Source organism: Hylobates moloch, unplaced genomic scaffold (assembly GCF_009828535.3).
Source record: "Hylobates moloch isolate HMO894 unplaced genomic scaffold, HMol_V3 SCAFFOLD_2, whole genome shotgun sequence".
Taxonomy (NCBI): Eukaryota; Metazoa; Chordata; class Mammalia; order Primates; family Hylobatidae; genus Hylobates; species Hylobates moloch.
The window spans coordinates 174,129,798-174,200,935 of record NW_026652277.1 but is presented as its reverse complement, the minus strand read 5'-3'; the positions used below and the strand labels follow the sequence as shown (position 1 = coordinate 174,200,935).

General features: G+C 45.4%; 3 protein-coding genes across 5 annotated transcripts in view; all 3 read left to right on the top strand.

The window, feature by feature from the left end:
• MPC1 (mitochondrial pyruvate carrier 1) overlaps window positions 1–689 on the top strand; it is an 18,180-nt gene extending 17,491 nt beyond the window's left edge. For all 3 annotated transcript variants that reach the window (XM_058435673.1, XM_058435671.1, XM_058435672.1), the window contains one exon: window positions 161–689. In XM_058435673.1, coding sequence (XP_058291656.1) covers window positions 161–185 — 25 coding nt within the window. In that variant the 3' untranslated portion in view covers window positions 186–689. The remainder of the gene's footprint in view (window positions 1–160) is intronic.
• A 16,179-nt stretch (window positions 690–16,868) lies between these two features.
• On the top strand, window positions 16,869–39,931 carry SFT2D1 (SFT2 domain containing 1). The gene is made up of 8 exons (XM_032162295.3): window positions 16,869–17,027; window positions 29,585–29,671; window positions 30,249–30,331; window positions 31,440–31,521; window positions 33,590–33,625; window positions 35,079–35,137; window positions 36,784–36,813; window positions 39,397–39,931. Exons 1-8 carry the CDS (start codon window positions 16,965–16,967, stop codon window positions 39,434–39,436), a joined length of 480 nt encoding a protein of 159 aa, XP_032018186.1. The 5' UTR covers window positions 16,869–16,964; the 3' UTR covers window positions 39,437–39,931.
• Window positions 39,932–51,129: 11,198 nt separating this feature from the next.
• On the top strand, window positions 51,130–54,329 carry PRR18 (proline rich 18). Its single transcript, XM_032162274.2, has 2 exons — window positions 51,130–51,388; window positions 51,465–54,329. The coding sequence occupies exon 2, from the start codon at window positions 51,495–51,497 to the stop codon at window positions 52,386–52,388; it is 894 nt and encodes a 297-aa protein (XP_032018165.1). The 5' UTR covers window positions 51,130–51,388; window positions 51,465–51,494; the 3' UTR covers window positions 52,389–54,329.
• Window positions 54,330–71,138: the final 16,809 nt, after the last annotated feature.

Genomic DNA, 71,138 nt, shown 5'->3' with positions numbered 1-71,138 from the left:
GCATTTCAGATGAGGGATACCCAACCTATATTACTGTTTTTATAAGTTGTAAGTTGAAATAAATGTTATGTAAAGGTGTCTTTTTAAAGCCATCCAAAGCCCTTGCGATTGGCATTGAAATTTTGTTTCTCATCGAATTTTTCTTTTTGTTTCTTTCCAGGATGACTAAAAAGGCATCTGCATAACAATGGAAAATGAAGAACAAGGTCTTGAAGGGACAGCATTGCCAGCTGCTGCTGAGTCACAGATTTCATTATAAATAGCCTCACTAAGGAAAATACACTGAATGCTATTTTTACTAACCATTCTATTTTTATAGAAATAGCTGAGAGTTTCTAAACCAACTCTCTGCTGCCTTACAAGTATTAAATATTTTACTTCTTTCCATAAAGAGTAGCTCAAAATATGCAATTAATTTAATAATTTCTGATGATGGTTTTATCTGCAGGAATATGTATATTATCTATTAGAATTTACTTAATGAAAAACTGAAGAGAACAAAATTTGTAACTACTAGCACTTAAGTACTCCTAATTCTTAACATTGTCTTTAATGACCACAAGACAACCAACAGCTGGCCACGTACTTAAAATCTTGTCCCCACTGTTTAAAAATGTTATCTGTGTATTTCCATGCAGTGTGTATATTGAGATGCTGTAACTTAATGGCAATAAATGATTTAAATATTTGTTAAATGAGTATGATTAAATATCTTGCTGCATTCCCTAGGAAACTGCAGAACAATATATCTGAAAAGACAATTATAGGTGAAAATGGAACTCTGAAAACTATGAAGATGGCTGGAGGAAATGCAGAGCTGGAAGGCCAGTGTTTTCTGGAAAGCACGGACAGTCCAGCTACGCAGAACGCATTCTTTCTCTTATGGGCAAGTGTTATTAATAGAAGCGCCTCTCAGTCACTGAGACTCAGGCCAGTCACATGAGTGTTCTGGGCTTCTCTTTCCCTCTTTGTAAAAAGTTGCAGAGGTGATCCCTGTGGTGATCTAAGAATTGTGCTGCTTTCCAGAGAAAGCTGTTGAGATTGCAGTCTCACAGGAATGGGCTGATCCCGTGGTCCAGCACAGCACTAGGTGCTCGGATGGAGGAATCAACTTTCAGGGGAGGGATGGAGCCGTTAACTAGGAGCTGCTCCGGAGAGGTCTGACCAAATGACTGAAAATATCCTAAGAGCATAGTCCTGATTTCTTATTTCACATTATACAGTTAAGTTAGCGTTTTTTTAAAAAAATGCAACTTGAATCTGATTACAGTTTCCCATTCTCTATGTGGTAGCAGATGAGGGCAGCAGAGAAGCCCGTGATGAGCAGAGGGGAAGTCTGTGAGGTGCAGACTCCCTCAAGGGTCCATATCATATTCTGTCACTTTTTTTTTTTTTTTTTTGAGACAAGGTCTCACTCTGTGGCCCAGGCTGGAGTGCAGTGGTGCAATCACAGTTCACTGCAACCTCCACCTCCTGGATTCAAGTGATTCTTCTGCCTCAGCCTCCCAAGTAGCTGGGATTACAGGCATGCGCCACCACACCCGACTAATTTTTGTATTTTTAGTAGAGGCGGGGTTTCGCCATGTTGGCCAGGATGGTCCCGAACTCCTGGCCTCAAGTGATCTGCCTGCTTCCCAAAGGGCTGGGATTACAGGCATGAGCCACTGCACCCTGCTTCATATTCTGTCACTTTTATTTTCTTTTTAAGGTGCTATACAGTTCACAAAGCATTGTCATATGTGTTCTATTTGGGCCTCGCACAGCACTGTGGAGCAGGCTGGTCATTTATTTATAGAGGAGGGAACAGGTTGTGAAGCTGTGAAACACCTGTATTTGGCAGGGCCAGGGCACACACCTGTCTGGTAACGCTGCTCCTGCCACACTGCAGCTGGGACCATGGCAGGACAGACACTGCAGGAACCCTGCCACGCCACAGCTCCGTCAGACTCAGCTTCCACAGTTAAGTAGAGCTGAGCATGGTAGAAAAAACTAGCATGAAGAGCTGTGGATTGGTTAAATTAAAACCACTTGTTCTACTTCATCATACAAGTAATAATACTTCCGAGACATTCTAACTCTACAGAGACACGGGGCATAGAGTGCAGCAGCTAAAGCCCTCATAGGTCTCCTCCACCCTTGGCCTATCCCTGTGGAGTCAGCCACTGTCAAGGATTTTTGGTTTGGGGTCTTTCTCTTCATCACCTTGGAAAAACTCCCAACCTGCTAGCCTTTAGTGCTGGGTAAGAAGCAAGGAGATTCTCCACACCTCCATTTCAGAGATTGGCCAGCTCCCTGAAGGCATGGCCTTGGTCAGCCCAGGTGGAAGCCTGCAGAGCACCTGGGACCAGGAGCAGATACTGCAGGTGATTCGAGCAGGAACAGGCCCTGATAAAAACCAAGGCAACAGTTTGGTTCAGTGGACTTTTCTGGTACTCCCGAGGAGAGAATATGGAGAGATAGAGGCCAGTAAGGTCATTCCTGCTGGCCAAAACCTGCATCCGAGCTGAGGGAATCCTGCGAGTGTGCAGACGCAGTCAAAGCAGGCACAGATGCAGGAGTGGCGTGGAGTCTGCTCCCTCAGAGCCACAGCTTCTGACTGTGCCTCAGAGAGAGTGACGAGGGACTCACCAGGGGAAGGACTGACAGGCACTTGGCCCGCTTAGAGGTCACAGGAAGCTTTTAACTGTCACACTTCCTCTTTCCGCACAGAGCCCTGAGCACTTGCAAAGACGAAGGCAAGAATGCAAGGCACCTGATTAGAAGCAGTAGGAAAGGATGTGAGACTTTTTCCGCTGTCGGAATTTGATTCCTAATTTCACATAGCGTTGAGACCAGTCATGATAAAGTATATTCCAGAACAAGAGTTTTTGGGTTTTTTTGCACTGTTTTGTTTGAGATGGAGTCTTGCTGTGTTGCCCAGGCTGGAGTGCAGTGACACCATCTCGACTCGCTGCAACCTCTACCTCCCAGGTTCAAGCAATTCTCCTGCCTCAGCCTCCTGAGTAGCTGGGATTACAGGTGCACACCGCCATGCCTGGCTAATTTTTGTATTTTTATTTAGTAGATACAGGTTTTCACCACGGTGGCCAGGCTTGTCTCGAAGTCTTGACCTTGTGATTTGCCCGCCTCAGCCTCCCGAAGTGCTGGGCTTACAGGCATGAGCCACTGCGCCCAGCCCAGAACAAGAGTTTTTAATGGTTCTTGGTTGCTTTAAGTTTACCATATCCAATGTCTATTGTTAGCAAAAGGCGCACTCAGAACACCTCGGAATTCAGCTTATGAGCAATAAAAGGAGACAGACCCGTTATTTAAATTGCTTTTTTCTGGGCCTTGGACATGGAAGACTTCCCAGGCAAGACTAATTCCTAGGCTCCGGGCAAGCTCTTGCTGCTCTTTCATCATGGGAATTTCCAGAGCTTGCCTTCCAGAGACAGGTGAAATACACTGTCACATTTGGTAAATGTTTGGTTTGTACTGTGAGAGCAGTATGCATGATGTTTCATCCTAAAAACTGGAAATCCGATCTGGTCTCTTTAGTATAATCTCAGAAGTCATTGCCTTAGTATCTTGATGTGTGTTAGTGGAGAACACTGCTGGCAATGGAAATGCATTAACCATTAGAGAGTCGGCATTTAAAGTAATCATAGGTGATAAGTAAAATGTGAAAACTCAGGCCGGGCGCGGTGGCTCATGCCTGTAATCCCAGCACCTTGGGAGGCCGAGGAGGGCGGATCACAAGGTCAGGAGATCGAGACCATCCTGGCTTAACATGGTGAAATCCCGTCTCTGCTAAAAATACAAAAAATTAGCCAGGCGTGGTGGCGGGCACCTGTAGTCCCACCTACTCGGGAGGCTGAGGCAGGAGAATGGCGTGACCTGGGAGGCGGAGCTTGCAGTGAGCAGAGATCGCGCCACTGCCTTCCAGCCTGGGTGACAGAGCGAGACTCCATCTCAAAAAAAGAAAAGAAAAAGATTAGGTTGATGCAGAACTTGATTACTTTAAAATCCCAACAATATATATTCAGAATTTAAACTGCCATATAACATTCTTTCTCAAAATAACTCTCAAGAACTCAAAATATTTTTCATTTAAATGACAAAATATAAAGAAAGTTAGGAGACTCAAATGAGTCATGACTAACTTCCAAGATGAAGTTCATACTAGTTGTCAACAGTAAAGTGTCATGTTGGTTTCAGCTCCAGAGGCAGTGCTTTTCTTTGTTATAATAAATTCATGGGGCAGAGGTGACAGTTGGGAAACACTTCCTGCACAAGCAAACATTCTCAACCTAGACAGTGGGAATCCTGGCACCGGGCAGCGTGACTGCAGGCTGCATGCGCAGTGAGAGTGGCCTGCATGTGGGGGTGGTGGAGAAATCAACGGCCTCTTGTTTCATAATTCTTTTTTTTTTTTTTTGAGACAGAGTCTTGCTCTGTCGCCCAGGCCGGAGTGCAGTGGCGCGATCTCGGCTCACTGCAAGCTCCGCCTCCCGGGTTCACGCCATTCTCCTGCCTCAGCCTCTCCGAGTAGCTGGGACTACAGGTGCCCGCCACCACGCCCGGCTAATTTTTTTGTATTTTTTAGTAGAGACGGGGTTTCACCGTGTTCTCGATCTCCTGACCTCGTGATCGGCCCGCCTCGGCCTCCCAAAGTGCTGAGATTACAAGCGTAAGCCACCGCGCCTGGCCCTGTTTCATAATTCTCCTCTGACTGCACTTGGCTTACTATGACATACCTCAGTTTTGTCAGCTCTCTCCCCACACTCCACATAGCAATGGTGAATTTCTGCCATTCCGAATTTCAAGTTGGGGTCAGTTACTCTTTTGTGTTTTTACATTTTTGGATTGGATTTCTCAGATGTTTTCTTAGATTGATTTGTATGGAGAATTTACAAGCCTTGTAACAAGAAAGCACAAGTTGTTGCAACACCTGAGGATACTCTGAAATTGCATCAGATTACTGAGGAGACACTACATGGGCTCAAAAATAATCATTTCTCCTTTAAGGTCTAGAAGAGAAGTGCACTCTAGACTGCATTTAGACAGCAAAGACTGAGCTGGCTCTGCCTGCAGCCCTGGCAGGTCAGTGTCTCCTGGGAATGTGGAGAGGGCAGAGGCTGCAGATGTCTGTGGAGAGGAGCCACCCACCGTGAGAAAATTGCAGTCCTGATCTTCCCTCAGGCAGCTGCTGAGAACTGACCTAAACTGGGCTGGTCACAGAGGACTCCCAGGGTTTTGCTGTTATTTTGGTTTTGGTGGATATAACAGAAATCATAGAAAAGTTGGTGAGGATTAGCTACTCCCTGACAACTTTATTATGAAAGTCACAGGTCAAAATCTGCCTTCCCTACAGACATGAGTTTAGCAAACGTTCATTAGCTAGTACATTAGCAAGGCACCTCGCTCTTCTCCTGTGTTCTTGTTGAATCGCAGCTCTTCTTCCTTTCAGGCTCTCTGAATGAGTCATCCATCTGAGGTAGATAGGACAGTATTTCAGTCAAGACATAATTCCCACCTAAACTAATAATTCCATGGGGTAGCTTAATGGTGGTTTCTGATTTCTAGTTATTAGATCACCCTCTATAGAGTAGACTCCATTAACTAAATCTCTTCACTTATACACAAGCATGGGTCCTAATGAAAAGACAGGATAAATGTTCGGCCAGGCGCGGTGGCTCATGCTTGTAATCCCAGCACTTTGGGAGGCCGAGGCGGGCCGATCACGAGGTCAGGAGATCGAGACCACGGTGAAACCCCGTCTCTACTAAAAATACAAAAAAATTAGCCGGGCGTAGTGGCGGGCGCCTGTAGTCCCAGCTACTCAGAGAGGCTGAGGCAGGAGAATGGCGTGAACCCGAGAGGCGGAGCTTGCAGTGAGCCGAGATTGCGCCACTGCACTCCAGCCTGGGTGACAGAGCAAGACTCCATCTCAAGAAAAAAAAAAAAAAAGTTCAATTCTTTCCTTCTCTACCCAATTTTAAATATAAGGAATTGATGTGATTTATCACATAAACAGAATGAAGAACAAAAACCATATGATCATCCAATAGATGAAGAAAAAGCATTTGATAACACCCAGTATCCCTTCATGATAAAAACCCTCAAGAAACTAGAAATCAAAGAAACATACCTCAGAATAATAAAAGCCATATATGACAGACCCACAGCCAACATCATAGTGAATGAGGAAGAGTTGAAAGCATTTCCCCTAAAAACTGTAAACTTTAAAGACAAAGATGCCCACTCTTCCCACTCCTATTCAACATAGTACTGCAGGTCCTAATCAGAGCAGTCAGGAAAGAGAAAGAAACGACACCCAAATTGGAAAAAGGGAAGTCAAATTATCTCTGTCCACTGATGACATGATCTTATACCTAGAAATCTCTAAAGACTCTTCCAAAAGAGTCCTAGATTTGATAAATGACTTCGGTAAAGTTGCAGGATACAAAATCAACATGCAAAGATCAGTAGCATTTCTATACACCTATAACATTCAAGCTGAGAACAAAATCAAGAATGCAATCCCATTTACAATAGCCACACACATACACAAAATACCTAGGAATCCATTGAACCAAGGAGGTGAAAGATCTCTATAAGGAGAACTACAAAACACTGATGAAATTATAGATGAAACAAATAAATGGATAAACATCCCATGCTTGTAATTGGAAGATAAATATTGTTAAAATGACCATACTGCCCAAAGCAAGATATGATTCAATGAAATTCCTACCAAATTCCAATGTCATTTTTCACAGAATTAGAAAAAAAATCTTAGAATTCATATGGAACCAAAAGAGAGCCTGAATAGCCAAAGCAATCTTAAGCAAAGAGAACAAAGCTAGAGGCATCACACTACCTGACTTCAAACTATACTACAAGGCTATAGTAACCAAAACAGCATGGTACTGGCACAAAAATAGACACATAAATCAATGGAACAAAATAGAGTACCCAGAAAGAAAGCATCATACCTACAGCCAGCTAATCTTCAACAAAGTCAACAAAAATATACACTGGGGAAAGGACACCCTATATAATAAATGATGCTGGAAAACTTGGAGAGCCATATGCAGAAGAATGAAACTGGACCCAAAGCTCTCACCATATACAAAACTTAAGATGAGTTAAAGACTTAAATGTAAGACCAGAAACTATAAAAAATCCTAGAAGAAAACCTAGGAAAAACTCTTCTGGACATTGGCCTAGGCAAAGAAGTTATCAGTAAGACTTCAAAAGCAAATGCAACAAACAAAAAATAGACATATGGGACTTAAATAATGCAAGAAACATCTGTACAGCAAAAGAAATAGGCAACAGAGTAAACAGACAATGGGAAAAGGACATGAACAGACATTTTTCAAAAGAGGATACACAAGTGGCCAAAAAACATGAAAAAATGCTCAACATCACTGATCAGAGAAATGCAAAGTAAAACCACGATGAGATACCATCTCACATCAGTCAGAATAGCTATTATGAAAAAGTAAAAAAGCAACAGATATTGGCAAGAATGCAGAGAAAAGAGGACACTTAAACACTGTGGTGGGAAGGTAAATTAGCACAACATTCATAAAAGCAGGATAGAGATTGCTCAAGAACTAAAAATAGAGAAACCATTCAATCCAGCAATCCCACTACTAGGTATCGACCCAAGGGAAAAGAAATTGAAAAGACACCTGCTCTCATATGTTTATCACAGCACTATTTGCAGTAACAAAGTTTGGAATCAACCTAAGTGTCCATCAACAGATGATTGGATTCAGAAAATGTAGTATATGTGCACCGTGGAATACTATGCAGCCATAAAGAATGAAATCATATCTTTTGCAGCAACATGGATGGAGCTGGAGGCCGTTGTCATAATTAAAATAACTCCAAAACAGAAAATCAAATACCACATGTTCTTACTTCTATGTGGGAGCTAAATAATAGGTACACATGAACATACTGACACTGGGAACCCCATTTATAAAATCTGATGGCTTTCTCCTGCCACCTTGTGAAGAAGGTGCCTGCTTCCCTTTTGCCTTCTGCCATGATTGTTAGTTTCTGGAGGCCTCTGCAGCTATGCAGAACTGTGAGTCAATTAAAACTCTTTCCTTTAGAAATTACCCAGTCTCAGGTAGTATCTTCATAGCAGTGTCAGAACCGACTAATATGTTCACTGAAAGCCCAGACTTCACCACTATCCAAAATATCCATGTCACAAAACTGCACTTGTACCTCCTGAATCTATAAAAATAAAAATTAAAAGTTAAAAAGTAAGGAATTGGTGTAATAGCTATTTCAGTAGTGATAAATTATTTTGAATGTTTTGTTTTGAGCATAGCAGACTCCTGAGTTTTCATAGATTTAATGGGTTTCTATCAACTATGATACTATTCTCTTTGGCTCAAAGGTCCTACCTTTGGCCACTGAGAGCCCTTTAATGGTGTCCCTTTGATACGATCCCATCAATCTGAAAGCTTTAATGTTTGTTGGTACAAGATTATGCTGCTCACCCTGTCCTTTCCTTGTCCCCAACATGGAAGGAAGAGACATTTCTCCAAGGAGCTCTGGCTGCATTTATGAGGAGTGGTGTTTGTAGCCATAAGATGGACTCTTGGCACACTTTTGCCGTTAAGCGGACACTGCTTTTTGGCCATTTCAGTGGTCAATGCTGGAAAGGTGTCTTTTTTAAAATCACAAGTTCATATTGATATTTACACTTCACCTCTAGTATTGTATTTCTACTTAATTTACTTGATTTTATAATTGAATCTCTTTTCTTATACCGAATACAATTATTTCTAATCACATAAACATTCTCTACTTACTTGCTTTAACAATGTAGTTTCACAATAACAATACCATTATTAACACAAACAGTGAAACTACTGAATACAATTTCAAAATTTTCTTTACAGTTTTTGTCTTTAGAATCCATGTCCTAAGCATGTGTGTTCCAAGTAATAATAGTTCTAAATTCACTTGAAATTACCTTTTACTGTGTGTTATGTAAGCACCTATCCAATGTAGACTTTTTTTTTTTTTGAGACGGAGTCTTGCTCTGTGGCCCAGGCTGGAGTGCAGTGGCGCAATCTCGGCTCACTGCAAGCTCCGCCTCCCTGGTTCACGCCATTCTCCTGCCTCAGCCTCTCCGAGTAGCTGGGACTACAGGCGCCCGCCACCACGCTCGGCTAATTTTTTTTGTATTTTTAGTAGAGACGGGGTTTCACCGTGGTCTCGATCTCCTGACCTCGTGATCGGCCCGCCTCGGCCTCCCAAAGTGCTGGGATTACAAGCGTGAGCCACCGCACCCGGCCTCGATGTAGACTTTAAGGCAATTGTTAGTTTTTATTTTCAGTGTAAAGTTTCTGCATTCTAGCAGCTGCTAGTTCTTAGAAACCTAGTCCTGTCAGCTACAGGAGGTGGGTGATCAGTCTACCACGAACTTCGGGACAATCTACCATCAGAGCAATTGGGTCTAAATGCTTCCATTCTTTATCATTTAGTCTGTCTACACCAATGAGTTCTGGATAAACAAATCAATTTCTGCCTTTTCCTTTTTTACTCTTTTTATTTTTTTTCGAGACAAGGTCTTGCTCTGTGGCCCAGGATGGAGCATAGTGGTGCAAACACAGCTCACTGAAGCCTCAACCTCCTGGGCTCAAGAATGTTCCCATCTCAGCCTCCCAAGTCACTGGGACTACAGATGCATGCCATCACGCCCAGCTCATTTAAAAAATTTTTGGAGAGATGCGTGTCTCACTATGTTGCCCAGGCTGGTCTTGAACTCCTGGACTAGCTAAAGTAATTCTTCCACCATGGCCTCCCACAGTATTGGGATTACAGATGTGAGCCACTATGCCTGGCCTGCCTTTTACTATTTAATTTCAAGTGCTATTAGAACCTAGATATTTTAACTTTTTAATCTTGAAATCTCCTGAAAGATCATCCTGTGAAAGTTTTATTTTGTGCCCTTTTTGAGTGATAACTTTTCTCTTTAAATAAAAGTAATCATATCCAACCTATCTAAATAGCATGCTATGTATTTTCTCATTATGGCTTATATTGCATACATTCAAATAACTGTCAGTTAACATTCTCTTGACTTTATTCGAGTCAGTGTTTAATTTTTCCTACAGAGGGGCTTTAAGGAGATAGATGATGTTTTAAGATTCCACATGATGAGCAGAGGTGACAAATATAAACACAGCTCTTTAGGGTTTTGTCTGAAACCTCTTCACTTGTAAGTCAAAATGCAGACTTTGCTTTTTGTATGTGTTTTCTAGTACAACTAAATACCCTTCAAATAGCTCACCTACCTCAAACCAGGGTTTGAGTGATTTTAGTGATTACAGTTATTTACTTAAAAAGACAAAACAAAAAAAGCCTAGGAGTTGTGCATGACTAAATGTGCTTAGTTTGCAACAGCAACACCATCGCTGAAGCACTGAGTTTTGCAAGTTGGGTGAGGGTTAACATAGCCCAGCTGGATGCAACGTGCATGGCAGAGGGTGCCATTGCAGTGCCTGTGATTCTGGCTGGGAGAGATGAAGTGAGGGCACAGGGCGGGCTACTTCATAGGGTAGGACATGGGCTCTAGTGACCCACCCCAGGCACATGGTGTCTCTTGCTTCCCATGTGTCTAATGCACTTCTTACTCCATAGGGAACACACAGCCATCCAGATGCAATAAGGACTGATCAGCAGATCCAGTTTTTAAGCTTTCCTTCATTTAAAGTCAGCCACATTTATACTTTCTTCTAAAAGCACTTCTAATCAAGAATTATAATGTCATAATTTTTTACTATAAATTAGCATAAATTTCAAGTAAGTTGCTACTTAGAGCAAAAAACAATTAGGGCACATTAGCCAATTGGGGGATGGGGAATGAATCAGGCAGTTACTGTTTCTAGACAAATGCTATGAAATCTCTCTAGGTCAACAATTCTCAGTTGAACAAAGCAAGCTTACAGCATTTTAAAAATAGTCTGAAAAATGTGTGAACATATGAGGGAAAACTCTGCAAGTTTTGTTTAAAATTTAAAAGGCTTCCTTTCTATTTAGAAGGGAGAATTAGACAAGCCCTCAAAGAGAGGTGTATATTTTCTGACGTTGGCATGAGCTGCCTTTAACCAGCTACAACTGCGCAGGTGCGTCTCCCATCAGCCCCCGGCGCACTGAAAACGTATGCTTGTCTCTCTCCTCCATTGGATGGTAGGCTCTTTGGGAGCTCCTTAGTGAACGTTTGTCATAATCATGGACCATAATAATTTAAATAACCTTTATATGTTACTTTAGGACATTCCTGAACTTCCTGTTTATCAGCCTGTCTCCCAACACACTTCTCTTGCAGCTAGAAAGCAGGGCATTGGCTTGGACTTGGCCAGTAGGACACACCCAAACGAGACTTCAGTTTGGAAGTGTCACAAGGAAGCAGGCTCTCTGTGGAACATCCCCTTTGCCGGTCTACCTGCAGCTTCTGTGATGGAGAAGCGGTGGTTCTTTCCAGCAGCAGAAGTCCACGCATTAACTGGGGGACAGCAGCAGTGAGGGCAGGTTCAGTACCACAGCATGGGGGTGGGATTGGTCCTCAAAGCAAGACTTATTCCCACTCTGCAGCATGACTTTGGAAGCAACCTCCGATCCTTTAGTGAATCTCTTTGCTGCTCAAACTGGTCAGAGTAGATTCTGTTACTTGCAGTTAAGAACTCTAACCAACCTCAGACAGGTAACATGGCTTATCAGTCTTCATGTCCTCAGTTCCCAGAGGGGAATCAGTACTGGACACGGGCATGTGGAAACGCACAGTGCACTACCCTCACAAAGGCCGAGGGATGGGATTCCTGCCTTTGCAGGCCCAGAGACTTTTGTCAGTGCCAAAGGCTCTGCAAATATTTAAAATGTGCTGCAGGTGGAAAGTCCTAGTCCATCTGGGCTGCCATAACAAATGCCATAGACTGAATGGCTTTGGCAGCAAACACCTACTTCTCATAGTTCTGGAGGCTGGGAAATCCAAGACTGCCAGCAGATCTAGGGTCTGGTGTGGGCTGCTTCCTGGTTTGCAGAAGGCTGTCTTTTCATGGTGGAAGGGTCAAGGGAGCTCTCCGGGGCCTCTTTTATAAGGGCACTAATCCCATTCACATGCGCTCTACCCTCATGGCCTCATCACCTCCCAGAAGCCCCACCTCCTAATACTATCGCATTGGAGATTAGTTTTCAAAATATGAATTTTAGAAGACACAGCATTTAGCTCTTAATATGAAAGAATAGAATTGCATTTAACATTTGCAGTAATAAAAGTTTCACATGAACTGGAAAGGCTCATGTTGGCAGGATAAGTGCATTCTCTAAGTTCAACATCAATAAAAGAGCCTGAGAGTGAAAGTAGAGCAGGAATTATTGGAACAAAGATGGAAGGAAGGGGGGAAAGAAGGAAGGAAGAAAAGGAGAGGAGGCAGAAAGAGAGGAAGAAGGGAAGGAAGGAAGAAAGGAGGATAGGGAGAGGGGGAGGAAGAAAGTGTGGAAGAAGGAAGGAAGAAAAGAAGAAAAAGATGGAAGGAAGGGAAGGAGGAAGGAAGAAGGGAAAAAGGAAGAAAGGAAGGAAAGGAGGGAGGAGAGGAAGGGAGGGAGGAAGGAAGATAGGAGAAAGGAAAGAAGGAAGGAAGGGAGAGAAGAAGAGAGGGGAGAAAAGGAGGGTGGGAGGAAGGAAAAGGAGGAATGAAGGAAAGAAAGGGAAGAAGAAAGGGGGAAGAGGACAGTAGAAAAGAGGAGAGAAGAGAGGCGAAGAGGAAAGGAGGCAGAAAGAGAGGAAGGAGGGAGGGAAGAAAGGAAAGAAGAAAGAAAAGGAGGGGAGGGAGGGAAGGAGGAAGAAAGAGTGGAAGAATCAAGGAAGAAGGAAAAGATGGAAGAAAGGGAAGGAGGAAGGAAGAGGGGAAAAGGAATAAAGGAACGAAGGGAGTAAAGGAGGGGAGAAAGGGAGAGAAAGATGAAGGAAGAAAGGAAGGAAGGAAAAGAGGAGAGGGAGGGAGGGAGGAAGGAAGAGAGGAGGAAGGAAAAGGGGAGGAAAGGTGGGAGAGAGGAAGAGAAGAGAAAAGAAGGAAGGAAAGAAGGAGGGAGAGAAAAGATGAAGTTTAAAGGTTCTATATGATTCCAAGGCACTTAGCACAAATGGCTCCATTCTGGTTTGGTCTGCTTTACTGGGGCCTAGTGCAGGAGGGCTGTCCAAAACAGCGGCCTCCTATAAACTGCTTAACATTTATCAGTGCCTGTATGTTACAAAGGATATTTTAAAGAATACAAATGCGCAGCCAGATGAATGGATACCTAGGGTGAGGTTTGGAAATTCCTGAGCAGAAAAGTTCGTCCTCATGGATTTGGGTTGTGCTACTATCCTGGTACATTGATATATTCTTGTTGATCAACCCAGAAGCTCTCTGATTCCAGCCTTTTTGTTTTTGTGTAGAGGTTTCATTACCTAGACATGACTGATTCAATCACTGGCCATTGTGATTGACTCAACCTCCAGCCCTTCTCCCCTCCAAGGCTGAGGGTAGCCTAAAGCTGACAGTTCCAACCCTCTAATCACACAGGGGTTACCCTGGTAACCCCCTCTCATGCTGAGGCTATCCAGGAGCCCCCTGCCCACATTCATCTCACTGGCATACAAATAGATGCATCACTTTGGAGATTCTGTGGGTTTTTGGAGTTACATGCCAGGGAAAAGGAGAAAGACCAAATATATGTTTCCTATTATAAATCACAGTATCACAGAAGGCCAAGTAGAGAAAAACAAAAAAGCCCACACCTAGAAGTATTATAGCAACACCTAAAAATATCAAACACAAAGAACAAAATTCTAAAAGCTTCTAGAGAGAAAGAACTAATCACTTATAAACAGGGTGACTGAACACCTATAAATAAGTGGACCATGTGTCTTAACATACACAGGACAGTCCTGGGTTACACCCACTGACAAGCGTAATTATTACTAGTATCCCCTTCACGCTCCGAAGTGTCCTAGTTGAATGATAAGTTATATCATCATCCTGCCTACAAAGGAATAAGAGTAAGACTGATTGTGGACTCCTCAATAGCAAAATGGTACAAGAGAAAAACGGTAGAATGTTTTTAAAATATTAAAAGAACCTTGAATACTAAAAGTTTTATCCAATCAAATTGTCATTAAATGTGAAAGTATAATAAAAATATTCTCATTCATCTATTAAAGGAAGGTTTAAATGAGAAAACAGCAAATCCAGGATATTTATACAAAAGACATAAAAATTAAGGGTAACTGAATACCTAGGTAAAGTTTATTATAGGACCTGTCAAAAGAAGAAGTTTTTAGACAAATTAAACAATTTAATTGAGCGAAGGACGATTCATGAATCAGCAGCACTAAACCAGTGGCAGTTCAGAAAGCTCTCCTCCTCAGAGAGGGCCCGAAGAGTTTATAGACAGAAAATGGAAGTGAGTTGCAGAACGGGTGTGACTGATTTCAGCTTTGTGTTTGCTGTATTTGGATGTGGACTGATCAGCAGGAAGCCTGTGATTGGCTGAAGGCCATTGCTCAGATTGGCTGACACTCAGCTGTTTGTTACCAAGAATACTCCTTAATTAGGCTTTCAGTTTGTTTACCTGCTAAAGCAGTTCAGACTTCCTTACTCAGGGATTGAAGCTATGGCACCATTATCCTCACAGAGCCCTGGGTATGCTTGACCATTGAGGGCCAGGAGGTTAACTGTCTCCTGGACACTGGCGCGGCCTTCTCAGTCTTACTCTCCTGTCCTGGACAACTGTTCTCCAGATCTGTCGCTATCTGAGGGGTCCTAGGACAGGCAGTCGCTTGATACTTCTCCCGGCCACTAAGCTGTGACTAGGGAACTTTACTCTTTTCACATGCCTTTCTAATTATGCCCGAAAGCCCCACTCCTTTGTTAGGGAGACACATCCTAGCAAAAGCAGGGGCCATTATACACTAGAATTAGAAGGAAAAAGGGTAAATATATATACAGACTCTAAGCATGCTTACCTAGTCCTCCATGCCCACGCAGCAATATGGAGAGAAAGGGAATTCCTAACTTCGGAGGGAACATCTATCAAACATCAGGAAGCCATTAGGCCCCCCAAGATAACAAGAGAGACCTCTGGTAGTTCTCGTTGTTACACTGCCACTAGCGCCATGGCAGTTTACAAATGCCATGGCAACGTCAGGAAGTTAGCCTATATGGTCTAAAAAGGGGAGGCATGAATCCACCCCTTGTTTAGCATATCATCAAGAAATAACCATAAAAATGGGCAACCAGCAGCCCTGGTAATAGACAGCCCTGCTCTGCCTATGGAGTAGCTATTCTTTTGTCCTTCTACTTTTTTTTTTTTGAGACAGAGTCTCGCTCTGTCGCCCAGGCTGGAGTGCAGTGGCCTGGTCTCGGCTCACTGCAAGCTCCGCCTCCCGGGTTCAAGCAATTCTCTGCCTCAGCCTACCGATGTTCCTCTACTTTCTTAATAAACTTGTTTTCACTTGCCCTGAATTCTTTTCGCGCAAGATCCAAGAACCCTCTTTTGGGGTATGGATCCGGACCTCTTTTCCCGTAACACTTACTGATGTACTCTTATGTCTTATTCAATAGAAACAAAGAGTTTTATTCTATAGATTTTACAATCTACTTTCTGACCTTTTAAAGTTAAGGACATAAGGATAAGACTTCACATATGAGTATGAACAGGCCACATAGAAATATCTTCTGCCTAAAGGAAAAGGATGCTGAGCATTGGACCGTTTTATCACGAGAAGGCGCGACTTGCTTTCCTAGGGTTCCTGTGGTATTTGTTTTTATCTAATTGAGTTTACATAAAATCTCTACCGAGGCAGTAGGATGGACAATACAACTTTTTGAGGATCCGCCTTCTAATTGAAAGATTGTAGGGAGGAAATAGAGTGGGCAAAGTAGTTAAAATAATAGGCATTCTCATTACCAACTTACCAAGCCTAGAAGCAAACAGAAGAGCAAAACCTATCACTTAATGACTTCTGGAGCCCATATTAGGCAGCCCTGATTTTTAATCTCCTTTCTTAGCATGGTGGAAAATGAGAGAGAGAAAAATACGACTTCCCCATTTGTTAGTGTTTGTTCATCCAGCACGAGCCGGAGAACAGTAAACGCTTGTTCAATGGTCTCACTGTTTACACAAAACTGGAAAAATGGGTTGCATTAGCTATTCCTTTTATAAATAAGATTTCACTCTTTCAAACTCCTAGCTGACCAGTGAACTGAGTAAAGAAATAGCTCTCACAAGGGCAAAGGAGTGAGGCAGCCTCCTGCTATTTCTCCCGAGACGGTCTGAAATACAGCTCCTCGCTTTAATCCTGAGGCAGACGTTTTTGTCTCCGGATGAGGAGACCCAGCTGCGAGGGCTGGCGACGCCCCCAGGGCCACCTCATGGGTGGCAGGGCGCTCTTCGGAGCACGGCCACCTGCCCGCAGGAGCCCTCCGCTCTCCGATTCCAGGCGAGGGAAGGCGCATTCGGGGCCTCGACTCTGGGAACCCGGGGTGCCGCGGACCCGCCCAGCAAGGCCCCTCGCGGGGTCCGAAGGACGCCAAGTCTGCAGGGTTCAGTGGTCGTGCCCCAGTCGCGTCTACACTCAATGGCTGTGCGCCAGCTGTGGGCAGGGGGCTCCACACTCGCGCTGTGTCCCCGCGCGTTGCCACCGCGCACCTCGCGGACAGTGGGAAGGGATAGCCCCACCATCAGCGCCCACTCGGCGGACTTCACGGACCACGACGAAGCCTGAGAGAAAGGCTGGTGGGCATGCGCGCATTGCTACGGCGGCCGCCCTGGCCGCGCTGACGCACAGGAAGCGGGCGGGACCGGACTTCCGGCTGGTCCGCGGGGATTCGGGTTCGGGGTTTCTTGGTGGGCGTCAGGGGCAGGCAACAGAGTGGCGGCCGCTACGGCCCTGGAACGGGGCCATGGAGAAGCTGCGGCGAGTCCTGATTGGCCAGGACGACGAGGAGCAGGGCCTGACCGCGCAGGTAGCGAACCTCGTCCAGTCCCGGGGCTGCCCGCTGGCCCCGGCCGCACTGAGGACCGGCCGAGCGGGTGGGGTGGGTGCGAGGCTGGGGGTCTGGGACTCGTCTGCTCGGCCGGTTGATTTAGGAGGGCTCCGCCTGCTTCCCGAGTAGAATTTGAGAACTTTCCAGTTTTCCATGGGGTCTACTTAAACCCACTTTGAGACCCACCCTCCGATTCTCCCATCTGGCCTTCTGACTTAGGAGTCCACTAACGTCGGCCCTCGCTTTGCCAAATAATCCATCGCTCCCACGTACTATTTGGTTTTCTGAGCCTGGTGCGGGCTCTGGCCTCGGGCTGTGCAGCGTAAGTAGCTATGCAGGGCGTTTATCCTGCGAGCTGCGTGAGCCGAGACCCTAAAGCTTGTTGCATCTGTTTATCTCTGGAGGTAAAGGAGGTGTTGTGTGTGTGTTTGCTGGGGGTTGATCTTTTGGAAATAGGGAGACTGGAGGAAAAATAAACAGGATATTGTTAAGTGAAATAATATTGAATTAAAAATTTTCTGTTAAGGCAGTGAGCCCTGGTAGGAGATTTTTTTTTTTTTTCTTAATAAAAGCCCTTGTGTCTGCGCCTTACCAGCCAGACTTGATAAGGGTTACTTCCTCCAGCAAGAAGGTTAAAAGTAGCAGTGGAGCAGGAACTGCGGTGTAAGTTTTTTTGTTATTGCATGCGATTATATTGCATGTTATTGTGTGCTGTCGCAGAAGTTGGACGTTTAAAATTGAATTGTGTTTCATAAGGATTTTGTTTGTCTCTCCTGACTTCCTTGTCATTACGCTTACTCAGCACTTCTTGTGAGTAGAGTTCTGGGCTACAGTTTTGGGTTCAGAGAGTGTAAGACAAGTATCAGTTCTCATTGCACTCTGTAACTCTGTATATTACCACAGCCACATGTGGCCAATTAATTTTTTTTTTTTCAAGATGGAGTCTTGCTTTGTTGCTCAGGCTGGAGTGCAGTGGCGCGATCTCGACTCACTGCAACCTGTGCCTCCCGGGTTCAAGCAATTCTCCTGCCTCAGTCTCCTGAGTAGCAGGGATTACAGGCACCTGCCACCATGCCCTGCTAATTATTTTGTATTTCTAGTAGAGATGGGGGTTTCACCATGTTGGTCAGGCCGGTCTCGAACTCCTGACCTCAAGTGATCTGCCCACCTTGACCTCCCAAAGTGCTTGGATGACAGGCTCGAGCCACCGCGCCTGGACCAATTAAATTAAAATTAATTAAAATTAAATAAAATTTAACATTCAGTTCCTTAGTCACAGCAACCACATTTCACGTGTTCAGTAGGCACATGTGGTTAAAGGCTACTGTATTGAATAGCACAGATGTAGAACATTTGCATTGCAGAAAGTTCTATTGGACAGTGCTACTCTAAACTTTGGAGATGCAAAGATAATATCACTTATCTTGAGCCCACTGTCTAGAGGGGAGAAAGATATGTGGAGAAGTAATCAATCAAAGATTAGAGTGACTGGCTGTATAGACAAGTGCTGGGAGTTCAGAGGAGGTGATCGTTCATTAACAAATATTCAAGTTCCTGCATATGTTTGACATTGTTCAAGATGCAGGTGTTAATAACAGTGACCAGTGCAAATACCTCTTTCACATGGAACTTAAATTTTAATTGGAGGAAACAATGAATAAACAAGTATATAATGTGTCAGACAACCACAGAAAAAGAGCAGGTTGAGGAGGTTGGGGTTGCCATATTACTTAGATAAGGCCTCCCTGCCAGGGAGCCATGTGAGCACAGCTCAGAAGAGCTGCTGGGATGTCTGAGTATCCTGTGAATAAAAGCCTCCAAGGCAGGGGGCCCAGCAGATAGAGTCCCGAGTGGAGTGTGGTCAGCATGTTCAGGGCCAGTGAGGAGGCCAGAGGAGCTCTAGCAGCGGGGCAGAGAAGAGGGACAATTGTAGAAGAGAAGGTGAAGCAGGAAGGGGGATTCTCAATTGTGGGGGTTCTCATAGGCCATAGAAAGGATTTTAGCTTTACTCTGAGTGTGATAGGAGGCCTTTGGGTTTCGAGCAGAGTGGTGGTGTGACCGACTTGGATTTTAAAGGATCACTCTGGCAGCTCTGTGGAGAACAAACTGTAGAGGCAAGGTTAGAAGCCCAGAGACCGGGCTGGAGACAAGTACAGTTGTCCTGGCAAGAGATGACTGTGGCTCGAATCAGTGATAGAAGTGGTTTAAAAAGCAACAAAGCCTGTTTAAAAAACAAAAAGCTGGTCAGATTCTGCAAATGGTCTGAGTGTACAGCCAGCAGGCCACACTGTTGACGGATTGGATATGTGAGAGTGAGAGGAGGCAAGGATGCCTCATGGCGTTCGACCTGAGCATCTAGAGAGGTGGAGTTGCCATTAAGTGACTGTGGGAGGAGCAGGTTCAGAGAGAAAAATCATTTCAGTGTGGACGTGAAGTCTGAGATCCAGGTAGCATCCAAGTGGAGATGTCAGGAAAGCAGTTGGACGTAACACGGTAGAGTTTGTGGGAGGAAATAGGAGAGAGATGAGATCATCAAGTAGAAAACAGATGAGGTCCAAGGTTTGACCTCTGGTTTTCTCTGGTGTGCAGAGGTTTAGAGGATGAGCAGAAGCTGGCAAAGACAGCAGAGAGGCGCGGCGAGAGGAGGAGGAGGAGAACCAAGAGAGAAGGATGCCCCAGAAAGTGAGGGAAAAGAGTGCTTTAGGAAGGGGAGGGGACCCAGTACTGTTGATGGGTCTCAGAAGTTAAGAGCAGATTACCTGTGGAGGTTATCAGTTGTCACTTCCATGAGAGCAGTCTTGGTGGCTGGATGGGGACAGAGGCCTGATTGAAGTCAGGGGAGAATAGAAAGAAGATGGAGATAGTATGGCCATCTCGGTGATTTTTCCTGTGGAGCAAAGAAGTGGGTGGCAGTTGAAGGATGCAGTGGGGTCGGGGAACATGTCATTTTCCCAAGGAAAATACTGGATGTTTCTGTGCATTGGGAATGGTCCAGGAAAGGGGAAAATTATGGTGCAGGCAAGAGGAAATTGTTGCTAGGGGGCTATTGAGGAGTGACTTGGAAAGCAGGTTTCTCTAGGGAGGAGGGAAGGGCAGGAAGTGGCAGTGAGGAGGGAGGACACCTGGCTCACTGCCTGTCCAAGTGGTACAGGATTCATAGGGGAGAGCCCTGGCCCTGGAGACTAAATTTCAAACCTAGCAGGAGGGTGAGAGGATCATCAGAGAAGAGGGTGAGGACATAGGGAGGTTTGCTGTTGGTTTTTGGAGATGGGTAGGAGATGAGATGGGATTAAAGGCGCACAGACCTGAATGGGGTGAGGGATGACCTGAGAGTGTTGCACGTCTTGTGCAGCAAGACGTAACCAGGATGGCGGGCACGGTGGAATTGGGTCTTGACAGGGATGGTTCTAGGCCAGTTGAGGAGTTGGGTGAGGCAGTGAAGGTCATAGGGCAGCATCCTGACATCCAGGCTGCGTCGTCCTCCTATGGAGGTGCTTTGAGCCCCGGGGAGAGGCATGGTAGCCAGAGTTCTGGGACCTCTCCTTTGAGATGTCTGGGAAGAAGTCAAGGAGGGAGAGATGTTGAGCCAGATCTTAGAGAGTTGATCATATTCCTCCCCTGATCACATCCTTCAGTGACTTCCTGCAGCACCTGAACAAAATCCAGATCCCTCCCTTGGCCTCTCAACCCTGCACTGCTTGTCGGCCCGCCTCCCCACCCTCTCCCCAGTGCTTGCCTTGCCCGGCCCTCTTTCTCCTCCTCAGTTGGAGCCATTTTCTTCTGCCTAGGAGACCTGGCAGTTGCATTTCTTTTTTCTGGAATGCCCCTTCCTGGCTCTTTTCAGAGTTGGATTGGTCACTTCCTGATGTCTTCACTTGGTCACCTCTTTAGAGAGGCCCTTCCTGACCCAGTTACTCTGCCCCTATTTATGTCCTTAGTAGAACCTACCTCATTAGTTGATTGCTCATTTTCCCTCATCTGAATGTAATACACTAGGTGCTGTCTTATTCCCTTCTGTGTATGTAGAACCTACCAAGTACCTGGCGTCTAACAGCTGTTCATAACTACTTGTTGAACAAACAGATGAGTGAGTTGTTTGGATTTGGGTAACTACCAAGGAGAGGTGAGGGCATTGGCATAAGGTAATTGTTGGGAGTTAGATGACAAGAACATAATGCAGGAACATTCTACAGAGTTCTCTTGTGGGAGCCCCTACTAACCCCTGCTGACAATTGCGAGATGTCTTAGTCCATTCAGCCTGCTGTAATAAAATACCTTAGACTTTGTGATCTATAAACAATAGAAATTTATTTCTTACGGGTTTTGAGGCCGGAAGTCAGATATCAAGGTGCACTCATGGGTTCTTGGTGAGGCCTCCCCCTTCCTGGTGTCATACTGTTGCCTCTGGTTATATCTTGACATGGCAGAGAGCAGAGAGCTTTAGTCTCTTTCTCGTCTTATTAGGGCATGGATCCCATTCATGAGGACTCCGTCCCCATGACCTGATCATCTCCTGATGGGCAATCTTCCAGTACCATCACCATGGGGCCGAGGATTTCAGCAAACACTCAGACCATAGCACGCGGGTTGAGACAAGTCATTTGCTTGTTGACTGAGTATTTCATATTTACAGATGGCATTAATTTATCATGTTTCACTTTAAAGATCACCACGTGGAAGATGGTAATAAGAGAAAAATGCCTAATACACAATTTAAGCTCTCTCTGCCTTTCCCACTTAGAAGATTTTGAGTATACCTACCTTATCTGCTCCCCTCACTGTTCCCATGGTGGGTGTGGGTGAGGTGGTTAGGGGGAGTGTAGAGAAACACAAGGAGGAAGCTGTCTTTCCAGCTAGAAGGAGCCAAGGCAGCAGAGGAGACCCCCAGCAGGAGCAGCTGGCGAGGCGGGAGGGCAGTCAGGAGAGCCGGTGGGACGTGGGAGGTGAAGAGAACACTGTAAGCAGGAGGGAGTGCCAAAGGGTCCTGTGCTGTTGAGTTGGAAAGGTTACTGATGTTTCAAAAATGTTCCTTGGAATTAAGGACACGGAAGTGACTTGTGTCTGCAGGGTTTCAGCCAGGGGAGGGCTGAAGCTAGAATGGTCAAGGTGAGCTTCCCAACCACTGTGCTGGGCATGTGCCAGCCGGGGGTCCTGTCTACTCCCACAGCCTCAGATAAGGATTACTCGGAAATAAGGCACTGGGCTAGGAAGGGAACATGAAATTTTTACATGAAAAAGTGTGGTGTGCCGAAGGGCCTGGGACCTTGACTGCACCTCCCCAGGGGCTGCACTGCCCGGGCTGTGCTCCAAGTCTGGTGTGCAGAGGGAGCTTTCCCCGGAAGGCCTGCCTGCCAGAGCCTGTGTAATTGCCTGTGGCCAGCCCCAAAATCACTCACAGTGCTGTGGTCTGAATGTCTATGTCCCCCCCCAGAATTCCTATGTTGAAACTTAATCCCCAATGTGATGGTATGAGGAGGAGGTGCCTTTGGGATGTGATTAGGAATGGGTTTCATGCCCTAATAAAAAAGAGGCCCCAGGCCAGATGCAGTGGCTCATGCCTATAATCCCAGCACTTTGGAAGCCTGAGGCAGGAGGATTGCCTGGGCCCAGGAGTTCAAGACCAGTCTGGGCAACATGGTGAGACCCCGCTTCTACAAAAAATTAAAAAATTAGTTGAGCGTAATGGTGTCTGCCTGTTGCCCCAGCTACATGGGAGGCTGCGGTGGGAGGATTGCTTGAGCCTGGGAAGTTGAGGAAAAAAAAGGATCCATTGCCCTTTCCACCGTGTGAGGACTCAGAAGGTGTCATCTGTGAACCAGAGATGCCTCACCAGACGCCGAATCTGCTGGCGCCTTGATCATGGACTTCCAGTCTCCAGAACTGTGAGAAATAAGTGTCTGTTGTTTATAAGCTACCCAGTCTACCATGTTTTTTTAAGAGAATTAAATAGTTTATTAGCTATATACAGTTATGCATGATACACAAGCTTCATTCCCATCTATAATGTTACCTGGTACCATTATTCAGTTTAGATATATTGCATGGGATGTGCCAACAATCATTTTTTTTTTTTTTTTTTTTCTTTTTGAGACAGAGTCTCGCTCTGTTGCCCAGGCTGGAGTGCAGTGGCGTGATCTCGGCTCACTGCAAGCTCCGCCTCCCGGGTTCATGCCATTCTCCTGCCTCAGCCTCCCGAGTAGCTGGGACTACAGGCGTCCACCACCACGCCCGGCTAATTTTTTGTATTTTTATTAGAGACGGGGTTTCACTGTGTTAGCCGGGATGGTCTTGATCTCCTGACCTCGTGATCCACCCGCCTTGGCCTCCCAAAGTGCTAGGATTACAGGCGTGAGCCACCGTGCCCGGCTAATCATTTTTATAACTAATAATTCTGTGATTTTGCTTGGGTGATCCCCTTTAGTGGTGAACTTCAGGTCACAACAGTAACTGTCAGTTCAACTACACCGAGCTTACTGAAGACAATGGCTTCTCCACCCGAGCAGAGTGTAAATAAGTTCCAAGTAGAACCTGGCATCACCCTGAAGGAATTGACTTCACACTCTTGGGGGAATTTACCAAGATGTCTTCAGAGGAGACTAACTTTACACAGCACATTTTTAAAAAGGACACATTTATTCAGTGTCGTGATCAGACTATTAACATTTAGCAATCAACAGCATGAGCGCAAAAAAAAAATTACATTAAAACCCTTTGTTGGAATGCTTGGTACTTTCCACAGAACAGAAACTAAAATAACCTGTTAATAAAATTAGTCGCAAATACAGTCCTGGAGTTTTTTGCTCATACACGTGAGTATTGTCTAAAATATCTTCTTTGTAGCAGCTGGCTCTGCCACCACTGTGCTTGGCTGACTGAGTTCACAAATCTCTTGTAACCGGTAGCTTCCCTGTCGCTTCTCTGGCTCTCCTCTCCTGCTAAACTTTGTTTCCTGGCAGTGATTAAAATCTGCCAGTGCCATGGCTACTGCTGCTACTGGAACCACCATAGCCACCTTGGTTTTGTAAAGTAAAGTAAAGTTTGGCAAAGTATTGTTCTCCATCACCGTAAGCGCCACAGCTTCTGCCTCCAAAGTTTCCTCCCTTTATAAATTTGAAGGCTGATTGTTGTAATTGCCAAAATCATTGGAGCTTCTGCCACCTCCAGAATTGATTCCATCATTACCAAATCCATTACAGCCATCCCTGCTGCCACTGTATCCACTGCCACCGCTGTGGACAGCTGCCACCAAAGCCATCATGACGACTGAAGTTTCCTCCATGACCGAAGTTGTCATTCCCACCAAAACCACCTCCACAACCACCACCAAAGTTTCCAGAAGCACTTCGACCTCTTTGGCTGGATAAAGCACTAGCCATGTCTTGCTTTCACAGGACTTCCCTAACTTCACAGTTACGGCCATTCACAGTATGGCATTTCTGAGTAACAGTCTTGTCCACAGGGTCGTGGTTGTCAAAGGCTACGAAGGCATAGCCCCTTTTCTTGACACTACCTCTGTCATGATTTCAGTCACTTCAGTTTTTCCATACTGTTCAAGATCTCTTAGGCGATGTTCTTCAGTGTCTTCTTTAATGCCGCCAACAAATATCTTTTTCACAGTTGGGCACCTCGTCTTTGAGAATCTTCTCGAGACAGCCCTTTGGTTCCACAACTCTTCATCCACCTCGTGTGGCCTTGCATTCATGGCGCATCCACCTCCTTCACAGTGGCATACAGGACAAACCCAAAGCCCCCAGAGTGCTTGGTGCTTGGATCTCATGACCACAGTCCGTGAGCGTTCCCCATTGCTCAGATTGGCTTCTCAGGTTCTCATCAGTTGTTTCAAAGCTCAGCCCTCCAGTGCCGAGATTCCACAGTCAGCCCTCCAGTGACGAGCTTCCACAGCTGTTTAGGCTCTTTGGGAGACTCTGACTTAGGCTGGGGTGCAGTGGTGTGATCTCGGCTCACTGCAACCTCTGACTCCCGGGCTCAGGTGATCCTCCCACCTCAGCCTCCCAAGTAGCTGGCACTACATGTGTGTGCCTCCATACCTGGCTAATTTTTGTATTTTTTGTAGAGATGGGGTCTTGCCATGTTGCCCAGGCTGGTCTTGAACTGGGTTCAAGCGATCCGCCTGCCTCAGCTTCCCAAAGTGTCAGGATTACAGGCATGAACCACAGTGCCTGGCCTATGGTATTTTTGGTGTAGCAGCCAGCACATAGATTTTTAACCAGGAGCTGGATCCCTTACCCAGCACTTAGAACAGGCACATAGCAGCACTCAGTATTTATTGAGCCAGTTAGTGGATGGATGGATGAATGAATGAATGAATGAACGTATGAGTGTACAGAGGCTGGAAGGTGAAGTGAAGTAAGCTTTCTGTTTAAGATGGAAGGGACTTCATCATGTTTAAAAGTTGATGGATGCAGTTTTAGAGAGCGAGAACATGTTCACTAGAGGAAAAAGCCCAATAGCGTAAATTCCCTGAGCAGGTAAGGGGTTGGCTGTAAACCAGGATGGACAGGTGGATCTCAGCTCTGTGGGAACCAGGAAAGGGCGAGAGCATGGGTGTTCTTAGTTGGTAGGTTCGCTGGTTTGGTAGCAGCAGGAAGGTGAGGGAGTTCACACTGATGGCTTTGGGTTTCTGTGTGTGAAGTAGGGGAAGTTGTCTGCTAAGAATGGAAGTGTGGGGCAGGAAGTGGAGGTTTGAAGTGGTTTAGAGTAAAATGCACTTTGAGATAAAGCAAGAAGCCTTAGATTGCCAAGCAGCAATGTGCAGGCCATGGGGGGCTGATGAGGACTGGCTCAGGACCCCCCTGCCCTGTGCCTGACTCCACCCAGCGGGCTCAGCTCAGCACCTCCTGGAGCAGGCGGAGGGAAACTGCACTCCGGTGGGATTTTACCAGGTGGAGGCAGCGGAAAGGGAATTTGAATGTCCTGTTGAAGCCGCTGAAAAAAAGGAGAAGGGCCGGATGAGTTCAGGAGGCCAAGGAGTCAGCCTGCTGCCAGGAAGAAACGGGTTGGAGAGCGGCAGCCTGAATTTTGGCGATGGTGTAATTTCGAGCAGAAAGACTGCCCTGGGCTGGGTCACTGAGTGGAGTGGAGGGGAAAGGCCGGTGGAGATTAGGGGATGAGAAACAGAAAGGCCAGGCTGCCCACGTGGACGTGGAAACCGTGCCGGATGCTGCAAGGATCTGGGTAGGCCCCACGATCAAGGGTCCTGAATGAGGAGGAGAAAGAGGGTGGCTCTCGAAAGTGTGGACCCCAGCAGCGGCTGTGGGGAGCGGGCAGGTCTGCCTGGAATGGGCCTGAGGGTCTGCAGATGTCTTTTTCTCACTTGTCTGCACAACTTTGACTTTTTATACCCACTGCTATTTTGAAAAAGGAGTGGGAGGAATACTGGGTTCAGTGTCATCATTAGTGGAAAGCCACAAGTGTTTCCTATGTTTAGATGGCAGAAGCCCAGGGGCAAGGCTCAGGTCCTTCCAGCTGTGCTGTTTCCTGGCGTTCTGTGGGTTAGAGCTGTTCCTCAGCTTCTCCATCACTTAAAGGGGTGGGTTTCGGCTGCGCTGTGGGACCCACTCATTCAGCCTTCATGTTGTTGCTGCTAGTACTACATTTTCCTCTATTATGTTTCTCACCTGCTTTTGTAAAAAATTAATGAATGAGGTTCTAGTTGCAAGCAGTGCTGTGTTTACTGTGGCGGGAATAGGGGGAGCAGCCCCTGCTCAAGGGCCTGTATTCTCTTGGCTTCCTTTTCCTGTGGTAACAGATAAGTAAAATGATTGATGGTGGTTTGGGGAGAGGAAGAGGTGGCAATTTTATTTCTTTTCTAAGACTAAGAGATTAACAAAGTTGCTGGTTTTGGTGGGATCGCTCCTGATTGGTGGTAAAAGAAAGCAGCACATAAATGCTTATTATGATAAGCAGGCTGGGTGCAGTGGCTCATGCCTGTAATCCCAGCACTTTGGGAGTGGGTGATCACTTGAGGTCAGGAGTTTGAGACCAGCCTGGCCAACATAGTGAAACCCCGTTTCTACTAAAAATACAAAAAATTAGTCAGGCGTGGTGGTGTGGACCTGTAGTCCCAGCTAATTGGGAGGCTGAGGTAGGAGAATCACCTGAACCTGGGAGGTGGAGGTTGCATTGAGCTGAGATGGCGCCGGAGCAACAGAGTGAGACTCCGTCTCAAAAAAATGCTTGTGATAAGCAGATGGCAGGGTTCTTTCTGTCTCCTAGTTGGAAGATGCACTGCCAGGTTTTCTTTCATGTTGAAGCATTTCACAGTTTTCCCAATTAGGAGTCAGGAAATCTGTGTAATTGTTTCGTATCCTAGACAATTTGCAAGACTTGAGACAAATCATTTGATTGTGGATTGAATATTCCATGTTTACAAGTGGAAATAATTTGTCCTGCTGTTTCGTTTTAAAGATCAATATATGGAAGATGGCAATAAGAGGAAAAGATCCCTACTATTATACAAATAGCTGTGCTGTTTCCTTGCTGAGAGAAAAACTGGCTATTGAAAAGCAGCGATTGAACTTGTGAACAATGGGGTGATTTGAACTTGTAGAAGAAGGAAAAATGCATGCTTTTTCCTCTCACTAAATCCTCACAGCATTGTGGACTCACACGAACCTTTAGAAATCATTATTCTTTCCATTTTTAGTTGACAAATAAAAATTGTATACATTTTTTGTGTACAGTGTGATGTTTTGACATATGTATACTTTGTGAGATGGTTAGATGAAGCTAATGAACATGTCTCCTTTTTTTTTTTTTTTTTTTTTGAGACGGAGTCTCGCTTCGTTGCCCAGGCTGGAGTATAGTGGCGCAATCTCCGCTCACTGCAAGCTCCGCCTCCCGGGTTCACGCCATTCTCCTGCCTCAGGCTCCCGAGTGGCTGGGACTACAGGCGCCTGCCACCACGCCCGGAGAATTTTTTGTATTTTTAGTGGAGATGGGGTTTCACCGTGTTAGCCAGGATGGTCTCGATCTCCTGACCTCATGATCCACCCACCTCGGCCTCCCAAAGTGCTGGGATTACAGGCGTGAGCCACCGCGCCCGGCCCCATTTTTTTTTTTTTTTTAACAGATCATTTACTATGTAGTTCAGTCTTTCCAGTTTATTCTGGCCTGCGTAGTTAAAATATACTTAGTGTGTATTCTTCCTGATCAGTAAGAATGAAATTTAGATGTTTTTATAGGCAAGTTCACTCTTTGTTTAAAACCAAGTGTTTAGTTTTGCCGTAAACAGATGACATTGCTGGAAACAAGAATGTGAATTAAAATAAAACTTAAAAAACATTTAAAATGTGTTAAAGAGTGATATATGTTTCATTACAGAATACTTAGTTATTTTTATCTGCTTTTCATGCTACATAAGGATTCACAGATTAATCTCTTGAGGTAAGGAATGTAACCAAATGTATTTTGAGCTGTTGCATATAGAACTTTCTCTTATTTTTCATTATTCTTGAAAATATAAGCATGTAGTCTTATTTTTAAGTGGATGTGGTAGTATAAATTAGAAATTTAAATTTTGGAATATAAATCCTTGCTGTGTATTTCTAGTTTCTTGCACAGCTGCTGTCGATAGATACTTTTTTAGCCTTATTTGGAAAATATATTTTAATAGTATAATTAGTAATCTGAGTGTGTTTATTTCACCACCACTGTGCTGGGTTATCATACTGTAGAAAGTAGACATAGTAATTTCTACTTTTTTCCCCACATAATTTGGCTAGAATTTGCATGGTATATAGGAATGCTGTTGCTCTAGAATAAATGATCATTTCACAGTATGTTTTTACAGTGGTGGAGGATGGGCCCAAAGCTTTCATGGGTTGGATTGAAAGCTTAGAATGGGTACCCTCTGGTGTGTGCTTTGATGGTCTCTGCTGGGGCTGCTCAGGCTGCCTCCTATAGGTGGCCAGCGTCCTCTACCCTCAATGGGGTGCAGTCACCCCACTCCACCCCTGGCCTGCAGCCAATGACTGGCCGAAGAGAGGTGGCGTGTAGAAGGCCAGCCTCTGCCTCACGGCAGGACTTGCACTTGCACTGAGTGCAGATGCACTCAGGCTCTGCATCTAGAAGCCTGAAGAGTTCGTCCTACAGAGGCTGAGAGAACAGATAATGAACCCTGTGTACTCTTTCCCAGCCTCTACAGTTTCAGTGTTTTGCCTGGCCTGTTGCATCTGCCCCCTGTATTTTTTTAATCTTTGTGTATTTTATAATATATCTTACATGTCATTTTATCCATATCAGCGTATATCGGCTGTCCCTAACAGATAAGGACTTTTGTGAAACATATTATCAGACTTAGCAAAATTAATGGTTATTCCTCAGCATCATCTGCTACCCAGACCATGGTCATATTACCCTTAACAACCGTGGAATCTTAATATTCTTAAATGACACTATGATATGCAAAATAAATGATTCAGACTATGTGTTAAAACTTTGCTTTAATTTAGTATAAAGAATCAGATTGGTAGGGAATTAAGACTATATTCTAAATTTTCCCATTTTTTATTAAGGTCCTGGATGCCTCATCCCTTAGTTTCAACACCAGATTGAAATGGTTTGCCATCTGCTTCGTATGTGGCGTTTTCTTTTCTATTCTTGTGAGTTAAGGCTTTATATTGTTTAATAATTTTTATTTTATATTAGACTAATAATTCCATTTAGTACCAAAAACAAATGTCCTTTACTAAATCCCTGTTAGACTATTTTGGTGGAACATATTTATTGAACTGAAATAAAGGGGTAGAGATCAATGAAAATACATAGAAATTAATATTTTGGGGAGTTTTGTGGATAGTTGAAATAATTTAAGAAAAATTTATCAATGTGTTAAAAGATCTGGAGAGTCAGTAATTTAGATGTTTATTACCTTTTCATACTTACCATTTAGCATGAAAATTTAACTTAAATAGACTGAGATTTACTGGTAAGCACAAAGTTTTGTTACGGCTCATTTATATATGTTAGTGCAAATAGGAAGAAGATTCAAGTTAGTGTATAACATTGAAATTAACTATTTTTTCTGTGTAATCAGACTAGACTGTCTACAAGCAGATTTGTATTTAAACACATTATTACATAATATTGTATTGTATTGTATTACTGCAGCAGCACATTTATATTTTATCCATTAAAATCATAAAATTATTTTAAAATAACTATAATATCTTAACTTAGGGAACTGGATTGCTGTTTCTTCCGGGTGGCATAAAGCTTTTTGCAGTGTTTTATACCCTTGGCAATCTTGCTGCGTTAGCCAGGTACGTTTGGCTTCTTAAAATATCTTGTTTGCTCTTGCTACCAAATTTACCTTTCTAATAAGCACTTTCCCAGTAGGATGTTTATGTAGTTCTGTACATACTGTGAATTCAGCCACAGGATTTACATTCATTAAATAAATATGTATTGACTGCTGCTATATGCCGTCTCCCATAACAGACGGTATTAGTGCTAGGAATGCCAGCCTTTGTGGGGCACTTAATGTGTGTCTGGGACTGTTCTAAGTGTTTTATATGTATTATGACAAGCTTGTGAGGTAAGCAGTATTATCATCCCCGTTTATAACTGGAGATAATAGCACAGAGCAGGGGAGTCAGTGCTGCCCATGGCGATGAACCTAAATCATGGCTGAGGTGGGAATCGTGCAGACAGTGGGCTCCGGAGCCCAGGCTTGGAGCTGCTGCATTCTAGGCTTTGCTCTTGTGGAGCTTACATTTTAATGAAGAAGATGTTCACATAATACGCCAGAAAAAGATGGGATGGCGTTGGTGGTGTGCAGAGAATTAACACAGGGTGTGGCAGTAGGTGACAGAGGCTACTTTAGATTGGGAGTATGAGAATCCCTCTTTGAGAATCTCTGTCGCATCTTTGGGTTGTTGTTTGTCTTAGCCCCTGTTGTGCTGCAGTAACAGAATACTGTAGTCTGGGTGACTTAGGAAGAAGAGAAATTTTTCTCACAGTTGGAGGCCTGAAGTCCAAGGTTAAGGCACATCCATCCTGCTGATAGATGCATCCCCCAAGGGAAAGATCCCTGTGTCCTCCCAGGGCAGAAGAGGAAAGAGCAACCCCCAGGCAGCCTCTCCTCCAAGGGCCTTTGATCCCTTTCAGAGGGAGGAGTTCTCACAGCCTAGTCCGGTCTTCATACTACCACACTGAGGACACCTACATTTTGGAGAAGACACCTTCACACCATAGCATTTCTATTGGAATAGTTGTAAAGTTTCTTTATAAAGTTAAGGAAAAAAATTTTTTTTAGTGAGAAATTTTAATTAAATAAACCAACAGGGTTTCTTTTCTAAAAAAGTAGTTTATTTTTGCATAGCCAGATAAATCAGTAGACCTGTACCTCAGTTACTTTGTTTCAAATAGTACATGCTTTTTGATGGGACCTGTGAAGCAACTGAAGAAAATGTTTGAAACAACAAGATTGCTTGCAACAGTTATTATGCTGGTAAGTAAATAATACGTTTTTAAAACTTTCATTGAAGTATTCTTTGCACTGTTATTTTATGAATAATTGCCTTTTATGTATGTATACTTCTTGTGTTGAATATAATAATTATATCCGTCCGTCCGGGCATGGTGGCTCACGTCTGTAATCCCAGCACTTTGGGAGGCCAAGGTGGGCGGATCACCTGATGGCAGGAGTTCAAGACCAGCCTGACCAATGTGATGAAACCCTGTCTCTACTAAAAATACAAAAATTAGCCCGGCATGGTGGCATGCGCCTGTAATCCCAGCTACTTGGGAGGCTGAGACAGGAGAATCACTTGAACCTGGGAGGCGGAGGTTGTAGTGAGCCAAGATCACACCATTGCACTCCAGACTGGCCAACAAGAGCGAAGCTCCATCTGAAAACAAAAAAAAAATTATATCCTGTGTGGTTATAGAGTTCAGATGGTACAGTATTGTCTAAGACTACTGGCTAGGTAAAGCCTGCTTCTGTTGCGTATATGGAATGGTGTAGCTGTGTATTTAAATGAACCCTAGAGCTGAGTGTGCTTTCATTTTTAAGCCCTGCCGATGGTTTCATAAGGGATTGTTAGTTTGTACACTTTGGAGGGTGGGCATAGACACCCTCTATGCTGAGGGTGAGATTTAGCATCATTTGTCATCTGACTTTTGTCCCTTCTCTGTGTACCAACTTGACAAATTCTAACAATATGGCTCCCGTAACAGTGTCTTTAAATGTGCCTTCCATTACATTGTGAGTTCTGTCCACAACTCTCAGGTCATCACTCTTATTATCTTGAGCCTGGGTGGCGGGTAGATGAGAGTTTACACTTTGGCTAGTAAGGTTGTTTCCATTCTCATACATGCTGGGTGTTCAGCTGATCATCGTTTTGTGTATTGTGAGCAGGAGGGGGACCCAATCTCTTCTGCATCCTGCCTCTGCCTCCTAACTCACCTGGTCTGTGTCTCTTGTGGATTTCTTTTGCCTTCAAGCATTTATGATATTTAAAGAATTTAAATACTACCATTATAACTATTAACATTAGCTTTCCAAACACAGCTAACCTATGTTAATTTGTAAGGAAATGTTTGTTAACTCTAATCTGCCTGGCAGTCTTCTCCCATCTCCTCACTAGAGTAAAAACTCATTTTTAGCTTTATTTATTATGTCTTTATTCAACTTCATATTTTCTTACCACTTTTATAATCTCCAATTATTTTGAATTTCCTATAATAGCATATGTATCAACATATATATAAACATTTAACTTTAGATTACTGAGAAATTATATTTCACTGTTAGAATATAAGTAATTTATATTCCACTAAGATTTTAGTTAGATTAGTTTTATTTAAGAAATCCTGGCACTTATCCCTCCACCTTTTTAGTAACATACTGTACCTTACAAAAACACACATCATGTTGAGAGAATGTGGGAGCGTTTGAACATATAAGACGTCTCCCAAGGTGGAGCACTTTGCGTGGTTTGATTTGCTGCCACATAAGATCACGCCTAGTAATGGTGGTGAAGAGGCTGTGCCACGTAGAGCCTTCCACGTGCCAGCTTCTAGCTCAAGCCCATCACGGATGCACTCTACCTTATTCATTACAACAGCCTTTTAAAGCAGGTAGGTAGGAACTCTCCTCATTTTAAAGAGAAGAAAACAGGTTTAGACAAGTCCACTGACTTCACCAAGGACCCTCAGATAGCAGGCGTCAGAGCTGGGATCTCTTTAGGTCTTTCCAACACCACACTGCCCACCTCTCGCATTCACTCCTGTGCCTGCTTGCTTTCATGGGGATGTGGAATGATCGGAATGATCATCTTTCAGTTTACTTAACAGATTAAATTATTAGATGCTTCCAATTTGCCAAGGAATATTGCAGTCATAGACTTTAAAGTAAAATAATACTTACAGAAAATATAAGTAAAACTAGTCAGCTGTCTTCTTACTTTTGTTCTATAGTATATTCCCTATGCAAATGAATGCAGAATAGTTTATGCATTTTCATTAGGCTTTTGAAAGGATCTCAAATTTATAATCTACTCTTTCTTCCCCTGTAGTTGTGTTTCGTATTTACCCTGTGTGCTGCTCTTTGGGTAAGTTATGTCAGCCCTACTGGCTTTCAGTTAACTGTGTGCCCCCTCCCCCCCAGCTGAAGTGTCATCACACCATTATGTTAAAATAGCTCATCTATTTTTTTAAAAACTCTCTGAAGATTAGGTGTTCCTAAAATTTGACATGTTAACATCCAGCTAGTGGCTAAAAATGCCATAGATTCTACTGTCTACAGCGTAGAGGTAGTCAGTAAACACACATGTGAACACATGCTCACCCACCCAGCTAGTGGCTAAATGTGCCATAGATTCTGCTGTCTACAGCATAGAGGTCATTAATAAACACACACGTGTGCCCGAGCTCACCTGCTTGTGGGCCCGGTTGGCAAATCTGACAGTGCCCGGTGTGGTGAGGGGCCGTTGCTCAGAGGCTGTGCGCTCCACCATGCAGCTGCAGGGGTGCACTGTGACTCTGCAGTGGTGAGGCAAGTGCGCTGCCGAGTAGCAAGGTGTGAAACCAATAGAGAGGGCCGGAAAACACACATAGTAACAACAAAGAGAGGAACTGAAATCATTCCCCTGCCCTGTGGAGAAGGTTAACAGCTCCTCATTAGCCTTTAAAGAAGTCACATGGTTACAATTCCGTTTACTTTTTGGTCTTCCTGATTCTACATCATATTTTTCTATTGTACTCAACCTATTTCCCAAAAGGGTTTGAAGCCGTTCTTGAACTATCAACAAGAAAAGTCCTATTTTAAAGAAGAAAGGGTAGATATTTTAGACATATTCTATCAGAAAAATTCCAGTTTTTTTTTTATTTTGATGATGTAAGGACAGGACTTTAGTTATATGAGGTTGATTTACGTGTCATTTCTTAATGATGAAAGAATATTCTTAACTTGCACCTCTCTATAGAACATTGATTTTTGGTTTTGGAATTGCCTGTTTACTTATAAACAGTAGATTGAAGATAAATAAGTAAAAAAGCACTGATGGACAAGGAATTCTCAAAATATTTTAAAACAACCATGTAAACTGTTTATATTATTCCAGAAGATCACAATAAAATACAATTTTCCTTCAAAATATCGCTCAAGGAGCAAATGGGAATGAGTAAAATAAGTAAATTTCACATGGGGCATATAGATCTCAGCGGGATTTTAAATGTCGATTCTAGATAACATTGACTTTAAAGACCTAACCACCTTTAAAAGTCTAATGTTTTCAGCCTATGCACAATTGTTTCAGTAACATTTATTTAAAGTCATATATTTTGCAGTATTTAAATTAATGGATATAGTTTTAGAAAGGAAATGTATTTTTTGGATTTTAAAGTTTCAGATCAACTGTATCTTAAATTTATCACACTAAAATTTAATAAAGAAGATAAATGGAGCCATCATCTACATTTTTGAAAGAGAAGAATTAAGTTTGATTGAGAAAGATGTTTTTAAAACTTTGAAACTCATAATTCCTCTGTTTTTGCTGTTGTTAGTGGCATAAGAAGGGACTGGCTGTGTTATTCTGCATATTACAGTTCTTGTCAATGACCTGGTAAGTCTTTCCTTACCCTAGTAAAATGTTAAAATTGCCTGAGATGTGACAAGCATTTTGTTTGGAACCAGTAAAGCCCTAGCATTTCATCTGGTGTTTTGCAGCCAGACAGGCCCTGCAGGGTCAGAGGAGGGGAGGTCTGGGATGAGTCCTGTTGGACTTGACAGCGTGGCTCAGTGGTACTGTTAGGGAGAAGTATGGGGTGCTATGCTCGTCTAGTTACATAGTGATATGTTCTGCTTTTTTCTAATGTGAGAAAGAGAAATAATAAGAAAAGTAGGTGATGCCATGTGAATACATAAAAGTGAGACCAAATCACAGGGTGAGACCAAGGGAAGATGAGTTTACCTGCATTCTCCACTCTATTGCTGGATAAATACAAGGTGGAATTTATCCTAATGTTGACTCTGTGGCCCTGTGATATCTGGAGATGTCTTCTGAATTGGCAGTGATTAAATACTTCTTAAGTTACTGGTTGAGCATCCCAAATCCAAAATGCTTCAGGATCCAAAACTTCTTTTTTTTTTTTTCTTTTTTGAGGCAGAGTCTCATTCTGTCACCCAGGCTGGAGTGCAGTGGCATTATCTTGGCTCACTGCAACCTCTGCCTCCCGGGTTCAAGTGATTCTCCTGCCTCAGCCTCCCAAGTAGCTGGGATTACAAATGTGAGGCACCATGCCCAGCCCAAAATCCAAAACTTCTTGAATGCTGACATGATGCTCAGATTTGGTTGATACTCAACCAGTAAATGTAATGCAGATATTCCAAAAATCCAGTATCCAACACATTTCTAGTCCCAAGCATCTCGGATCAGAGATGCTTCACCTGCACTGCCTTTCCCACTCCACTTTTGTGAATATTCAGTCGTGCCCTGGTTTCTGCTCAGACTCTCCTCCTTGTGGCCTTTTTGAGTCTCGCACAGTAAGAGTTCATCTGCATAAAGGCCATAAATATCTGGGTGGTTGATTAAACGTGCCCTACAGCTCCTGCACTCTTCTGTGTTAGTGAAGAGTGCTTTTCCTTTTCCTTTAGAGCAGCTCTTGCTTCCTAATTTTTGCTTCCTGGTTTTGCCATTTTACATTCCTCTTACTTGATGTTACCCAGTTTGGGATCACCTTTCTTTTCGCCCCCTTTCTACTGACAGATGAAACACCAATGAATGTGAAATGTAATTCTCTGTATATCTCAAATTCACCATAAAATGTTCTTTACTCTTTTCCACTGATATGTGAAGAAACTTAATCTCTTGGTTATTTTCTCTAGTATTTTGCTTTTTATTGCCTAATTTGTACCTAATAATTGATTTATCCCTAAAGGAGACTATAATTATCAGTTGTGGTACAGTTTCTATTTTATTATAAGAAACTCAAACTTTAGCATGCACCAGAATCACCTAGAGAGTTTGTTTAAAGTGCAGGTTGCTTGTTAAAGCAAGCTTGTGATTTAGGAGGTTTAAGGTAGGACCTAATAATTTACATTTTTAACAAGTTCCCAGATGATGCTGTCACTGCTCGTCGGGGTCACACTTTGAGAACCACTGTACAGCCTCATGCTGCTGTATTTATTATAAGGTTAGACATGGCCTTTTGGCATAAAGAAAAACCATCATTCAGATGAAGATTCAACATGCTTGAATATTTCTTGCAGGTATAGCCTGTCGTACATCCCATATGCAAGGTGAGCTTGTTTGAATTCTGTCTTGTTTCTGGTTCTTTACTTATCTTCACACAAATACATGAATTTAAGTAATTTTTACATAAAAATACTATTTAAACACTTTTTTTTGGTTGATCTTAATTTCCTAAAAGGAAATAAATATATTTTCTTTTTTTGTTTTTTGAGACAGAGTCTCGCTCTGTCGGCAGGCTGGAGTGCAGTGGCATGATCTCGGCTCACTGCAATCTCTGCCTCCTGGGTTCAAGATTCCCCTGCCTCAGCCTCCTAAGTAGCTGGGACTACAGGCGCATACTACCATGCCCGGCTAATTTTTTTGTGTATTTTAGTAGAGACAGGGTTTCACCTGTTGGCCAGGATGGTCTCAATCTCCTGACTTTGTGATCTGACCGCCTCGGCCTCCCAAAGTGCTGGGATTACAACCGTGAGCCACCACGCCCGGCAATAAACATGTTTTCAATGAGATGAATAGAAGCTTGCCATGATAATGTCTGTATGGACACGTTTTGGCGACATGGAGCAGCTCTGTGGGGAGCATCCTCCCACCCTGCTGCCTGGCGTGCAGTAGGGAGTGTGGATGAGATTCTGGACCCTTCCATGGCTTTAGAAGTTCAGCAAATAGGACACAGAGACTCCAGGAAAACAAATTCTACTTAAGAAAAGGAAGTTACGGCTGGGTGCGGTGGCTCACACCTGTAATCCTAGCACTTTGGGAGGCCAAGGCAGGCAGATCATTTGAGGTCAGGAGTTCAAGACCAGCCTGGCCAACATGGCAAAACCTCGTTTCTACTAAGAAATACAAAATTAGCTGGGTGTGGTGTGGGCGCCTATAATCCCAGCTACTCGGGAGGCTGAGGTGGGAGAATCACTTGAACCCAGGAGGCAGAGGTTGCAGTGAGCCAGGATCATGCCACTGCACTCCAGCCTTGGTGACAGAGCCAGACTCCATCTCAATAAAAAAGGAAGTTACTGGGAAAATGAGGGCTTACACATAAATGCTTATTTTTAGTCAGCAAAAACATTTTAGTGGTATGTCAAGAGCTAACCGGCATTTTAAAATATTTTTCCAGAGAAACGTACTTATTTAGCCGTGGAGGAGAAAACAAAACTAGTTCCAATTTTAAATCTGATAGGTTTAGAAAAAGATTCTGATGAGGCACAGCTTTGCCTGTTTGTAAAATTCAAAGATATGTTATATATTTAAAAACAGCAAAATTGTCTGTTTAATACAAACAATGAAGGAAATTGGTAGAAATTTTATTTTTATTCCACTTCAAATGTATGATTCTTTCTGATAGATACTTACAAGGAGAAAAAGCAAAACAAAGTTAGCTACAGGTGAGAAAGCTGCTTAACAAGAGTGTGCAAGGGTAATTTACCATGCATAGGAGCTTTAGAGCAAGGAGACCTCCAATACTTCTTGGTGCCGAGGAAAGGACCTCTAGACATGATGTCCCATACAAGAGGCTCTGAAGAGATGGCAGGACTTCGAGAAAATGACCAGCCTCTCCAGACACAGAATCCTGCACTCGAGAGCAATAAGCAATGTACAGATTTTGCCTATAAGAATTTTACTAGTGGATATTTTTTATGGCCTAGGTAAAAGCTTTTTTAATGAATGAAAGTATCAAGTAATAACAGTTTTGGAAGAGAATATGAAAGGTCACACTTTAATCTTCTTTTAATTCTGAGGATTCAGTTGTAAACATTACAGTTTTAAAACTCAGTTCATTAGTTCTTTTTTTTTTTGAGATGGAGTCTCATTTTGTCACCCAGGCTGGAGTGCAATGGTGTGATCTCTGCTCACTGCAACCTCCGCCTCCCGAGTTCAAGAATTTCTCCTGGCTCAGCCTCCTGAGTAGCTGGGATTACAGGCACGTGCTGCCACACCCAGCTAATTTTTGTATTTTTTAGTAGAGATGGAGTTTCACCATGTTGGCCAGGCTGGTCTCGAACTCCTGACCTCAAGTGATCCACCCGCCTTACAGGCGTGAGCCACCTTGCCTGGCCTAGTTCTTTTTAAAAATTAAATCTTTGGGCCGGGCATGGTGGCTCATGCCTGTAATCGCAGTATTTTGGGAGGCTGAGACGAGTGGATGGCTTGAGCCTGGGAGTTTGAGACCAGCTTTGGCATCATAGCAAGACCCTGTCTCTACCAAAAAAAAAAAATTAGCATGGTGACGTGCCCTATAGTCCCAGCTCCTTGGGAGGCTGAGGTGGATCTGCTCACGCCACTGCACTCAGCCTGGAAGACAGAGTGAGAACCTGTCTCAAAAGGAAAAAAAAGAAAAAAGTTAGATCTTTTGTTAGGTTATTTTTGGTATTTAAACTTATTTCTTTGTATTGAGATCAGTGTATATGCCAGTAAAAATTTCTTAAGATAAATACCGTGTCAAAAATTAGCAAAATGTTTTCAAATCTCAGCTCTTAATCTTAAATGATACTGAACAAAGTTTTTGTTAATCAAAAAGTGTGTTGGAGCATCATTGAGTTCTGTTAAAAAAGGTGATTTAGCAGGAACATTTTCTGCAACTTTGCTCTTGAGGAATATTATATTCTGGTTTTTTCCCTCTTTTTTTCCACCAGGGATGCAGTTATCAAATGCTGTTCTTCTCTCCTAAGTTGAAAATCAGAAACTCGTGGAAAAGAGTACTTGAATGTTGATACTCTATGTTTGGTGAAGTTTGCTTTTCCCCATAAAATACTCCAGAAACAACTGAAGTGACAGTTGAAGACCATTTTGTACTAAGTCTCATTTTGTTTACTGGTAAAAACTACATGCTTGATTAAACCATTAAATGCTTGTAACTTTAAATTCATTATGTGTCATTAATACGCTTTTCCAAAGATAAGATTTTTAATCACTGCCAGTTGTAAATTATTTTTAGCCAATTTTTAAATCTTTTCAAAACAGCTTTGAAATGTGAATATTTAAGGGTAGACCTGTGCTGCAAAATAATTAAGCTTTTTTGGCTTTTAAAAAAGTCTGCATTTTAAGTTTGTTTTTTTTTTTTACTTTAAATGTGAAACTTATTTTAAGCTAAAAATTGCTTATTATATGTAATAAAAATGATATATAAATCTTTACAATTTTGAAATAAACCCATCCTTGGAAAAATAACATTTTCTGAATCAAATTTATAATATTTTAAGTGACTCAATTCAATAATATTTAGTTAGGTACTATACAGTCTTTCTGTAGAAAAATGAGGAAGATACAGTCTCTCCCCTAAATAATACTGTTAAGTACAAATTGTGAGAGATAATGGGACTGACAGCAGAGCCCATTCCAGGAAGTGCACAGGGAGGAGGTGAGGCGGCATGGGCTGTGAAGGTGTCCGGAGAAGTCAGGCCACCGGACAGTAGTGGCGGCAGGAAGCTACCTTCACCCCAGGCTGGAGGAGACGCAGAGAGGGAGGAGAACTAGCCAGCGCCCTCCTCCTCCCCGCAAGTCTCCCACTGGCTGTCCTGGTCTCCTCAGTTGCCAGGGAGAGGCAGATAGGCGGGTGCCAGCATGATGGGGTGCCAGCAGGAGGGAAGGTGGCTCTATGTCTGTCCAGGGTAGGGAGAGTTCATAAAGAGCATACAACAAGGTAATGGGAGCAGCACTTTCTGCACAGTCAGCTTAGAGGAGAGCTGAGGGGGGCGTCCTTGAGGGGCAGAAGGGCTCCTGTGTAGCACCGGGTGGTGGTGGCCGGACCTTGTAGTTGTTCAGGTCATTAGGTGTGGCTGGGGTGGGGAGGGAGACGAAGCTGGCAGGGAGCCAGGGTCAGGCCTTAGGACCCTGGAAATCAGGCACGCGCTTGGAAAAGAAGGTGCAGGAAAAGAGTGAGTTCTGGTGAGTGGGCGGACACTGTGCTTGGTGCTCAAGGAAGATGCAACAGACGTCCTTGTCTTCAAAGACTTTACGATTGTGGGGGAGACAGACATGTTCCCAGTTGTTATATGAGGTGTGGGGACTGGGGCTTCAGAGACGTCCACAGGACTCCGGGCGTGTAGAGGACAGCTCACCCAGCCACAGGGGTGTGTAGAAGACAGCTCACCCAGCTGCAGGGAGGGTGACAAGGAGCAGAGGGGCAGAGCGTGGCATGTGTGGAACGCCACAGAGGAAGCAGGGCTCCAGAAAACGTGACAGAGCTGGAGTTTGAGTTTGACAGTAGCGGCAGCCTGAAGAAGAATCTTATTTTAGACAGTAGGCGACAATGGGAGTAAAGAAAACGTGAGTTTGCAGAAAAGACTAGGAAGAAAGTCAGGTGCTGAGCTCTCTCTGGGGCCTGGTTAGTCTGAGGGCCGGCCCACAGCCCTGCGGTGTAGCCGAGTCTCCATGCCATACAGAGGTGCAGCTGCCATGGTGACTCAGCCTGCATGGCAGGGGCAGGTGTGGCCAGCTCGTGGGCTGCGGAGGCTGCGCCCCCCGTTTGCGCTCTGCTGCCTCCCCAGAGTCATTTGTTCTGCATCCGTGTTTGTCGTCCACAGCAATGTTCCTCTAGGAAACATTCCGCCAGCATTGGGAATCTTCCTGAGAAATGTCTGTTCAGCTTCATTTTTGCCCAGGTGGACTTAAACACGGAAACGGCTCTTTGCTTCCCATTTGCCCTGTGTTGGTGGCAGGGTTTGATCTGATCAAAGTAAGAGGTCTTCTAGGAGTCTGTGTGAGACAAGTCGGGGGTGAGCTTGAAAAGCGTCACATCCGGGTAGCCTGAGAGCCAGAGCAGGGACTGGTGGCACAGGCGGTGAGCTCGCGCCCATCTCCAGAGGAATCTCAGTCTTCCAGAACTGAGGGATAAACTGGAGGCCACACTTAGGGTAACCATTATGGAGCAATGTGGGTTCAGAAACTACCTCTGAAGCCTGTTGCTATATTGATGCGGGGGTGGGGGTTGGGGTGTAGTGCCAGGACAGGATATGGAGTAGCTTTGGGTCCACCATGGGGTGTGAGGCGTGGCCTCGGGATAGAGAAGGGCGTCATTCAGTCTGCCCCGGTGGTGGAGAGAGAACCTGAGTTCAGACAAGGGTGTTGCCTTAGCTCAGAGCTCTCGGGCTTCCTGGATGGATAGGATGGATGCCCTCGGTCCCAGCCCAGATACCGGCAGCAGGGCAGGCATACCTTGGGTTCCAGAAGGCCTGGATCAGTGCTGGAAAGGACTAAAATTGGTGAGCACAAGCTCTGTGTTGGGGTGATCAGACCCAACACCAGGTCGTGGGGGTGACAAAGTCCGGGGGAGTAAAAGGATTGGGAAAAAGACAGTTTGAGAGAGAAAGGTGGGACACCAGGGGGCCATCGTGGAGGCTGCGAAGGCCCTGAGCGCTGGGAGCCCACAGTATTTATTGGTAATCCAACGAAGAAACAGGTGGTGATAATGTGGAGGCCAAAAGGGCAGGCGCATGAGCTACAGCTGTGACGGTTTAGCATTTACATGGAACATGTTCTGCTACTTGAGATACTGGGAATAGGGGCCTAGGAGCCCAGGAAGGCTAGAAGCAAGGAGCCAGCAAGTCTAGACACATTCCAGAGGACATTAGGCAAGCCCTGCCTCGGTTTCCCTCCAACACTCAGCTTTTTCACAACATGCCCCCTTTCTCTTTTTTATAAAAGAGAAGGTATCATTATTACTGTCATTATTACTAGCTATCATTAGCTAGGCGATTGCAGCTGTGCAGCCCTTAATTGCCGGTAGGTGACCGAGCTTCTCTTTTCTTAGCCCTTATTCAAACTGGAGTCACTCTGGTTTGAATGTTTCCCACATACCACCCCTTTCCCTTTTCCAAGAGGACCCTTAATCCTAGGGGTTGCAGAAGGATGAAGGTCCATCTTCTGTAACTTCTTCATGCTGAATAGGGGCGACGATACTCCTGCCTGTTTTAGGTTCTCTCGTATTCAGGGTAGAGAGGAGCTGAGTCAGAAAGCATTGGTCCGATAAACATAGTGACTCCGGTTGGTCCTCATTCCTTCTTCGCATTCAGATTCGACTGGCTCATGGCTCGTACTGGGGGAACCCGGTCCATGGTTGGGATCCATGGGTCCCTCCAGTCTCCCATTCCATAGTCGTACGCATCTTGAGGGCATCCACACGGTTTGTTCATCTCCTGCAAAAACACAAGCATACCCTCACCCCCACGTTAGTAAATCTACTGAAACAGAAGCAAAAACTTCTGTGGCTGTAGCCGGGAGGCTACTGATAATGAGAAACAGGCCTTTTCTGATTAACAGAAGGCATAGAGAAAGCAAATCGAGGCTTTTCAAACCTTCAATTCACACTGTACTCTACAGGTGGGTCCACTAGATGCTGTGGCTCATGATCTTCAGATGGTTGGTGGGCACCCACATAGGCACCTGATTGTCACCTGGAGAGACACAAGCAAATCCTCTTCCCCATAAAATTATCTTTAGGCAGGGATCAGAGGATGTAGATTCAGCGGTAAACAGAATTTGGGGGGCCTAATGGCTTCCTGATGTTTGATAGGTGTTCCCTCGGAAGTTAGGAATTCCCTTTCTCTCCATATTGCTGCGTGGGCATGGAGGACTAGGTAAGCATGCTTAGAGTCTGCATATATATTTACCCTTTTTCCTTCTAATTCTAGTGTATAATGGCCCCTGCTTTTGCTAGGATGTGTCTCCCTAACAAAGGAGTGGGGCTTTCGGGCATAATTAGAAAGGCATGTGAAAAGAGTAAAGTTCCCCAGTCACAGCTTAGTGGCTGGGAGAAGTATCAAGCGACTGCCTGTCCTAGGACCCCTCAGATAGGGACAGGTCTGGAGAACAGTTGTCCAGGACAGGAGAGTAAGACTGAGAAGGCCGCGCCAGTGTCCAGGAGACAGTTAACCTCCTGGCCCTCAATGGTCAAGCATACCCAGGGCTCTGTGAGGACAATGGCATGGGCTGGCGCTTGCCCCGGTACCCTCAGTCCTGCTGCTGGATCATCTGGTGAATGGCATCTGACTCAGAAGACCTTCGTCCCCTGGGGCAGTGGGCCTTCCAGTGATTCCCTTGACATAAGGGGCAGGGACGAGGGGGCAGCTTATTTCTATTGGGACAATCTTTTTTAACGTGTGCTTGTAGACGGCACTGGAAGCAAGCCCTATTAGGCATTCGCTTTGCCCAGCTTTTCCTTTTCCAGAGCCTCCAAAGTCCGCTTGCCTGAGGGCCATGACTAAAGCGGTGGACTTTTTTTTTTTTTTAAATCTCATTTGTCCCGTTCCACCTGCTCCTCCTGATCTCTGTTATGAAAAACCGAGGTTGCCAAGTTCATTAGGGTGTCTAAGTTTTGCTCTGGGCCTAAGGCGGACTTTTGAAGTTTGTTTTCTAATGTCTGCAGCTGACCGAGTGATAAACTTATCTTTTAAGATTAGTTGGCCTTCAATAGAGTCAGGTGACAGGGAGGTTTGCTTCCTCAATGTCTCCCTTATTCTCTCCAGAAAGGCGGTAGGATTTTCTTCCTTTCCCTGTGTTAAAGTGGACATCACTGAATAATTCACAGGCTTCTTCCTGGTTTTCCTTAGTCCTTCCAGCACGCAAGTTAGCAAACGTCTGCGGCACCAATCTCCATGTTCTGATTCTGCGTCCCAGTGAGGGTCTACACTGGGAACTGCCTGCTGGCCTGTGGGGAATCGTTCTCTTTCCTCTGTTGTCATCCTATCATTGACCTGACTGAGATACCAGAGATCTCCAAACTCTCGGGCTGCAGTTATGGTGGCACTTCTCTCATTTGGGGTTAATGTCTGATTTAGCAGTAACATTGCATCTCTCCATGTGAGATCAAAGGATTGTCCTAACTCTTGTAAAACATCAATATAGCCATCAGGGTTATCTGAGCATGTACCTAGGTGTATTTTAATTTGTTTCAAGTCTGAGAGGGAAAAAGGTACATACACTCTAACTGGGCTGAATTCTCCAGAATACATCTTGGGGACATTTTTGCCTTGAGGGGAATGTTTCCCATCTGAAAAAAAAAAAAAAAAAGAAAAGAAAAACATAGGGATGCCAGGACCCCTAGTCATTTTCCGATGAGCATTAGTCCTAGAGCGTCCGCTATGGTCCTAATGCTTATTCCTTTCCAGGGTGCGTAACCACCCATGGACCTTGGCTTATTGGATTAGTTATGCTCACCGATGTAGCAGTCCTGCACCCCTTTTCCCGCCTTTCTTGACCCCCAAGAAAGGGGTCCAGGCTGCTGGATTCTAGTGGTCCTTCACCAGCAGGCCCAACATTGCCTTTGCACTCAGGGGTGAGTCCTAGAGCTGGGCTGGGTTCCTGAGTATTTCATGACAACCCAGCTGCCGCATCAAGATGCATTCCCATAAACAACAGTTCTTGCGCAAATTCGTTTCAGAGAGGGTGCAGGTAACCTTTTGAGTCAGGATTGAGATAGAGTTTTTTGATTCTGTGAGTACTTTAAGGGTTGGCTGAGTGCAAACAGCTCGCACGTTTGAGCAGACCAATTGTTAGGCAATTTTCCTAACTCTGCTTCTACAAGAGTTTCCCTATCAATTACTGAATACCCATTGTGGGCTTTTTTTTTTTCCCCCCCTCAATCACTGGGGAGGAACCATCAATGGTCCTGTCCTGAAGGGAGTTCTTCCTGGGTCTGGTCAGACCTTTGTATGGTAATTCAGATTTAAATTCCTCGTTAGGAAACCTTCTGGGTTAAGGGAATGTTTAGTGGTTAATGTTAAATCACCTTTTTCTAACAGAATAGCCCTATACTTTTAGATTTTTGAGTTAGTAAGCTACCTTTTTGCTTTTTTTTTTTCCTTTTACTTAGGATAGCTCTGAACTGGTGAGGTGTGCTCACAATGAGGTTTCCTCTAAAGGTTATTTTCCTACTTTCTTCTGCTAGCAAAGCCACTGCTGCTGCCGATGGAATGCATTTAGGCCATCCGCGGGTTACTGGGTTAAGGATTTTTGATAGAAAGGCTACTGGTTGTCAGTGGTCTCAATGCAGCACTTCTCACAGCGTGTTCCTGGGACGCCTGGGGGCCCGGAGGCCTGTTAGGCTCTGTTTTCATAGTGAAACTGAGCCAGCGTCACTCTTTTCCCCTCTCCTGCGATCCCAGCGCAAAGTGGCATTACTGTGGTCCCGTGGTGCGTGATGGCACAGGACAGAACACAGTGGATGCAAGATCCCATGGCTTCTACTGAGCCCACCACTCATCTCTCATTTGTTTATTTTAGAAAATAGTTTTTAAAAAATATTAAAAATATGTTAACATAATGCGTTTATTGCTAACATGTCATGTATTTAAAGCTATTTAAATTTCTAATAAGTTTAACATAATAGGTAAAATCCACAAAACAGAAGCTCTTTGGGGTTCTCGGCCATCTGGTCTTGAGACCAAAGAAACTGGGAGCCCCCTGGCATGGAGGGAAGTGTGTGCTCTGGCGCCCCCTGCCTACACAGGCTGCCCTTGGCCGCATGCTAGTTGTGTGACTACTTGGGTAAGCCTTGGTTTGTCATCTGTAAAATGCAAGTATCGCTAGTACTGCTCTCATAGGGCTTTCATGAGCTTTCAGTGATGAAACTAATCCAGATAAGGTAGATTATTTAGTGCAGAATAGACATTGCCTGTTATCATCTTAATAATGGGGAAAAAGAAATACTTTAAAATTACTAGCATCCAACACATTTCCTAAGTGTTTTTTAATTCCCAAAGGCTTTCACAGTAACAGACCAGTGGTAGAAGAAATGTAGACATTTTTAAGTTATTGGCAAGTTTTCCAAGTAATAAAATTGGTTTTAAACTGGCATAAGCTTCTCCTGTGTTAAAATTCAGGTTTGGTTTTAGTTCTAGATGTTTGACTGCTTACTGTTATGTCATGTAAAATGATTTGAATGAAAGTATAGAAAGAAGTGGACCATAGGGGATAATGAGAAACAATGTATTGAAATAGTTCCCATTTTGAAGTTTTCTGCTTGTACGTATAATTATGCCTTAGTAAAAAAGAAGAAATTAAGTTAATGAGAAAAATGAAATTTTTTTCAAATAATGGCTAATTTCCTGGAGTTGTGATGTGATTACTGGCTCCAATTTTATTCACTGGTAACGACGCAGGAATGAGCAGTTGAGCAGCCAGCGTGCATTGTGTGCGAGCACGGAATCCTTGGGCTCATTTCTGTAGGGTCTGGGCAGGTGGGATGACCAGATCAGAGGCGCTTTACACAGTAGGGTCACCGAGCTGCAGCCTTGATAGTTCTTCAGTCCACACAGTTCAAATCTGTGGAACAGCTGCCCTCTGTAATTTTAGTTGGGCCTGAATGTAATCTTCCTGGTGTTTTATTTTAGTGATTGAAATATTCTCTGTGCACATATTATTCACTGGAAATGTCTTAAAGGATTGTTGTAATGGAAATTCTTTACTCTGATACACACTTTACTCTGACAGAATAGTGGGGTGGATAATTACCATTCCCACATGTGGACAATATTGTGTTATTGTTATATTTTAAATCTGAAAATCAAATTTAATTTAAAACATAAATGACATAAAACATAAGTCAAAAATATGGACAGTTCTAAATACATAGGACCCTTAAGCAATGTAGGGGTTAGGGGTGCCAGCCTCCCATAGGGTCAGAAATCCTTGTATAACTTTGACTCTGCAAAACATGACTACTAATAGCCTACTGTTGACCAGAAGTCTTATCGATAACTTAGTTGATTAACATATTTTGTATGTTATGCCAGGCGCGTGGCTCACGCCAGTAATCCAAGCACTTTGGGAGGCCGAGGTGGGCGGATCACAAGGTCAGGAGATCGAGACCATCCTGGCTAACACGGTGAAACCCCGTCTCTACTAAAAGTACAAAAAATTAGCCAGGCGTGGTGGTGGGCACCTGTAGTCCCAGTTACTGGGGAGGCTGAGGCAGGAGAATGGCATGAACCTGGGAGGCGGAGCTTGCAGTAAGCTGAGATCGCACCACTGCACTCCAGCCTGGGCAACAGAGTGAGACTCCGTCTCAAAAAAACAAAAACAAAAGCAAAAAAACCACCATATTTTGTATGTTATATGTATTATATATATTATACAGTATTCTTAAAGTAAGCTGAAGAAAATGTTAAGACAATCAAAAAGAAGAGAAAATACATTTACTATTCTTAAGTATCGAAGTGGATCATCATGAAGGTCTTCATCCTTATCACCATTACCTTGAGTAGGCTGAGGAGGAGGAAGGGGAGGGGTTGGTCTTGCTGTCTCAGGAGTGGCAGAGGCAGAGGAAAATCCTCCTATAAGTGGACCCTCGCAGTTCAAACCCGTGGTGTTCAAGGGTCAACTGTGTTTGGTTTCGCTTAGTTGACCTTTTAAATCAACTTATTTGAGACAGTAAATTTAGATAAGATGTAATCATGCAAGATAAGATGTAATCATGCATTTTAGAGATCAGCTCTTGTTCAGTTGAACCCCAAAATCTAGTTCTGAGACAGATTAGCTGATCTCAGTATCCTAGTACCCAAGCTTTACTATTCAATATTACATATGAATAGTTATAATTATTGTGTTCTGGGCAAGTTATGAGAAATCCCTTGTAAATTATAAGCTAAATTTTACATATTTTTTATTTTTATTTTTTTTTTGAGATGGAGTATTGCTCTGTTGCCAAGGCTGGAGTACCATGGCACGATCTCAGCTCACTGCAACCTCCACCTCCCGGGTTCAAGTGATTCTCCTGCTTCAGCCTCCTGAGTAGCTGATATTACAAGCGCATGCCACCACTCCCAGCTAATTTTTGTATCTTTAGTAGAGACGGGGTTTCACCATGTTGGTCAGGCTGGTCTCGAACTCATGACCTCAGGTGATCCACTCACCTTGACCTCCCAAAGTGTACCCAGCTACTAGATTTCTTTAATTGCTTTTCAGTTACACCTACTGTCCTGAAGTTAAACGTAGCCATCTCTCTGGTGTGGCTTTCCTTGCTGGGAACTGCTGCTGGCTGTTTGCATCAACCGAAGGGTATTTCTAACAGATTCTTTAACAGCCAGAGCACCAGTGAGGGCCAGCGACAGAGGCTGCTTTCACACATTCTGTTTCAGGCCCAAGCCAATCTTTCTAACTTCTAATTTACAAGGAGCTGAAGGTTTCAAGTAGCAGAAGTAGCTGGGCAGGGGACAAGCAATGCTGTCATCTGGGTGCTTTTATTAGAGTCTGAAGAGGGGAGAGTCCGTCGGCAATGCTAACTCCTCTGTCACTCCTGGGGCAGCAACCTGCTATGAGAACCCGGAGCTCAGAACCCCTCATAGGAGCATGCTTTGCTCTGCAGGTTCTGGGGAGACAGGGAAGAGGCACTGCCCCTCCTACCTGGCCTGGTGACGAAGTAGCGGTCACTCAGAATGTACTTTTCTGCCTCTCAAGGGTCACACAAACTTACAGCTTTCCACATCTCCAAGCTTCTGGGCTGGTATGAGTCGTCTGGGAGGACCTGGAGAATCCCAGTTCCCATCTGGTCAGACATGTGCATTAATCTGATAAACTATCACTTTTCTTGGCTTAAAAAGGCCCAAATCACTACTAGTTTGTGGGTGAGAGGTCACTTAATCCAATCACCCTGATCTACCAAGACTTTTTCCCTCTCAGCTTTAGTGTAAAAGTTTCAATCTGGCCTTGGACTCGCACTCCTGGGGTGGAGTCTTATCTCCTCCGTCCCGTTAGAGCTGTGTGATGGCAGGTGCGTAGCTACCTCGCCTCTGTACGACCAGTGTCCAGCAGAATGGAGACAGCAGTGGAAGTCGGGAGCATTATTATGAGGCCACCAACCCATTCTCACCCCCAAACTGTCATTCCTTCTGAAGCATCCTAAGAGTAAGGAGATAGGAAGGAGAGAAGACCCCACCAGCCCACCAATTTTGCACGTTGCCACCAGCACCGTCACAGCTTTTGCACTGCGGGGCTCCAAACTCAGACGTCTGAGTGTCCAAGTGTTTGCTGATTTTTCTCCATAGCCTGCTTCTCCAGCTGTGCCCCCATACATGATATCTGATACCTCCCCCCGCCCCACCCCCATCCTCTCCTGCCTCACCCTCTCTTCCAGTCCTCCACTTTCCAGGCACAGAACTGTGGGCCTCCTGCCGCCACTGATGTGCCTCTTCCCACACCCATCCAGAGATTCTAAAACCTGGAATAAAACATATTGAGGAGGAGCTTTCAGTATCCTAGGACCTCACCTGTCAAGCCGATTAACAGCCTGAGCCCACAGGCAGAGACATGCTGGCAGGGATGGAGGGAAGGAGCCTGTGAGCTGGGAGGCTTGTTTCAGAGCTGTATTGGGGTGGTTTGGGAGGTGCTGGTAGAGATGACGGGGCCCAAACCTGTCACCCTAACCCAAGCTCTGGTGAGAAGTGTTTCCCACCACCTGCCAGGTTTCCGTGACGCTCCCCTGTATCCACAGCGCAGTTCTCCGAGGCCACCAACAGTCAACAGGGAGAGGCGTTGCTGCTGCCTCGGAGACTGAGGCGGCTGGGGGAGGGCGATGCTGTCCTGCTGTGACTGTTGGCACAGGGCACATTTGTGTTTACCCACAGTTGAATGTGCTTTGGAGCTAACCTGGGGCCATAACCATCACACACCTGGTTTCCATCAGAAAAGTGTATCTGATGGAAAGTACTTTGTGGAGATCTAAGCAGTTGATGATTATCCTTAAGTAATGCAGGGACTGCACACATGAAAGGTTGACTTTTTGATCCGTCATTTTGCAATTGTTCAATTATTTATTAAACAAACATTTGAATATTGTAGGATGTCTTCATGTGTCTACAACTAGAATGTAAATAGACAGTGAAGATTTATCTCATTAATTCTGAATCTCTGCTACAGTGATAAATATATTGCTTTGCTCATAGGAATTATTAAAGGGACTTAATGTCTAATATTTGCTGTGTAATCAGCATTATATAGCTGAAACTGAACTATTTTGCCTGTTCATAGATACTTAGGTTTTGAATTTGAAAGTGACTCCTCAAGGGGTGGCATGAACACTATGTAAGATTCACTGAAGGTCTTTTCTCCCCTCTCAGCTCCAGCCCGCTTTTCTCTGTGAAGCAGGATGTGTGGGGCCGCAGAGCTGCATCTACTCGCGGTGCCTTTCCCGCCATCTCGAAGGCACGGAGAGGCTACAAGGGATTTTCTCTCAAACGTGCAGGGCCTCCACCTATGACTCCGGAAGGCTGCCGGCTCCCCCAGGGGGCTGCTCCTGGCTTTCGACGGACTAAATTAACCTCGGGCCGCCGGAGCGCCAGCTGGGGGAGCCCCGGGATGCCTGGCGCGCGCTCCGCCCTCCGCTGTCCTGGCACTTTGTTCCCATTCAACAGTCGGTCGTGACACCAGCCGGGCACAGCCCGGGGCCTGGCAGGGCCGCGTCCTTAGCGAGCGCGCTGGGCTCCTCCTCCTGCCGGCCCGGCCCGCGTCTCCGCTGTGGGGACCCGGGGGCGCCGCGACTCGCCCGCAGTCGGACGGCGGGAGGCAGTTCCCGCAGGGTCCAGTCCCGGGAGCACCCCCCAGGAGGAGGGGAGGGTGGGAGCGCCTCTCTTGGAGTCCCCGGGTTTGGTCGCTGGGATGTGAGGAAGCCGGAGAGGCCGAGGCTGGACGCAGGTGGGTGTGGAGGGGCCGCCCGGACTGCGGCGACCCGCTCCGCGCACAGTGGCTGAGCGCCCGCCTCTCTTTCTAGGGGCTGAGGATCCGGCGGCTCGGCTGCACCATGCCCTTCCCGCCCATGCCGCCGCCGCCCGCCCCCGCCCCCGCCCTGGGGGCCCAAGCCGCGCGCCAGTTACCCCGGAGGCCCTGCGCCGCGGGGGACAAGAAGAAGAGGCCCCCACAGCGGCCCGAGGGGCTCCTCTCCAGCTCCTGGCCCTCCGCCACGCTCAAGAGGCCGCCGGCCCGGCACGGCCCCGGCCCGGACAGGACGCAGCCGCCGGCCCCTCCGGGCGTCTCCCCCCAGGCCTTGCCCAGCCGCGCGCGGGCCCCAGCCACGTGCGCCCCGCCCCGGCCGGCCGGCTCCGGCCACAGCCCAGCGAAGACCACCTACGCGGCGACTTCGGCGGGGACGGGGACCACCGCCGCGGGGACCTCCTCGGGGGCGGGGGCTTGTCCCGACGCCGCTGGGCGCTTCTCCCTGAATCTCACCCCCGAGGCCGTCCTGGTCATCCAGAGGCGTCATCTGGAGAAGCAGCTGCTGGCGCGGCCCCGCAGGCCCTTCCCCTCACCCTCTGCCGAACCCAGGCGCCTACTCGCCCCCTGTCTCCCGGCTGGGGCCGCGGGCCCGCCGAGGGGCGGCCCCGCCAGCGACCCTGACGCACCCCCCACCGCCGGCCAGGGCCGCCGCGCGCCTCCGCCCCGCGCCCAGCTGCTGCACGGCGGCCTGCAGGTTCCCCAGCTCAGCCCGCGGCTCGGGGCCCTGCGGCCGATGCTCAAGGTGTCGCTGCTCAACGAGCGGCACAGGTACGACGACGTGGAGTACGAGGAGGAGCCAGAGGCGGTGGACGAGGGCCTGGTACGCAAGTGCACGGAGTGGCTGCGCGGCGTGGAGTCGGCGGCTGCGGCGCGGGGCCGGGCCGGGACCCTGGACTCACGGCGGCACCTGAGCACGCTGTGAGCCCAGCGGGCCTGCGGGGACAGGCCAGGCCTGATCCCACCTCACTTCCTGCACGCACCACTCCGCCTAGGGGCCCTCGGGGAAGACCGCAGGCTCCTCTGGCTTCCAGCGCCCACTCTCGGGACACCGGTGCGCAAGCTGGCCCACGTGGGGCGCAGCCAGACTCGCCTGACGGCCACGGCCCCCCTCCTGCCCTCGCCAGCCGGCAGCCCGGGCCTTTCTCGTTCACACCGGTGGTATCTACCCCAAATGCCCGCCTCTGCCCCACTCTGGCCTCCTCTTGGCATCGCCGAGCATCCATGCAGTTCGTGGGGAATTAAGCAACTGAGAAAATGCCTCTCGGCGCCCCCAGCCCCAAGGTCCGTCTAGGTCCCAGAGACCCTCTGCCTGGAGGCGGGCCTTCCCCAGGGCTACATCTGCACCCCCTGTGGTGTCACCCTCGGCCGGCGCCGGGCACCCTGGACAGTGCGGTGGGCGATGGCCCAGGTGGGTGGCCGCGACGGTGGCTTCCTGCAGAGCTGGGACCCGGTGCTACATTTGTGATTTTGTTTTCTCCCAAGTCAGAAAAATGTTGAGGGTATTAGACATCCCTGAAACTCAGTTAACCGAATTTCCAGTCTCCAAAGCGGAAGGGTAGGCATCGCCAGGCGCTGGTGAGCCCTGGTCAATGAGCGCTTCCATGGAAACCGCTCGGCTGATTACATTTTTTCTGTGTATTATTTGAATAGAGAGTAAAGGTCCTCCGCTGTTTCGTAACCATATCCTTTCCCCCGCTAACTGGAGGCCGATTTCTACATATTTCTTCCATGTATCTGAGAATATCTAACTCGAAGGATGAGAAGGAAATAAAATGTTATAATCAGATAAGGCTGGTTATAGAAGAGTAATGTATTACCTCAATTTTTGACTTACTTTGTAAAAGCCAATAACTGGTTTAATGTTTATCTTGATAGACTTTAAGTGTATCAAGTCTTAATTGTATTTTAAATTGAAGCCTTACATTTTTAAAAACAGATTTTGTATTTTTCTTGTGAAGGTCTTTGCTCTAATAACTCTCTCTCTCTCTCTAATTCTAGGCACACATTTAATTAGATGCGAAGCATTTAATTCACTGGGAGCTAGGTCAGCTGCCAGATGAGTTGCAAAAAAAAAAAAAAAACAAACAAAAAAACCTACCCATTGAATAACTTCTTTGAATTTGGAGATAAGTTTTCTTTTACTTAAAATGAATATATTAATACTAGAGGGGCAAAACTAGCAATGCTTGCGGAAGTGACGGTGCTGCTCTTGTTCCACCCCCACCCAGATGGTCTCTGAGTGCGCCGTCCTGGGCAGACCACACCGTCTGGAGCTGAGAGGGTGGTGCAAGAGTGCATTGACTCCAAGCCGAAGGCAGGAGTGGCTCAACTTGGTCTCGTCTTGCACTTAGTGCAAACACCAATAATTAAGATGCCTAGACTTCTGCCCTTGGTCACAGTAACAACAACACTTTGAAGACTTTTCCCTGGTGGCATCCTAGAGGGACCGACTTTCTGCAGCCTGTGTCTTCCAAGCTGAGCTTCTGCTGCAGTGTGGCTGTCACTGCACCTGTGTGTCTCCCTGACGTCCCTGTCAGCTGCTTCATTTTGATTTCCTTTCTTCTCCTGCCCTTTCTCTAGACTCCGTCCCAGCGTCTCCTGTTCTTAACTGGCCACAATACAACACTAAGCACATTTTTAGTAATTTGCATTTATTAAATAGAGTTTGTGGGCCTTGTTCTCTACTTTAAAAGCAGATGAGTGGAACATTTATGTTTCCCTGGTAAATGAGCCTCAATGAAAAACAAACAGAAAAAAGGTTTTACACGTGATACATGATATCTTTTCATTGCTGTTAAGGACATTTTGAGAAAGTTTTCTAAGTCGCTATGCTCCAATTTCTTAATGCTTAAATAAAAGAGAAATTCAGTGACTTGTGCTTCTTTTTGAGGGGGACACTGAAAACTGGTCAGGAAGAGACTACTGAGGGATTTACAATTCGTATGACATGATTTCTTCATAGTGGCGCTCAACCTAAGGTTCTGGGATTTCCAGGAGTTGACAAAGGTTTGCTGGTTTTAATCGCTACTAGAATTTTTAAGAATCACTACCAGGATTTTTAAGATAGTCAAATACTCTAAGGTTATTTGGCAATAACATTTGACCTTTTATGGGGCCACAAATCCCCACGAAAGCTATATTCCAAAAGGACTCCTAAAACCATGTACCACACAGCAACAAAACATTGCATATAAGTTGCATATATTTTAGGAAGCTCATGGGTCCTAGGTTAAGGACTCCTCCTATATACACTCACTAGAATTCTTTTTTATTTTGTCTAAAGTAATTTCAAACTAGTAGGTCATACCAATCAGAAATTAAAGGGTCAATTTGAATAATTGCTAGACTATTAGATTACTATTATATTATTATCAAATTATCCCGTAACTGTACTGTGTCATAGCAGGGACTGAGCAGGACCTCCCCCCCAGGAGAGAAAACTGGGTGCCACTATGTAAGCAAAAGTGTTGCCAGTTCCAAAGATTGAGCATGTATGTGACTTAATTCCATCTATTTAGAGAATAGCTGGCACTTTAAGATAGGTTTTATGTTGATCTGCCTTATTTCTAGAAAAGTGGATGCCAAGTTGTCAGAACCATTAGTTGTGGGGTTTCCCTAGAAATCATCCAGTTCAGTTTAGGGTGGGTGATCTGTGGGATCTTTCCTTTTCAGCATGGTAATTGCAGCCAACCATGGTATATCATTCAAAGAAAGTCTGAAAATAACAGTCTCTCTAGTAAGCAAGGACACTTTTGCATCAACAGAAATGCACACGCAGGCCCTTGTGACCTGTGGGAAACCTGGATTGATGTGGTTCCCCAGCGTGGCCTCTGTCCAGACGCTGTCTGGGTAAGGGCACAGCTGCTCCCGCGGCCTGTAGTGGTGGCCCCATGGCCCAGCTTGGAGTCAGAGCACCCCTCAGCATTATGTGGGAGAAGGTACCGCACCATGGTTCAAGGTGGGTTTTGGTGCCCTAGAGGCTGGAGTTGCCACACTGATGCTGTCATGTATCCACATCTTTCATTAAACTTCCATGTCTGTTTCCTCTTCTGTCTGTGGGATAGTTGAACATAGGTGACCCTGGTGAGGATTATGAGGCAATATGCAAAGCGTTCCCCCAGCTCAAGGTTAACTGTAATTTTTACTATTTCAAAAAAGTCTTAACTACTCAAAAAACTCTGGTACTCTTGTGCACATTCAAAACCCTCCCTAGTTACAGCATTCTGAGATTTTTATCTTTAACCATTTAATGCACACCTACACTTTTATATTCCTGAGGAATTAAAAAATTAAAATGTCTATTGTGTTTTGCCTTCTTGTCTCACACTTAATTATTATGTTACGAGCACAAAATTTAGCTCTGAGCTTCCTGGTAGCAGAGACAAAGTTTAAAGTAAGAGTCATATAATCTCAATATCTAATAATAAGAAACACTTCTCGGAGAAAATTGTTATGTGTGTATTTGGATTACATACAACATAATGGATAGTAGTATCCTTAAATGCAGCTTCTTGAAGATGCCTAAATGTTCTTGTTGTTTTTTTATTTTTTGAGATGGAGTCTCACTCTGTTGCCCAGACTGGAGTGCAGTGGCGCGATCTCGGCTCACTGCAAGCTCCGCCTCCCGGGTTCACACCATTCTCCTGCCTCAGCCTCCCGAGTAGCTGGGACTACAGGTGCCCGCCACCATGCCCGGCTAATTTTTTTGTATTTTCAGTAGAGATGGGGTTTCACTGTGTTAGCCAGGATGGTCTCGATCTCCTCACCTCGTGATCCACCCGCCTTGGCCTCCCAAAGTGCTGGGATTACAAGCGTGAGCCACCGCGCCCGGCCAGATTGCAAAGATTTTATTTGCTCCCCACAATCTATTTTTGCCTTTGTATCTGCTCTGAAATTTTGTTTGTTTTTGTTTTTGAGACAGAGTCCCACTCTGTCACCCGGGCTGGGGTGCAATAGCACGATCTTGGCTCACTGCAACCTCAGCCTCCTGAGTTCAAGCAATTCTCCTGCCTCAGCCCCCCAAGTAGCTGGGATTACAGGTGCCCACCATCATGTGTGGCTAATTTTTGTATTTGTAGTAGAAATGGGGTTTCACCATGTTGGCCAGGCTGGTCTTGAACTCCTGACCTCAGGTGATCCACCTGCCTCAGCCACCTAAAGTGAGGGGATTATAGGCGTGAGCCACCTTGTCCGGCCTGCTCTGAAATTTTTGACCGAATCTGCGGTGCCAGGCAGATAATCTAAGGCACAGTCCCTTAACGAACCTGTGCAGGGCGCAGGCCCAGCTGGGCCGTTCTCCGCTGCCTGCCGGCCCACAGCGCTGCAGCTCCAGCCGTCTGTCTGCATTCTGATGCATGTGTACAGAGAAACACTCTATCTTGCTTTCTCTTCTTAAAAAGTTTTCTTTTTCCCACCTTCTCTCTTTTTTCTTCTTCTGATCACTCTTGGCAATTTTCTTTTGCTCTTAACTTTCTCTTCTTTTTTTGCTAAAACCATGACCATATGCCGTCTCTAGCTGACTCGGCAGTTATCTTCCTTTCACTTCTAGGTGGAGGCCACCGAGTTAAGAGGACACAGACTGTACATTTCCATATCACTAAGAGAGAAAATCTCAAACGCTCTCATCACAAAAATGTCAAACTTTTGAGGTGATGGATAGATTAATTAGCTTGATTTAATCATTATGCATCGTAGTCAAAATTCATAACATCTGCATAAGTCCTGGAGGTGGCTTCTCACATATCCTCCAACAGGTAGAGCGTCGAGATGCTGGTGCTGACTGCTTTGCACGCATGGGCAAGCTTGAGCCTCACAGCAACCTTCTTTCTCTTTACAGGTGTAGAAAATGAGTCTCTGGCCGGGCGCATTGGCTCACGCCTGTAATCCCAGGACTTTGGGAGGCCAAGGTCAGGGGACGCCTGAGGTCAGGAGTTTGAGACCAGACTGGCCAACATGGTGAAACGCTGTCTCTACTAAAAATATAAAAATTAGCTGGGCATAGTGCCAGGCGCCTGTAATCCCAGCTACTTGGGAGGCTGAGTCAGGAGAATCGCTTGAACCCCGGAGGCGGAGGTTGCAGTGAGCCGAGATAGCGCCACTGCACTCCAGCCTGGGTGACAAGAGCGAGACTTCATCTCAAAAAAAAAAAAAAAAAAAAAACAAAAGAAAAAAGAAAATGAGTCTCTGAGGGTAAAGCAACTGACACATTCACCTCACACCTATTTAGTTTTACAGCTGAGCTCATGCCCAGGCTGGCCTGAGTTCAAGCTCCTAAGCAGTATGCGAAGGGCCTGTCCCAGTGCTGGGGGGCCAAGTGCGAGACCAGGTGGGACTTCAGGAGCCTCCCAGGAAGTGGATTTAGGACCCTGAGGGTTCCATGGACTGTAGATTTAAAACCTCTGATGAATAATGACCACAGCAGAAATCAGCAAAATAGGACAATAGGAAAGATTAACAAGGTCTGAAGTTGATTCTTTAAAAAAAAAAATTAGATTAAGCAACCCTTAGCAAGATTGTTCAAGAAAAAAAAATAACAAATTATCAAGACCAGGAATGAAAGAAGGGATATAACTGCAGATCCTACAGATGTGAAAAGGATCTGCAGACTCGCCATGAACAGAAAGAGGCCTGGGCCACAGCCCTTCCAGCCCACTGCCCACAGTGTCATGCAGAGTGAGAACTCACCCTCATTTCCCACTGTTATTTTAGAAAGATATTTTTTCTGTGGTCAATACCTTCTTTGCCATAATTAAAAACAGCCAATATACATAAGACTGAGGCTGAAATTCTGTGATTTACGATGTTCTTTGTAGGAGTGGAGGCAAGGAGGATTTTGCTTTTATTTTCTTCATCGAAAGAACAGATATACAGAACTCCCCTGGCACACATCATCTCAAATGTTTTGGAAAAAATCTTTCCCTTTTGCAAATGAGAGCCTAATTTGCATGGCCATAGCACTCATGGAGAGGGGGATGCCTGGTCCCTGGGGCATGAGAACCCCAGTCCCCCTCCAACACCCACTGCCCTCTCTGAGCAAGCACTGGACTTTAGCTCACCTCTCCGCCCCTGTAGATCTGTGCAAGAGATCAGCTCCCCACAGCCTCTCCCGCCTTCTAGTAACATCAATAGGAAGACTCACCTTAATTTCCGAGGTCTCACATTCATCACTGACTGGACGCAACTGCTTTGTCAATCTTGTAGATAAAGGCGGGGAAACTCTTTGGGAGGGATCCCCCATCACTCAGGTAGGAGTGGCAACAACCAACTCATAGCCAGTTCAAGGCAGACATGGCTTCCTTCTGGACGGTGCCTGCCTCAGGGCCTGGGGTCAGCCGAGGGAGCTGGGCTCCTCGTGCTCCTCTCTGTACCTCACCCCATGGGGATGTCCTTCTGTTGGAGCAGGGAGGGGAACATCCCTGCAAATCTACTTTGGACAACCTCCCAACATGCACTTGTCATTGTCGCTTCACGGTCGAGAGGCCAGCAACATTCGAGTTAAGACTGTTCCGGGATTAGAGAAAACGGCCTGTTTCCTTACTATAGCTCACGATGGAGGGGTCGGCGTGGGGTTCCTGAGTTAGTGTCATGAAAGCAGGAAATCTTTACTCCAGGAAGTTGTTTAGAAAACACTTATACGGCCGGGCGCGGTGGCTCACGCCTGTAATCCCAGCACTTTGAGAGGCCGAGGCGGGTGGATCACGAGGTCAGGAGATCGAGACCATCCTGGCTAACACGGTGAAACCCCTTCTCTACTAAAAAATACAAAAAATTAGCCGGGCGAGGTGGCGGGCGCCTGTAGTCCCAGCTACGCGGGAGGCTGAGGCAGGAGAATGGTGTGAACCCGGGAGGCGGAGCCTGCAGTGAGCCGAGATCGCGTCACTGCACTCCAGCCTGGGTGAAAGAGCGAGACTCCGTCTCAAAAACAAAACAAAACAAAACAAAACAAAACACTTATACGAGCCAGGCACGGTGGTTCACGCCTGTAATCCCAGCACTTTGGAAGGCCGAGGCGGGCTGATCACCTGAGGTTGGGAGTTTGAGACCAGCCTGGCCAATATGGTGAAACCCTGTCCTACTAAAAATACAAAATTAGCCAGGCATGGTGCCGCATGCCTGTAATCCCGGCTACTCAGGATGCTGAGGCAGGAGAATCGCTTGAACCCGGGAGGCGGAGGTTGCGGTGACCCGAGATCGTGCCATTGCGCTCCAGCCTGGGCAACACGAGCAAAACTCCGTCTCAAAACAAGCAAACAAACAAATAAAAAGCAAACAAAAACGCTTTTACGAAACCAGCTATCTGGGAAAACGAGAAGGAGCACAGGCGCCAAGGGGCACTGGACGGCTCCGACGGGGGCCTTGCGTCCCCAGTGCTGGCTCCAGTCCCAGGTCCACCCCTTTCTCAGGGAGGGACCGCCGTGGGGCTGCTATCATCTCTGTGCCCGCTTCCCTGGACAGAGCACCAAAGGTGCCGAGGCCCGTGCCTGGCACTTGGTAAGATGACCTTGGCCATCGTCTGTCACTGTCACATCTCGTCCCTTGGTGCAGCCCTGCAAGGGTGAGCCTGGCTTGACTGCAGCCCAGCGCTGCGGAGACAATGGAGCCACAGAGTTCCGAGACACTCGCTGCCCTTTGTGGCTCTCCTCATCTGCGGTGTCGTCATGCTGCAGAAAAAGAGCACACGCAGCACACAGGAGAGAGACTCCAAACAAAGGGCCTCGTTCATCCACTTAAAGGACAATGAGCGCCCGCTTCTGTGTCATCCCAGGGTCTGCGGAGAGACATCGAGAAGAGTGGAAGTGTCAACTGAAGAAAACTGAAGAATAGATGAGCTCACATAGTTTCATATTTGTTACAAATCATGATGCTGTCAGGCCAACTGGATCCAGGGGGCAGCCGGGGCTATAGTCAAAGCTGCACTAAAGAGATGACTTTATCTCCCTACTCTCAACAGCAGGCATATATTTTGTGGAGAGAAAAAGTTATGAGCACCTTTTCTAGGGATACCTATCTGGGCTTGCAGCCCAGCAACTTCCAGAAGAAACTATAGTCACATGTCCACAATAAAATATTTACCAGAATTTTAGAAAAATGAGTTCTCAATATTCTCAATGTAGCACCTTGTGCAGCAGCATGGGAGAATATTGTGATCACGCCAGTGATATTTTGCTGTGTTTAGTTTTTAAGTTATACTTACCTTTGTTTTAAAATAGCTCTGGTTAGGATGATAAATGAGGAGCTGGGAAATGAACGGACAGAGCAAGTTCTAATTACGTGAAGATCTCTAAGAAATAGTCATGTGCTTTCTGAACCCAGGGGAGCGTGTTTCCAGTGGTACTGGAGACCTGGGAATACGCCGGCTGGAATCGCCTTATGTCTCAATTTTCCATAGCCTCCCCCAGCACTGAACCCCATGAGCATGTACTTAGTGATGATGGCCAAAGATTCTATTTTTGCTGTAAAACACAGTCAGTACCACTAGGGTGGGCACGGCAAGGCAACTGGCGATGGCTCATTTGCTCCATAATAAGCTACTGGGATTTTTTAATGAGGAGAAGGGAGGGCGTGAAGTGTTTGAAGAGGTGGGAGAGGGATGGGCAGGACCCAGAATGAGGGAAGACTTGGGCATGGAAGGAACAGGGTCAGCTGATGCCCACTGCTGTCACCTCTGCCCTGCCAGCCCTGAGGAAGAGGAAGGAGAGAGCTGGTGAGCAGGAGGGAAGAGGAGGAAACCCACTTGTCCTGGGCTTTGCAAAGTGCCAGAGGGCTCCCTGCTCACTTCCCTCTCTCTCAAGCCAGCCCCTCCTCCAGGTCCAACCAAATTCTCCAAAGCTCAAAATGGTCCTGATCTTTCGCTATGAGAAACTCCTTCAGAGTCGGTTTTTAATGAAACAGACTCCAATCAGTACCATTTGTCTTTTTTGGACCACATTTGTGGGATGCATAAGCAGAAGCGTCCTGTGTGGTTTGCTGGGGCTGTGCCAGGCTTGCTGGCATGAATGTCCCTAGGTACTTAGATTGCTTCATGTTGATTGGGTTGATCAAAACATCCTGAGTCACTCTTTCATTCTACAGACCAGTGTTTCAGATTCTTAACTGTTCTGCAATGCATGGATTTCTTTAACTGAAATAGCACCAATAACATCCCCAGATGGGATTGCAGAGAATGAAAGACTTGTTCCTTCAGCTGGGACTAAAGAGCCTGCTATTGTTTCCAGAGTATTGCTAGCTGACTCTGGTACGTACAGTTTGTTAGTGTTGTTGATTTGTTCAGGAAATTGAGAGAAAAAATTTCAAGTACTTGGTGTTGTGGACAAATTATTAATCTCCCTCTCAGGACACTTGGCAGCTGGGTAATGCACCAGTAGACTGGTGCACATCTAGGTGGCTTTCATGAAGCTTAAAGGGGATTCACCCTGCAGACTGGTTCTTTAATATCATTAGACTGTGAACTATACATTTCCAACAGGCTGTGTTGACATGGCATGTGTATGTTTACCAGTAATGTTGGAAGGACCCAGAGCTGTCTCACATTTAGTTGACTTTACGCTGTTCCTCCCACCCCAACACACACACACACATACACAAACACACACACACACACACAAACACACACACACACACACACACACACACACACACACACACTTCTGCTACTGCAGACCTGATAGAAGGGCATGGAAAATTCTGCCTTGTGCAACTGACCTTCAGGCATCACAGAATAGAACAATTTTCACTTAAAGCTTTCTCTATCCGATTTTTTAAATTATAAAATTATACGTGCTCATTGTGCCCAAGGTTAGAAATATATAAAGACAGAGTTAAAAGTCCCGATGCTCCAAGGTTCTCCTTACTGTAAGAATTAAAAAAAGAGGAAAGAAACACGAAAAGTGTCTCGACAGTCAAAGACAGGTTTATTTTAGAGAATAAACCTGAGAGGGGCTTCTGGCCGAGTGAGGTCAGAGGCACTTTCTCTTACAGACTAAGAGTTTTTAAGGATTCAGGGAGGGAAAGCTTATCAGAGGCTTGGACTGCTTCTGTGTCTCTTTGTTGTGCTTATCTGGGAGGGAGAGTTGTGTGTCTGTTCCCATACATCTTTCTGCAGCTGTAGGTATACACCGCCCCCGCCCACTCCACCGCTGAGTTCTGCTTTTAGCTTCCCTATCTTAGTGCACCTGAAGAGAAAAGAATGTGCTTATTAAGGCCCACTGTTTTACTGCGGCCCATTGTATGAGGGTGAAGTTTGGCAGTTACCGAAGAGACTTCTCCCTCACCTGCCTCTGTGCCTGAGCTGTCTTATCTGTGTTTTACTGTCTGCTCTTTCTGACTGCTTGTTGTTAGAAGGGAAGTGATTTCCTTGAAATGCATGAGGCTAGAAAGGGAGCTGGAACTTAAAGTGGTGGTGTTTGTCCAAGATGACGGAGCTCCAAGTCAACCTCAAGTGGATTCTTCCGACATTTTTCTTTCAGCCTTAGATTTGTTATTTTCCTCACTTGTTATGACTCTTTCTACGCATTTGCAATTTTAAAAACCTGAGGACTAATACAACTATGTTTTCTTAAAAAACTTTTAGGTTTGGCTGGACACAAAGGCTCATACCTGTAATCCCAGCACTTTGGGAGGCCAAGCTGGGAGGATTGCTTGAGTCCAGGAGTTTGAGATCAGCCCAGGCAACATAGCAAAACCCTATCTGTACAAAAAAAATTTAATTAGCTGGGTGTGGTGTACACCTGTAGTCCCAGCTACTTGGGGTGCTGAGGTGGGAGGATTGCTTGAGCCCAGGAAGTTGAGACTGTAGTGAGCCTGATCACTCCACTGCACTCCAGCCCAGGAGACACAACAAGACCCTGTCTCAAATATATATATCTGATATCAGGAAAAAGACTTGCCTGTTTGGTCACAAACAGACTTTAGTAGTGCCTCAAAGGGGCCTGCCTGTCTGTCACCAGCACGGTGGCTCAGGCAATTGTGGCTGTTGGCTGTCAAGCTCCCACCCCTGGGGGACTCGTCTGCTGTTCCTGAGGACAAACTGTCGGGACAGCAGGCTGTCAGAGCAACCAGCTGGGGTTTGGTTTTCCCAGCGACTGCAGGCGTGTGTCTTCCATTCCCTCTTGCAGTGAGGAAAACTCCACCTCCCATGTTGTCCCTGCCGGCCCCGCTGTACCAGGAAACACCATCGGGTCAGGGGTACCTGAGCTACACATTCACAGTAGCCACTGAGTCCGAATTTCTTAGAAACATTCTGGTTCACTAAGATTCTTCTCCCACGTCAATTTTAATTTCATTTTGGAAAAAAACAGTCATCTCACAGATTTAGCAGTGTGGGGCGGGTGGGCGTTTCCCCTTTTTGTCTTCTCCTTGCTTCCTCTACCAGCTGTAAGGACTCCTTGGGTGTCCTCTGCTGGTGGCCTCTTTCAGCTCATCTTAAATCAATAAGGGCACAATAAATCCAAAGTGAGAACGTCATCGCCCTGATTCAGAACTGATGCTTCTTGGTCAAATAATGTCTTAAAAATAACAAAAACCACCACAAAAAATGAACCTCTGGCAAGGTCCAAACCTCTGCTGCTCTCCAGCCCCAATCTGCCGCGAAGATGAACGCACAAGAAGAAACCGTTAGATAAATAAAAACCCCTCTCACACAGCTTCCGCAAGCCTCCACAGACGCCTCAGGAAACCCATTGTATTTGTATATCAAATAATTTGACTGACTGTAGGATATTATTCATTTGGTTTTTCTAGTCTCAAAAAAATTAATATATTACAAAAACTTATAATCAAGTACAGATTTTATTTTACAATTTGCAATAAATAAAAATACTAGATCACTGATGTCTTTTAAGAAAGATTCCATGGCTGGACATGGTGGCCCCTGCCTGTAATCCTGGCACTTTGGGAGGCCGAGGTGGGTGGATCACTTGAGGTCAGGAGTTCGAGATCAGCCTGGCCAACCTGGTGAAACCGCATCTCTACTAAAAAGACAAAAATTATCTGGGTGTGGTGGCCCATGCCTGTAGTCCCAGCTACTTCGGAGGCTGAGGCAGGAGAATTGCTTGAACCCGGGAGGTGGAGGTTGCAGTGAGCCAAGGTCATGCCACTGCACTCCAGCCTGGGCAACAGAACGAGACTCCATCTAAACAAACAAACAAACAAAAAAAACAAAAAAAAGAAAACTCATGACTATCCAATAGTAAAATTGAAAAAAATAAAAGGAGAAAGTGAAATGGGAAAATTATCTGTGATCATTGTAATCTCAGCAGACACGATTAATTTTCAATTGCCTTCCCTTTTCTGGGTTTCTTTAAGCGAACAAAGAAATAAGATTTAAACAAAAGTACTTCATGCATTATGTGCTTGGAATTAGATATCAATTCAGATTTGAACATGGATGTGGTTCAGAATGTAATTGGTGTGTCATTCTCAGGATGAGACAGCTTGGCTTAGCTCTTTGCTAAATGTTCCATATCTCTGAGAGAGTAGAGGAATCAATTTTTGACTGTTTTCCTTCAATTACAATTTGAAATCCTTGTTTGGTCCTTTTTGCTCTTATGAACTCGTTGACTCACACGTTTACCTATATTTAACTCACGCTTTAAAATGCTGCCGGTCTTGGAGATTGCAAAGAAAAGGTGGTAGTCGGGGGGTACTGTCGCAGCCCTGCACAGGGGCTCCCCTGCATACGGCCAGGGCCGGGGCCCACGAGGCAGCCGTGCCCTCCTCTTTCAGCCGTTGTCCTCTCCAGCTACTTCTGCAGCAGCCGATGCTATCCCTGTTTGTGCTTTTGCTTTAGAGAATTAACTGCCTCTGTGCCTGGCCCTTGGCTTCTGCCTGTGGAAGGCATTGCTAGATGTTAAAGCTCAAATATCACCTCCTGGTGGGAACTGTTTCTTGCCCAGAGGAACCACCCTTTCTTTTCTTAACTTTTATTTTAGGTTCAGGGGTACATGTGCACATTTGTTATATAGGTAAACTCAGGTTCCAAGGGTTTGTTATACAGATTATTTCATCACCCATGCATTAAGTCCAGTACCCAATAGTTATCTGTTCTGCTCCTCTCCCTCCTCCCACCCTCCCCCTTCAAGTAGACCCCAGGGTCTGTTGTTCCTTCTTTGTGGTCATGAGTTCTCATCATCTATCTCCCACTTATAAGTGAGAACATGCAGTATTTGGTTTTCTGTTCCTGTGTTATTTTGCTAAGGATAATACCCTCCAGCTTCATCCATGTTCCCACAAAAGACGTGATTTCATTCTTTTTTATGGCTGCATAGTATTCCATGGTGTATACATACTGCATTTTCTTATCCAATCTGTCATTGATGGGCATCTAGGTTGACATGGAATCAACCTAAAAGCCCTAACTTTCTAACTCTCCTCTGATGCTGACCATGCTCTGCCCTGAGTGTGGCTAGTTTTGTGCTCACCTCTTCTCTCCTCTTAGAGTGCATCCTCCCAGCAGCTGGAACCAAGGAGCTGTCATTTACCTTCATGCTCCGGGTGCACTTGCTCGCACAATGTAAATGTGCACAAATATCTCTTGCACCAATGAGCAAGTGACAATGAATTTTACTAAATGAGCAGCTCATCTCATTTAGTTGATTTATCAGAAATGATCAATACAACTCCTGTAAAAGGGAACTTACTTTCTTGGCACATGGAGAAATCTAAAAGCAGGTGGGATGACTAAGTAAAGCCTTCAGTTGAATCAGAAGTGGAACTGGCATACTGGTGACCACCTCGGTTTTCTCCACACTCATTCAAACTGTCCCTCTTCTTTGTTAGAGTTTTAAACAGGATGGGATTCTCCATTCCTGCTAGACTTTAGTGCTCCAGTTTACACTAGAAAAGCTTGCCTTGTTTACTCTTCTATTACCCTTTATATCCGTCTTTACCTAAAGTATTACACACCCAACTACATTTATAATCTGATGATGTCTCAACATAGCAGCCAGAAAGCTGGTAACGCAAACATCAATTCTACAGGCATACCAGTAGCAACCAGCAATGGGTAAACAAATTGATGCCCTTTTGCTAATAGGGTCTCCATGAAAGCTAGAGGCCATGGGTGCTGGGAAGGATGAGGGGATTTTTAAACATTATTTTTTCATTATCAGATTCTGCTGGTAATTAACACATATTTCACGACTGCCAGTAGGATTCATCGGCAGCTTTGTTTGTGACTTGACAGCTCCCACTTACAGTTTGCAGAATGTGATAACACTGTGCAGTTTTTCAGTTTGTGAAAGTGACGATTTGGGGGTAATTTGGGCAGGAACTGTACGTGAACACATCTAGGGCTTAGTCCAGTTATTAATTTTTTTAAAAAAAGTCTTTCTAACCTTGGTTTTACTGTCTGTAAAAGCATTTAAATAGATAAGAAAGCAAAATCTATTTTTAGGATTCTTTGGTTTGTAGTGAAGGGGATCAGGAAATGCCACCTCAAGATACGGCACTTTGGTATAAGGATTATTGTAACTATTGAGTTGAAGGCATTTGAGTTCCTGAAATCCTTTACCTGCCTAAAAGAGGAACCTTCCAAAAGAACTCGGTTATTATAAATCCCCTCCCAGGAACAACTCTAATCTTTTTTCAGAGAAGAGAAGTTGGCATCCCACCCAGAAAGACATTGTCACAAGACTGTCATACCTTCTGTCTGTTCTCCTGAGGGCCCATTTATCTTTCCAAAGAGTAGTGCACTTTCCGGCCGGGCACGGTGGCTTATGCCTGTAATCCCAGCACTTTGAGAGGCCAAGGTGGGTGGATCGCCTGAGATCAGGAGTTCCAGACCAGCCTGACCAACATGGAGAAACCCCATCTCTACTTAAAAAAAGAAAAAGTAATGTGCTTTCCTTAATTGCCCTTTCTCCCTACTCCCTTTCCCTCACAGACCCCTAATTCTAACCACCCCCTGAGTGCTCCCATGAGTACACATGACTTAGCAAACATTTGTATGATTTTTTCTCTTGTTAATCTGTCTGTTGTCAGTTTAATTCACACACCCCCATCACTGAACCTAAGAGGGTAGAGAAAATTTTTTTCTTCCTTGTGCTTACAATAGAAGCCAGCTCTGCTTCAATGTGATTAAAGAAGAAAGTGATTAGAAGGCTATGGGCTCAAAAAGGAGTGGAAGGAAACACTGAAGAACCAAGGTAGGCCAGGGATCCCGTCCACGGGAGCTAATGCAGATTCTCTCAGGGCCGTGGATGGATCTGCGGCTGTGCTCTGCACTTACGCCACTTTCTTCAGGCTGCAGATTTCAAGGAGAGGGCAGCTGTGGTGTGAGTCTTCCCAGGACCTTATGGTGTGTTGGGGGGTGGTACTCCAAAGGGAGATGAGGATTCTTGGCCAGAGAAGGGTGGGGTGAATGCTGCCAGCCAGCACAACTCGACATGCCTGCAGTACCCCCTGTGCACTGGATATCCTATGTGCACTCCACCATATGGCAACTATAGTCAGCTGTGGACCACGTGTCTGATGCATGCCAGGTGCCATTCAGAGAGCTCAGATGCAGCACTAAACAAAACGTCCTCATGGGGCTTACATACTAGCGGTGGAGACAGTGAATAATAAATAACAAGGGGAATTGTGTAGTGAATGAGAAGGGGATATGCACGATGGAAAAAGAAGAGTAGAGCAAGCTAGTAGGTGAAGGGCGATGGGGTGGTGGAGGCAGCCTGCAGTGTTAGGCACTTCTGGAAGGCGTTATTGAATAGGTGAATCTGAGCAAAGACTTTAAGAAGGTGAAGGGCTGGCCCGTCAGATCCTAGGGACAGTGGTCCAGGCGGCGGGATCAGTTGCATGGCAGGACTGAGCCACAGGGAAGTTTGAGTGGCTAATGAGGAGTGAGCCCAGAGGGGAGCCCTGGATGAGACATCGGGGAGTTGGGGTAGATCATGCAGAGTCTTGTAGGACCCCATGCTTATGGGGTGGGCATTTTCAAGGAGAAAACTGAAGTCCAAGGATTACTTGTCCAAGTCTACATGGCTATCAAGTGGCAGAGCGAATATTTACACCTAAGGAGTTCCATGCTGTAGTACCCAGCACATTCAGGTTTGGTAAACGGAACTGCACCATGGGGCCATCTCCTATCTCTGTGAAAGCCCCTCCAATAAGGGGAGGAACACAGACAACGCAGCCACGCCTTTGCCAGAGAGGTTGCTATACTTTATCAGTAGTGGCTTAGTAGACATTTGAAACATTTTTAAAATGGCAATTAAATACAGAATATATATATATATGTATATATATATACTTTTTTTTTGAGACAAAGTCTAACTCTGTCGCCCAGTCTGGAGTGCAGTGGCATAATCTCAGCTCACTGCAAACTCCACTTCTCGGGTTCAAGCAATTCTGCCTCAGCCTCCCGAGTAGCTGGGATTACAGGCTCCCGCCACCATGCCCGGCTAATTTTTGTATTTTTAGTAGAGACGGGGTTTCACCATGTTGCCCAGGCTGGTCTCAAACTCCTGACCTCAGGTAATCCACCTGCCTCGGCCTCCCAAAGCACTGGGATTACAGGCGTGAGCCACTGTGCCCGGCCTGTATTTCTTCTTTGATAAATTGTTTATGGCTATTTTAAAACATTTTCTGCTCAGCATATGAGAGGTGACAATAATGACTAAATGAGAGGTGACAATAATTACTAATCACTGTAAAGTATTTAGTATCCGCTAGACTTTGCTCCAAACACTGTGCAGATATTGACTCCTTTAACTCCTTTGACCCACTTATGAGGCAGGCGCTATTTTGCAGATGAGAGCATGGAGGGCCGGAATGGTTCATGGACTTGGCCACCGTCAGAGATCAGGAGGTCCGGGAACCAGGGCTCGAACCTCTAGCCTAACCCTTGTCAACACGTAGTCTCTCACAGGCCGGCAGGACAGGAGAAGGAAACCTGTTTAGGCATCGGTAAAGAAATTCCCTTCAAAACGGTTTTATTTTCTTCCTGTTAGGTCAGCACTCCGTCCTGGCTGCAGCCTCTGATAGCCGAGTGGGTGAGGTCTGCTCTGCCACAGAAGGGTGAACAAACGAAGAGAAACAAGAAGTAACCTCAGTTGCTTTTCCCTACTATGGCCAGGTGGCAAGTAGGTCTTTATGGTGCCACTGAATACAAAAGCACAGAAAGGCCGTCCCCCCAGTGGCCCCTTCCACCTCACAATGAAGAAGAAGGAATGCCTGCTTCCCAGGGGCCTTGCTCCTATTGGCAGCAGTTTCTGTTGCTTGGGTGGAAAAGGGTCCCCACGTATGTGCAGGACCAACTCTCTAGACCCCTGTGCAGGAATGATCGAAGACTTCAAGCAGCAGAGAGATAATTGTTATAGTTGTCCAATTTTCATCAAAAAGATACAAGAAAAAAAATTATTACATTGTTAAATGTGGTTCAAGATAATGTTGAGTTTAAAATGATCAAAAAAGTATTATAATTTTATAAAGTATCATGATTTTAATGTAACTGAAATAGATGCATAGCTCACTCATCTTTCCAATTTTCAAAAAGAACATGACCAGGCCGGTCGCGGTGGCTCACACTTGTAATCCCAGCACTTTGGGAGGCCGAGGCAGGCAGATCACAAGGTCAGGAGTTCAAGACCAGTCTGCCCAATGTGGTGAAACCTCGCCTCTACTAAAAATACAAAACTTAGCTGGGTGTTGTGGCACATGCCTGTAATCCCAGCTACTCAGGAGGCTGAGGCATGAGAATTGCTTGAACCTGGGAGGTGGAGGTTGCGGTGAGCCCAGATTGCGCCACCGCACTCTAGCCTGGGTGACAGAGCAAGACTCTGTCTCAAAAAAAAAAAAAAAAAAAAGAAAAGAAAAGAAAAGAACAGAACATGACCCTATCAGTTCCTTTTTTTCCCCAACAATATAGCTGCTTAATGAGGAGAATCTATGCTAAACTATGGTGAAACCGCTCTGGATGAGTAACAGAGCAGCCCCTTCTTGAAGCCGTGTGCCCACAAGGAAACTGAAGCTCAAGTTAAGCGCTGGGTTAAGTTCAGATGGTTGGTAAAAGGAGCAGACAAGGCTCAGGGCTGTCCTGGGCTCCCTCTAAACCCCCCTCTCCATAAGAACCTGTGCCCCCACGTGAACAGGGACTCAATCCCAGTTTCCCCTTATCTCAAGTGTGCCCAGGCCACCCTGCTTACTCTGCTGGTGCCAGGATTCTGACCTCTGAAAGTGGCTTAAAGGATGGAACGATGTCATCAATTGAATAATAAACAGAACATCACTTGTATTTCCACAGTTATTTAACCCAACTAGGCATTATTAGGCTATATTTTTAAGTATAATTTTAAGTATCACACATTGTGCATGTGTTTTATTAAAATGCACATAGGGTGTTCCCGAGTGCCTCCAGAACTATGAAAAAATAAATTTCACTTATTTATAAATTACTCTGTCTGTGGTATTCTGTTAAAGCAACACAAACAGACTAAGACAGTTGACATGCCCAATACACATTTATATTGTGTCTTTTCTTCAGGGTTCATTTTATTTCCATCATTAAACCTCTGCCCTATTAATTTTTCTTCTTTGTTATTTTCAATTAAAATGATTAGTTTTAAACAGTGCCCATTCATCTGCTCCAGGTTATTAACAATGATTTTAACACACTCAACAAACATAGGCTGGCTATTTTCAACCCCAGAGCTGTGTAAGGTATACCACATCATTCATT

Coding starts and splice junctions, on each gene's coding strand:
- PRR18 (XM_032162274.2), top strand. CDS start 51,495: ATGCCCTTCCCGCCCATGCCGCCGCCGCCCGCCCCCGCCCCCGCCCTG.
- SFT2D1 (XM_032162295.3), top strand. CDS start 16,965: ATGGAGAAGCTGCGGCGAGTCCTGATTGGCCAGGACGACGAGGAGCAG. Junction 17,028..29,584: donor AGCAGGGCCTGACCGCGCAG/GTAGCGAACCTC, acceptor TTTTTTATTAAG/GTCCTGGATGCCTCATCCCT. Junction 35,138..36,783: donor CAGTTCTTGTCAATGACCTG/GTAAGTCTTTCC, acceptor TATTTCTTGCAG/GTATAGCCTGTCGTACATCC.